Genomic DNA, 72,089 nt, shown 5'->3' with positions numbered 1-72,089 from the left:
TATCAAAACTCACTTTTGATAATTGGCTTGTATCCTTGAAGTGGGGCACTCACCACTGGAGGTCATTGTTGGGATAAGAAGATCTCATCCCAGTGCTGTCCTTCTCCTTGTTTCTTGTTTTTTAAAATAGCTTTATAAAAAATTTAATTGTTTTTCTGTTTATCTTTTTACTGTTTATAAGCCACACAGAGTGGTCTTATCACTAAGATGGATGGCATATAAATATAATCAATAAATAATAAATAATGTTTTAGGGCCTTTCAGAGTTCTGCAACCTTTTGTCTTCTGTAGTATTTTACATAACCAACAGTTGGTGGTGGAAAGCGAAAAGGTTGGGAGAAACGACAGGGCTCCAGATTCTAAGATTTTTATTTTTATTATTTTTTATTTTTTTATTAGTCATATTTCTATGCCGCCCACTCTCCGAGGACTCTGGGCGGCTTACACCAAAGACAGTATACTAAATAGCATATTGGTATTACTGCACTCTAAACACTGTGCCACCTCGGGTCTAGATTTAAGATTTAATTTTCAAAGGAGAAAGAAAGATAAAAAGGATCTTGGGAGACTGAAAATGCAGAAGAAAATTGCCCGGTTATGTGACCAGGAAGTGGTAGTGAGAAGCAAGTCAACTGATCTGCTTGTTTTTTTGAAGATGCTGAAAAGAAAAAAAAACTTGACCATTCCTTGCATGGCAAGACAGGAACTACAGTACATCAGACCAATATTGGAAATTAACAATTTATTTTATTTATTTATTTATTTTTGTCAAGCATATATAAGATTACAGATAAAAGTATAAACATGATTATGAATAAATGAAATGTATAAACATGATTATGAATACATGAAATGGATATGAATAAAAAGGGGACATTAGGGCAGGGACGGTAGGCACGCTGGTGCGCTTATGCACGGCCCTTAAAGACCTCTTAGGAATGGGGTGATGTCGACAGTAGATAGTCTAAGGTTAAAGTTTGGGGGGGTTGGGGAAGAAACCACAGAGTCAGGTTGTGCATTCCAGGCATTGACCACTCTGTTGCTGAAGTCATATTTTCTGCAATTGAGTTTGGAGCGGTTTACCTTAAGTTTGTATCTATTTGTCATTGACAGGTAAGACATTGTAGTAGATAATTTTGTGTACTATGCTTAGATCAGACCGAAGGCGGAGTAGTTCTAAATTGTCTAAGCCCAAAATTTCTTTTTTTTTAATTTTTTTTATTGAGTTTTAAACAGAGATATAAAGACAATACAAAAAATACAAAGACATTACAAAGACAAACGAGTTCCCACCACCAACCTACCCACACCAAACTTTACATATATGTTTTGATCATCATCAGAATATATATTGCTTTATAAGTTAATATATAAGTAATACATTGTCAATTTGGATGTTTTAGATTAGAAATAATCTTGCATCTCCTCTTTATTTATTTATTTCCGGTTTTATTTTTTCTACCCTATTTTCTTTCATCTATATTTGTACTGATTTTCTTTTCTAGCCATTGATACCACTGGTGCCATACAAGATAGAATTCACTTTCTTCTTTATCTTGGAGTTCTAGTGTCAGTCTATCCATTTCGGCACATTCTGTTATCTTCGAGATTAGTTTGTCTTTGGTTGGGAGTTGATCTGATTTCCAATTTTGCGCAAACAGTAACCGTGCTGCTGTCAAGATGTGTATGATGAGGTATTTTGTCTCTTTGTTGTGTTGTGTTGTTATCATTCCAAATAAAAAAAATTCTGGAGTGTTTTCTACTTGTTGGTTTATTATTTCTTCAATAATTTCCTTTGTGTCCTTCCAATATTGTTGGGCCTTTGTACATTTCCACCAGGCATGGTAGTATGTCCCCTTTTTTGTTTTGCACTTCCAACAGCGTGGGGAGGTGTTTGGATATATTTTGGCTAGTCTGGCTGGTGTTAGGTGCCATCTGTAAAACATTTTTATGAGGTTTTCTTTATAGGGTATGGCTCTTGTTATTTTGATGTTCTGTTTCCACAATTTCTCCCAGTTTGCCAGTTTAATGTTGTGCCCTATGTCCCTGGCCCATCTTATCATATTTTCTTTTACTGTTTCTTCCAGTAATTTATATCTAAGTAAGTAGTTATATAATTTGGTTATCATTTTTTGTTCTGGGCCTTGTAAAATCTTATCCAATTCGTTCAAATTATTCGAGATTCCATATTGCTTTTTGTCTGCTATGTGTCTTGAGTGTATTTGAGTATAGGGCCACCAATCGATATTTATGCCGGAGTTTTGGAGTTGCTGTCTTGAAATGAGTTCGCCTTCATGATTCAGTAAGTCTTGGTACCTCATCATTTTTCCTATTTCGAGAGTGTTCGGGTATATCAATGCTTCCATCGGGGACCACCATTTTGGTATTTTAGTATAGTGAGTTCTCTTAATATCCTGCCAGATCTTGAATAATGAAGCTCGAATTATATGACATTGGAAGTACATGTGTCTTTTATCCGATCCGTCCCATAAGAAAGCGTGCCATCCTCTTATTAAGTCAAAGCCTTCTAAATATAAAGTTCTTTTGTTGTCGAGTTCCATCCATTCTTTAATCCAGGTCAATCCTGATGCCTTATAGTAGAGTTCCCAATCTGGTGTTGCTAGACCTCCTTTGTCCCGTGAATCCTGTAGGGCTTTGATTTTAATTCTGGCCTTCTTTCCCTGCCATATGTAGTTCATTGTTGTTTTGTTGAGGTTCTTAAAGAAATCTCTTCCGGGGTGTATTGGTATCACTTGATATAAATATAGTACTCTTGGTAATATATTCATTTTTATTGAGGCAATTCTGCCCATCAATGAGAGTTGTAATCTACTCCAAATTTCTAAGTCTTTTTTGATTTGTTTTAACAATTTGGTATAATTATCTTCTTTAATTGTAGTTGCTTTTGCTGTCAGCCAAATACCTAGGTATTTTATTTTCTTTACTATTTGAAGTCCTAATTCTTGTTCTAATTTCAACTGTTGTGTTTGGGTCATATTCTTCGTCAATACTTTCGTCTTCTGCTTATTTATTTTGAGGCCCGCAACTTCCCCATATTCCTCTATCATTGTCATCAACCTGGTTCCAGATCATATTGGGTTTTCCAATATGAAGATCACATCGTCTGCAAAGGCAAGTAATTTATACTCCTCTCCCCGAATCTTAAGGCCTTCTACGTCTTCTTCCTTCCTGATTTCCGTTAGTAAAACTTCCAGTGCGATTATAAATAATAGAGGTGACATGGGGCAACCTTGTCGTACGCCTTTCTGAATGTCAAAAGTTTGTGTCATGTCACCATTTATTGCAATTTTGGCTGTTTGACAGGAGTAAATCTTTCTTATCAATTTAAGGAATTTCTCTCCGCAATTCATTAATTCAAGTTGTGATGTAAGAAAGGACCAATTTAAATTATCAAAGGCCTTCTGGGCGTCGAGAGATATTAAAGCTATTTCCTTATCTATTTTCTTATCGTAGTATTCCAGTATATCTATGATCGTTCTCAAATTATTTTTAATCTGCCTCCTGGGTATGAAGCCGTTTTGGTCTTTATGTATGTATTTATGAATTATTGTTTTAAGTCTCTGCGCTAATATTGACATGAATAGTTTGTAATCTACATTGAGTAATGAAATGGGTCTGTAATTCCTAACTTGGGTCCGGTCTAAATCTTCTTTGTGTATTAACGTAATAATGGTTTCTGTCCATGATTTTGGGATTTCAGCTGTCAATAATGCTGCGTTGAAGACTTGTAGCAATATTTCGTCTATTTCTTGTTGGGAGTGTTTATAAAATTCAGTAGGAATTCCATCTGGTCCTGGAGTTTTATTGTTCTTTTGTTTTTTACGAGCTTCAGTCAATTCAGTCATTGTTATGGGACGGTTCAGGGTCTCTCTATGTTCTTCTTCGAATTGTGTAATATTCACTTTACTAAGATATTTTCGAATTTGGTCTTCCGGGACATCTTCCTGCTGATAGAGATTCTGAAAGAATGTTTTGGCTATGTTTTTCTTATCTACGTGTGTATGGAATAAAGTTCCTGATTCGTCCTGGAGTTGGTGTATAATTCTTTTGTCTGTTTGCTTTTTTAGTTTATGGGCTAACCAGCGTCCAGTTTTATTTGCGTGTTCAAAGTTGGTCTGTTTTGCCATTTTTATTTTTTGTGCCAAATCAGCTTTTGTAGTCAAATTCAATTTGTGTTTAGCCAGATTAAGTTTTTGCTGTGCTATCTTATTATTGGGGTGCTGTTGTAATTTAGTTTCTTCTATCTTGATTTCTTCCAATAAGTCATTCCTGATTCTTTGTTTCTCTTTTTTTCTCTTTGCCACGTATGCAATGGTTAGGCCCCTAATATATGCTTTCATCGTGTCCCATAGATTTTGTAACGACGTTTGGTCCTTTGTGTTAATTTGGAAAAATATCTTAATCTCTTTTTCCATCATTTGTAGATATTCTTTTTCCTTTATAATGCTTGTGTCCATTTTCCATCTTTTTTGTTTTCAGGAGCCTTTCCAAATTATTTTGATGGGGTTGTGGTCAGCCCATATGTTAGGCATAATTTCTACGTCGTGTGTTTCTTTACTTAGTTGGGGTGTCATCCAGGCCATATCCAATCTTGACCACGATTGATGTGGGCCAGAAAAGTATGTGTACTGTTTGGTTGTAGTATTTAATTCTCGCCAAGTGTCATGTAGACTCATTTCTTGTGCCAAGTTCTTGAATGTTTGTGGCAGTGTCTTCCTTTTGATTTTATTCTTCCTGTTGCTATAGTAGTCTTCTCGTGTGTTGACAATTGCATTAAAATCTCCGACAATGCAGATATTTTCATAATCCAGCTCTTTTAATTTATTGTGTAATTTTTTATAAAAGTCTATTTGGTTTCCATTTGGGGCGTAGATGGCTACTAACAGTATTATTTTTGTTTCCAGTTTTACTTCTATTATTAAGACTCGACCCTCTTTGTCCACATATATCGGCTTTGTTCTTATATGGTCTCCAACATATATTACCACTCCCCTTTTTTTACAGTCGCCTAAGGATGTGTACATTACTCCTAATTTTTTATTTTCGAGTAATTTTTTCTGTTGTTTTTTTATGTGTACCTCTTGTAGGGTGATTATATCTGCTCCTAATTTTTGCAGTTTAGTGAATATCTGATGTCTTTTCCTTGGTGAATTTAGACCATTTATATTTATAGAGATGAGTTTTAGTTCTTCTTCCATTCCTGGTGTTGTTTATTTGTCTGTTATTTTGAGTTTTGATGTGTTTCTTGTGACTCTTTGTGTGATCCCTGTCATTTCCTCCTTCCCCAGCTTTCCCTTCTTCCGTTCCTTGTCCTCCTTATTTATTGGTTGCTCTTCTTGGTCACTGGGGTTTGAATCTTCTCTGCCTCCTCTGCTCTCCTGTTCTCCTTCATATCCTAAATGTTGGTCTGCGAAGTCCTGGGCTTTTTCTATGATGTTGATTCGAAATTTTCTTCCTTCCCAAGAAATGAGCACTCCTTCTGGTATAAGCCATCTAAATTTAATCTTGAGTTTATTTAACTGTCGGGTTAAGAAGTTATATTCTCTTCTCCTATCCCTGGCCCTTCTCGGTACTTGTTTTAGCGTTAGAACTTCCCTCCCTTTGTACATGACTGTCTCCTCTCTCATCTTTCGGTATATTTCTTCTTTCATTGTTTTTTTTTGTAAATCTGATGTGTACTTCTTTAGGGAGTTTGTTTCTTCTGGCATAGTTTGTGAAGGCCCTGTAAATTTCGTCGATACCACCTCTTATTTCATCCTTATCCTTATGTGTTGCCTCTGCCAAAATTCCAACCATAATTTCGCCCAAGTCTTCCTCTCTCTGTTCTTCTATATTTTGAAATCTTAAGTAGAAAGATGCCTTTTCCATTTCAAGAAATGTCAGTGCATCTTCTGTGTCTCGACTTCTTGTTGCTTGTTGGTTCTCCATCTGTTCCAACCTGGTAGCTGTGACTTCCACCTTTTCCTCAACTTTATGGATTCTCTGTTCGTTTTCGGTTATATTTTGTTGAATTTTCTCTATTTTTTCATCTATATTTCTAATCTCATCTTTAATTTCCCCTACATCCAATCGCATTTGTTCATGGTTCTTTTTGGTTTCATCATGATTCAGGGTCATCTTATCTTCCATCCTTTTCATTCCCTCCTGAATCATTGCAAGGGCAGCTTGGATGTTTTGAATACCTATGTTGGTCTTTTCTTTATCTGTTGTTTCCCCTGTCTTCTGCTGGACCGGGGAAGCCACCAATAGTGTTTGGGTTGGGGGTATTTTCTTGGTTGATTTAATAGTAGTTGGTATGTTTGAGGTTGCCATATCTATTATGCTTATTATTTTTGCCCACAATTTCATAAAATTCTCACGTCTAATGTTTATAACCTAGATGCAGGATTATTTTTACAAGGTTTTTTCAGAGTATTTCTGGTTAATAATACGATATTGGGAAAACAGCAAAAAGGAAGGCAGGGGGGGAAGCAAGAGAAGGGGGAAACAACGGGAAAAAGTAAGCTTCTAACAATTCATTAGTTACCTTATTCTTCAATTACTTACAAAATAAAATGTATTTTATTATAATAGTTCTAAAATAGTATCAATATCAATTTAATTATTATAGTTCTATCTAATTATTTAAAATCATTTACTGTATATGAATAAATTAATTAAATATAATTGAAGATAATATACTATAAATGTTTAATTAATTTCAAATAAACAAATTAGACAAACTACTTAAGAAAAAAACTAATAAGTTATTAAAGGTTATTTTCTGGGTCTAGTATCTTATGATATATAGTAGAATAAACTTAAATTGAGCCAAGCATATATATATTGTCCATTAATTATAATCTTTTATCTTTCTTGGTGTTATGTAAACTTATCTTTCTTCCAGCCAAATACGGTTCCAAAGGTCTGAGTCACCCTATTCACTTTAATTATTCCACGATCCAATTTAATCTATAGTCCTCTGTATTCCTGTTGTTAGAATCCACATCCGATCCCAAGAGTATAATGTTGTATCCTCTATTTAAGTCCTTATCATCTGGTTCACCAAGTATTAGTCAATATTTAAATTGTTCAATCCAAACAGTTCAGTCTCTAGTAGTCAAATAATCAAAGTCCCTCACACTTTGTATCAGTTTTGTATCCTAATCTTCGCAAGAAGTATCACTAAAAGATAGTTTGTATAAATCCACTCCAATCAATTTTACCGGGGTTTGTCCCAACTCTCCGCACTCTCCCACAGACTTTTTCTTCTTCGAATTATCTAATTCAATCCACTCTGGCCACTCCACATCAGTAAAATCCAATACGATCAATTTATAAATCCACTCTGGCCACTCCACATCAGTTAAATCCAATACGATCAATTTGTAGAGATCCGTCCAGGTTCCTCTCCTCTCCTCCGATCTCCGGCACTCCACACTGCACACGCTCTCTCCGCTCGCTCCGGTGCTGCACGTTCTGTTTTTATTTGTCCAACTCTCTCCGCTCAATCCAGTCCACACTCATAAAGTCCAATGATAATATCAAAATCTTTTTAAATTATTCCCTATTCTCGTCGCAGTGTTCATAGGAATTACCTTCTTCCGTTCTTCCGCTCTCACTGTACACTCAGCTGTTCAGATTTTTGCGCTGTCACTTGCTTTCAAAATGGCTCCATTCCGATCTATCTTCCGTCGCCGCTTATCCTCTTTCTTTTTTCGGGTTTCTCTTCCACCAGCGCTGCTTCTTATTATCAGGTAGTTTTTTGGGTTTTTCTAGATAATAGTCTTCTGTTGATGACCTCTTATAGTTTTCAATCTTCACTTCCCTCTTATACAGTTATCAGCGCCTCTGGCCAGTCCCATAAGGCTGGTTTTTCCTCACTCTGGATTAAGGGCTTAATCTTGTACCTTCAGAGAAGTTGCGATCTCCTCTGAGGTCCTAAGTTGTTCCCCTTTAAACTATTGATCACTACGAGATCAATAGCGCCTGTTTCGGCTCCAGATGCGGGATTGTTAGGAACTCAGGAGCAAAGCATCGCCCCTTTCATCCCTAACGCGCTGAAATCGCCACCGGAAGTCTCGTCTAAGCCCAAAATTTCAAGTCTGGTGGCATAAGGTATTCTGTTGTGAACAGAGGAGTGGAGTACTCTTCTCGTGAAATATATCTGGACTCGCTCAATTGAGCCCAAAATATATGTTAAGTGAGTTTTATCCCATTTTATCCCATTTCTTGCCACAGTTGTTAAGTGAATCTGGCTACTCCATTGACTTTGTTTTTCAGAAGGTTGCAAAAAGTGATCACATTACCCCAAGACGCTGCAATGGTTATATATATGAACTAGTTGCCAAGCATCTGAAGTTTGATCACATGATCATGGGGCTGCTGCAATGGTCGTAACTGTGAAAACTGGTCATAAGTCACTTTTTTCAGTGCTGTTACTACATAAGACCAATACTGGAGATTAAGACAGAAAACGATGGTTACTGAGGCATCTGGTACATTTATTTCACAAATATATGAAAAGGTCCCTCTCTCTTGAGACAATGTCTATTCTTACGAGCATCCTGAACTGCACAGAATCATAGCTAGAGGTCCTCCTGAACCCCTGCGAACCCCAGCAGCCCACCCCTGCCCCCATCCCCATCTATCCCTCCTTTCATCTAACATAACATTTAAGAAATGAAAGGAAATCATTAGTGGAATTTTGTAATAGAAGTCCTACCTGCCATGGCTGTATTATCTGGGGTGTCTGATGGTCCCCAACACGCATCCTCCTCTTGCTCAATTGGTAGGAAGAGGCAGTACAGAGAACCCAGGCTACAACCTGGACTATTGTGGAAATACTGGAGCCATCCTCAGCTAGGATTCTTTCAACCAAATCCTGGGGTGGGGTTTCCCAGCTCTCTTTTTCCAGGCATGTATTCCAAGATTTCTTAGACAACAAGGGGCTTGAATAGGAACACTGAAATGCTGCCTCCCCAAAATTCCCTGTAGCAGAGTAATGTGAATTAAAATCATAATATTGTGTCCTTTTCTTGGTCTGAGTTGTGAAGGATAACAAAAGATAATTATGCTGGAGATTAAATAATCGGTTAAAAAATCTCACACTTATATCGGACAAAGCTGTGGCAATCCATACTTTTCCCCCGAACAGGATTTCACTAGTCTCAACTTCTCGTATTAGTATTGCTAGTATTAATGTGGCCTGAAAGTTCAAGTGACAAACAAGACTTTTTACTTTAGTGTCACTAAAATATTGAAGAACGTCCTTGTTCTTTCCCACTTCAATAACCATTGGTAAGCTTTCTGAGAAGGCAACACAGACACCTTTCTTTAGGGCTTCTGGCACAAAGGTTCTTCTGAACTTTTCCCCACTTTCATTGTCCGGAGCAGCGAGGCCGATCCACGTCCATCGGAAATGCAAGAGCAACTTGACAATTGCCAAGTGAGGAGGTTCTTGTTTTGGAGTCACCCGGTAGAAAAAAGGGAAATGATGTTTCTGCTCTGGAATGTGGCTGATGACCCCATAATTAATCTAAGATGTAAGAGAAAAAAGATGGTAGATTGCTTTGTTTTTAAGGACAACAGTAAGTGCTTACATATCAAGACTCTATGGAAGAGAACTTCCTTCCCTCTGTTCTTGAATTTGTACCACGAAATGTTACCTCAGTCTCTGGTATCACTTGCCTAGAATTTACAGTCATCGGCTATTAGCAACTTTTTGCCAAAATTGCAGGAGGAGAAATAATTCTAGGCTGCATAAACAGAGGGATAGAATCAAGATCAAGTTATACCACTTTATAATGCCTTGGTAAGGCCACACTTGGAATACTGCATTCAGTTTTGGTCGCCACAATGCAAAAAAGATGTGGAAACTCTAGAAAAAGTACTGTGAAGCGGTATATAAGTCTAAGTGCTATCGCTATTGCTTTTGGGAGCTATTTGCAGAGTGAAATTAGTTTCAATATTCATTCATACCTGTGGGATTTTTAAAAACTATTTTTTTAAATTTTATTTTAATTCAAAACATTCCATCATTCATTAAACAGTGTGTCGTCTGGGTACAATTTTTTTGTGTCATAACAGTTAAAGCTTACCACCATATTCATTATTTATATCTACTCTTAGTTTAATATTAATATTAAATATTAATATTAAACTAAGGGTACTTAACATATCTATTATCATCTCTTAACTTATTTAACTTTACTATACATTACTTTCATATTTATTTATTGATAAAATAAATCCCATATATTATAATAATCAGATTCTTCCTTCCCTCTAATTGCAAGTGTTTATTTATTTCTGCACATTCCAATATTTTCTTAATCACATTTTCATCTGCAGGTATCTCTTCACCTTTCCAATTCTGTGCAAACACAATTCTAGCCACAGTTATTACATGAATAATCAGGTATACAAATTATTTACTATAATTTTCTGGTAAAATCCCCAAATACCTGTGGAATTTTGTAGATGCTCAGCATGGTGGAAATTTGACTAAAGAGATCAGAATCAGTCCCTTCAAGCAGAGGCAACAGATTATTTTGGTTTCCACAACTATAGTTTGGGACATTCTCCTGCCCCGTAGACAGCAAATCCATCATGACCTCGTATGTTAACCTTGCATTGAAAAAGTTCTCGTAGATGTTGTAGCCGAGGGTGATGTTTGGTAAGAGCTTTGGATTCTGGTTGACCTGATGAGTGGCAAAGAAGAAGGGCAGGACATGCCAGAAACTCAAACTCTGTAAACTGCAAGATAAGAGACTTTAATTGGTTTTCATAGTCTGGAAACCGGACAATCGAACAATCTGAAGTTAGTTATGGAATGCATCACCCTCTCATGTATCTCTAATGCTGTAGCCCACCCATGGTGATGTTTGGTAACAGCTTTGGATGCTTTGGTTGATCTCATGAAGAGCAAAGAAGAAGGGTAGGATGTGCCCGAAGCTCATAATGGGTATACTGCAAGTGAAAAGATTTCATTTTGGTTTTGAATTGTTCATGTTCAATTCATTAAAAAAAACCAGATCACATTTCTGAAGCTGTTTCTTTAAAAACATTTATTAGAAATCATTTGTATTGCTCTCTTATGAATCTACTGTGGAAAGTTCAGAAATCTACAGTCTGAAATCAATGTTGGAATGCATTATCCCCTTGTGTATAAAATAATCTGGTTGGCCTCTTGAAGGGGAAAATAGGACAGGATCATGTCAAAAGCTCCCTACCCATATGTAATGCAGGAAATACTGCCAGAAATTCATTGTTCAATGAAAAAAAAATGTCAGATCCTTGTATCATTCATTTACTGTGATGGACTTTCCTTGGGTCTTCATATTAGAAGATCAGCCCCATTGATACCCCATTGACACAAGTGGGACCTTCTTTTCCATACTTTTCTTCAGGGTCAAAGTGACCCTAATTACAAGTTTTGGACCTGATCCCAACTTTTATTTTCTCTAAAAGACTCAGAGGGGCATTCCGACAGCAAAACCTATATTATTCTAATCATGGATAAAATGTCTGAGCAACTGGATGGTTTCATTTAAAATTCACTTTAGAAAACCATATTCATATGAAAATATAGTCTTTCCCCTTTTTCTTGAGATTTGTTCTAGGATTTCTTTGATTTCTATTTGTTAAGAATGAGCCCCTTCTGACAACTTTTACATCTTTTAATTTAATTTTATTTCTTTCATATTGTTCTTCCACAGTAGCCTATAGTGTTGTAAATTTTGCCTCTCAGCATGCAAAGGTCAGAAGAAAACAAGAATTTGCTAGCCATGATAAAGCCTCCCCTTGCCCCATTCCATTGTTAGTCATTTTTTTTTTGCTTTAATTTATATGCCGCCCTTTTCCGGAGACTCAGGGTGGCTTACAATGCGTTAAGCAATAGCCTTCATACTTTTTGTATATTTATACAAAGTCAGTTTATTGCCCCCACAATCTGGGTCCTCATTTCACCTACCTTTGAAAGGATGGAAAACTGAGTCAACCTTGAGCCTGGTGAGATTTGAACTTGCAGTAATTGCAAGCAACAGATGTTAATAATAGTGTATTAGTCCACTGTGCTACCAATATTAAATCCTTAATATTAAATTTAATATTCCTTTGCCATAAAATAATTTACTTTTATTGTTATTATCTTTTCAGACAGTATTCTGCATAGAATAATCTATTTCTATAATTTTCAAAAATAGATGGCTAATGATATATATGTTAATATTAAAAATTATAGCATATAAAGGTTTTGGTATATATTAGCTATGACAGATATTAATCATTATACCTTGCAATGATCCTATAGTTACATACTATTAATATTAATGTTTTAAATATTTTTTCTCATTGTATATAAGAATTAATTTCTATTTCAAGACATATATTAATACAGTAACAACCACTTACCACTAACCCGGCCCAGGAAAGAAAAAGATGAGAGATCAAAGAGAGATAGAGCCAGATAGACAGATTGAGAGATCGCGATTCAGTAGATAGAAGAGATAGAGATGATAGAGACAGAGACAAAGAGATAGCTAGATAGATAGCTAGATAGATAGCTAGCTAGCTAGCTAGATAGATAGATAGATAGATAGATAGATAGATAGATAGATAGATAGATAGATAGATAGATAGATAGATAGATAATGGAGATGATGGTGATAGACAGATAGACAGACAGAGCTGAAAGCCAACAGGAGAACATTGAAGAGAATGGGGAAAATAAAATGGAGCAGTTTGGCTTCAGCTAAGAGGCAATCCAGTAATTCTCCCTGGCATCACAGACAGTTATTTTGTGAAGAGCCACCCCCATCCCCAATTTAAGTCTTTTCCTTAAAGAAAATGAAGATGGGAAAGAGATCTGGTACCAGGAAATGGAAACCATTGATATTTTTAAAAACAAACAAACAAACAACAACAACAACAAAAGGATAAAATGAATCACTAGGCTTACGTAGATATCAGGAATTACCTTTCAAATCTGTTGTTTGGTGGTTTAAAGAAAATGTATGGTTCAAATATAGTGATAGTTGTAGATATGATTGCACTAATCAGGAAGTCTCCTGGCTTGTAGTAATTGAATCTATGTTCTTCCTCTTTCTGCACATTCAATGGGCATTTGGTCCTCATTGTACCACAGGGAAAGTGGGACACCAGGAGAAGAAGCAGCAGCAGCAGCAGATTTTCACATGTCATGATGGAGATCTTCTGTAGTTCTCTGACACAGGCACCACTGTCTTTGGCCTCAGAGCTGTTTAAGAAAGCTGTCTTGCCAAAGCCGACTTTATTAATAAAGATAAAATGAAATCCGGCACATTAAAATGAGCAAGATTACATCCAGACTTGCACAGACCTGCCTAAAGTAGTCTCACACCTGCTCTCCATAGTCCTTGTGGACCACATTTTTAGATATTTTTAATAAGTGTTCATAAATGTTTGTCAAATCTGTTGTTGATGAGTGGTGCGTATGAGGGATTTACTACTATGCATAAGGGGAAAAAAAGCTTTGTATGACTCATGGGCATAGTTCTAATTTAAGATTTATCAAAACAACAATTCAGGTAACTTTTTATTCCCTTCACCCAAGAGACTTATTCTTAACAGAATAACAGAATCTGAGAGACATGTCTTTGAAAGAAATACATCAATGAATTGAGTAAACTTTTAATGAGCCAAAAAGTTTTTTATTGATAGAAAAGAATATCAGTTGTCTGCTGGAAATGAGTTAGTCGTTTTTCTTCTTCTCTGCCTCAATGTTCATTAGTAAGATCTGATTCCCAGACTCAGGAATGTCCATACACATCTCCAACTCAAAAAACTGGGTTTGGGTGCTTGTGGCCTATGCAGGATCAGGGTTTAGATATGGCTCAGTTACCTGTTTAAATGATGTTGGCCATATGATGGCACTTTCATTGATGAAGCGCTTGATTTCCAAAGAGGCCACACTTTCTATCGTTCCAATTTTCACTCCAACATGACATTGGTTGGGAAAGAAGTACTGAAATAAGGAGACTTTTAGCAGACCAAAAATCCTTTATTGATAGAAAACAACATCATTTTTTTCTTTTTTTGTTGGAAATGAGTTGAACCCCCCCCCCCGAGGTGGGATTCACTTACCTTCCCTACTGGTTTGCAAATCTGAGTGCACAGCCTTCTGCGCATAAATAAATACATACATATATATATACATACATACATACGTACATACATACATACATACATAAATCAAAGCATACCTGCTGTAAGGTCTTGCCAATCTTCCCAAGAAAGCAGGACTCTTGAAACTGCAGTTGTTCCAAAAGGAGCTTTTATTGGAAGGTTTGTGATAACAAGAGATCTAGGCAAGAACTGAAGCTTCTCACTTAAAAGCAGCTATTTAAAGCAATGCTAACCAAAACCCCTCCCACACTACATCATTGCAGGGAAAAAGAAACTTCATATAGAGATTAACACAGTAATAAAAGAAACAGAAACATCATATACAGATCATTCCATTCCTCCCCCTATCCTCCCACCAAAATGCCAGCATCCCTGTAGAAATATCTGGGACCTGACACCTGTTCTGCAAGTCCAAAATTTAACTTCTTTTCCTCCGTCTACTCACTTCAAAGGCTAACTCACACCAGCGGAACAGCAGCAGCCATGTCAGGCCACTTGAGGTTGCTCAATATAATTTTTACATGAGGGGAAATCATTTGTCAATCATGTTGAAGGTTGAGTGTGAGGTATGTTGTTACTTTTCATTTCATATTATTGGTTTTCTCAGTTATAACTTTGGACTTAGTAATTTGCTCATACAAATACTCTCCTTCCCCTCTTTTAACAGAATAATAGAGTTGGAAGGGACCTTGGAGGCCTTCTAATTCAACCCCCTGATCAAGCAAGAAACCGTATACCATTTTAGACAAATGGTCGACCAATCTTTTCTTAAAAACCTCCAGTGATGGAGTATCCACAACTTCTGGAGGAAAGTTCTTTCACTGATTAATTGTGTTCACTGTCAGGAAATTTCTCCTTAGTTCTAGGTTGCTTCTCTCCTTGATTAGTTTCCATCCGTTGCTTCTTGTCCTGCCTTCAGGTGCTTTGTAGAATAGGTTGGCCCCCTCCATTTTGTGGCAGCCCCTGAGATATTGGAAGACAGCTATCATGTCAGTCTTAGTCCTTCTTCTCATTAAACTAGACATACACAATTCCTGCAGCCGTTCCTCATGATTTAGCCTCCAATCCCCTTCTTTTCTGCACGTGATCCAGACTTTTCTGACTGTTACTGTGAAAATATTATGTGCTGAGATGAAGACACCAATCTCAATTCACGGTGTTTTGAATTAAACAAAAAATTTGGAAGAATTGGCTATGCTATAATGAAAGAAACAAAAGGGGGGGGGGATCAACTCATTTCCAGCAAAAAAAAATTGATGTTGTTTTTGTCACAAGTAAATGCCTTATTCTTCATTATGTAAATAGTACATGATCAGGGTATCAGGGGTTAACTTATTCTTCATTACTTAATGTATTCATATTTCACCACTCCCATATCTAGCTCCACCCATTGTATATATAAGGAGCTGTATGCATTCCTTCTGTGCTTCTATCTGTGATTATTCAGTGAATATAGAATGCCTTCTGTAAATAAACAGTGTTTTATTTGAACTTCTTATTCTCAACTTATTTATTGAGTCTGATCCTGAAAATATCGTAACAATCTGGTAGCAGAGGATGGTTGAATTGACTCAATAAAAATAAACATGTCTAAGAAAGAAAACTTCAAGAACGATAAAGAAATAGAAAGCAACAATCTCAGATCAGAGATACTGAAGATACTAAAAAAACAAAAGGATGACTACAATCTCATCGCGGAACTCCGAAACATCTTGAAAGAAAACGGAGCAGTGAGAGAGAATGGCATCGAGACAGCTGAATTCAAAGAACCAAAAATGGTGAGCGAGCCATCTATAAAAGAAAAAATGACAAGAAGAAAGAACAGAGGTCCCGCTCAAAATTTTGAATGGCAGCCATCTTGTTTTCAACTGACCATTGAGACAAGCGAAGCAGAGCCAATCATGATACACCATTCAAAATCTCTGGCGCGAAAAACACCACACAATACAAAAAATAGTAAAGAAAATCTTTATTTTTCAGAAGAATCAGATACGGATGCAGAAGAAACATCTATTAAACTGAAAGTCGAAACAACCATGAGACAACTATTTAAAACATTTGGTCCAAATTTAAAAATAGCAAAAAAATCGACGGAAGCCAATAATTCAAAAACAAAAAGAAGACAAGCAAGCAAACAGACAACTCAGAACATATCCAACTCAATTCGTACAGAAAGGATGACAACACCTGAGCCCAGAGGACCCTGCAGGTTTTCTCCCACGCCGCAGACGGTTCCAGGGGTGGAGAGCTTCGAGCGGAGCGACTCTGGCGAAAGAAGGCGAGCATCAGCTATCGGCAGAGCGATCAAGGTAGAGACGGAGACCGAATCATCGGAGGAGGAACATTGCGAAGGAACTGCGGCGACGGAGGCTTCTCCTGGCGACTTCGACAGAGAAATGAACAACGCGCATGCGCAGATGAACACAGAGAACTACGGAGGACATTATGAAGAGGAAGGACCACTCAGGCTAATTCACAGAATACCCACACCATTCTGTGACTTTCAACACTTACGAGACCATGGACTACCCCCAGTTGTAAGTAGTGGGGATAACAATATTGGGGACTTACCTAACGATTTCCCAAAACTTAGAATTGATGGCACTAATTTACAAGAATGGTATCAGCATCTTCAGATTGCTTTTATAAAAGAGAACTTACTATCCTTTATTACTAACCCCCCCAAAAGACCCTGGACTCTTAAATTGGACTACCTACACCACAGGGCATTTTTCTTATTAATTTCCAGTATATCTCCTGCCATGTATCACAGTATTAAGCAAAATCTGACTGTCTCAGAAATTATTCAATGCATGTTTAAATTGTTTCACAGTGAAAGTGTAGCTACTACTACAAGGATGTCTAAAGATTTCTTCTCATCTAGGATAAAGCCAGGGGTTACTATAAGTGAACATTTAATATCTTTAAACAAAATTAGAGCAGAACTGCATTTAAGGGGGGGAGATAATTTCAGATCAAACAATGAAAAGTGTTATCATGAACTCACTAGACCCATCGTGGGATAATTATATATCACATTTAGACACAATCAATTTAGGATATTTATCCATAGAAAATCTATCTAATAAGCTAATAGTTGAAGACAATTCTAGGAGGAGTCGTTGTAACAATCACATGGAACATAAACAATATAAGAGGGTAGCATTTCAAGAAAGATATCATGAACTAATTGGATGCCACAACTGTGGATCCAAGGAACACAATAGGAGGAATTGTCCTAAACTCCTAAGAGAAAGACAAAGATCAGAATATAGAAATAGATATCACAACAGACAGTCATCCATTGATAGACATAGATATAGAAGTCCAACCAACTATAGGGAACATAGAGGGGGCAGAGATAATTCAAAGGATAGAAGGTCTGGTTCACTGAATGGGTTAAACAAACATGACAATACTAACATACGACAACCAGAGAACAACGATTGGCTTATTGATTCTGGAGCAACTAATCACACTACAAATAATAAAAACATATTATCTTCATTTGTAGAAGACAAATTTGTAATTAAAGTAGCTAATCAAGAAAAAGTTCAAGTCATAGGTAGAGGGAATATAATCTTACCTGGCCTAGGAAAAATAGAGGGGGTATTGTTAATACCTGAAATACCTCATAACATACTTAGTGCAATAAAACTAAGCAGAGATTCTGACATAAATATTGTGTTCTCAAAAGGAAGAGCAACATTAGAGAAAAACAGAATAAGTATAGATACTGTGATTATCAAAGGAGGTCTACCTTATTTAATGACAAAGGAGAGATGGTTACATAACATTGATTCCAATATGGAAGATAACAATGACATAGATAATGGAGGCAATAGTAGTAGTGACAATGAGGAACATGAGGTAATTCATAATCACAAAGACACACCCAATGAAAAAAAGCCTAAAATAGGTAAACCAATTCATGATGAGTGTGCTCATGTCTTACATAGGAAATTAGGACATGCCAGTTTTCCTGTAGTACAAAAGATGACTGAACATGCTGAGGGTGTTAAAATAAAAAATTGTGAAAACTATTTGGAATGCTCAGTATGTAAATCTACAAAACTCAAAACTAGTCCCAAACCCAGAAAGTCAACAAGATCAACCAACAAAAATTTTGATTTGGTACACATGGATCTAGTTGGTCCATTAACGCCATCAATCACATATAGAAAACATTATTTTCTAACCATTGTGGATGACTATAGTCGTTATGGGTTTGTTTATACATTAAAACACAAAGATGAAACTTTTCAGAAATTTAAGGAGTTTTACAAACGTGTAGAAACACAACATAATATTAAAATAAAACAAATCATGACAGATAGGGGATGTGAATTCATGTCAAAGGAATTCTCCCAATGGCTAAAAGACAAAGGAATGTTACATTACACATCTAGCCCCTTCTCTGCATTCCAAAATGGAGTGGTAGAGAGAAAGAACTCAACATTACAAACCATGATTAGATGCACATTAGAGGATGCTGGCTTAGGTAAACAATTCTGGTCAGAAGCTTTACAATATTCCAATTATACACAAAATAGAACTTGGTCCAGCATAGTAAACAAGACACCATATGAAGTAATGTATAATAGGAAACCAAAAATAGCACACATGCACATATTTGGAGTCACTGCAGACGTACACATACCTAAGCAATTGAGACGCAAAGGTGAGAACGTATCCAGAAGACTTAGGTTCATGGGATACGAAACAGGCACAAAAGGATACAGATTTATCGATAGTAATAACAAATTTATAGTTTCCAGGACGGCTGTGTTCCATGAACAGGCCAACTGGTCTAAAATACATCTTAATGAAATATTCCCAAATACCAATCCAGACACTAAACCTCAAGAAAAAAAGACTAGAGAAGAATACAATCACAACGCACATAAAAATAAAATCAAAACATGGACAAACAGTCAACACAAAATAAAGACAGATTCATTAACTAAAAAGGAAGCAAGGTATTTACATGACAATGATAGTAAACCAGAAAGAACGATCAGAAGTAACAGAAATCAAGTGCCAAACAAATACAAAGATTATGTAATGTATATGGATGGAGAAACATCAACACCTAACACATATGAGGAAGTGTTAAAGCTTCCCCCTGAAGAAAAGAAAAAGTGGGAATCAGCCATGACTAAAGAGATGGATAGTTTACGAGAACTAAATGTATTCACACCTACACCTGCACCAAAGGACAAAACTATTATTGGCACTAGGTGGATATATAAAATTAAAAACTTAGAGGGAGGCAACACCTTATACAAAGCTAGACTAGTTGCACAAGGCTATGCACAAAAATATCCCGAGGATTATACAGACACATACTCTCCCACAGTAAGAACCGAGAGTGTTAAGACAGCTCTGGTTATAGCATCAGCACTCAACCTTGATGTATTCCAATACGACATACAGACTGCATATCTACATGCAAAATTAGATAAAGAAATATATGTAAGAGCACCTCATAGTCAATACTCAAACAAAAATGAAACTTGGTTACTAAACAAAAGTTTATACGGGTTGAAACAATCTGGTAAACGATGGTATGAATGTTTAGTAAAAGTACTCAAAACTATGAATTTCAATGCTACTGCTGCTGATAACTGTTTCTTTGTCAAAAAAGAGGGTGATTCTCTAGAATTTGTATTAATTTATGTGGATGATATTTTGTATATAGGTAAACATAAAGAGAGGAGAGAGACATTTGTAACAAAACTAAACGAACATTTCTCTTTGAAATCATTAGGTAAGGTAAATAAGTATCTTGGAGTTCAAATCAGTAAAACAAAAAGGGGATTCAAACTTTCTCAAAGAGACAAAATCATAGAACTTCTGAATAAATGTAATTTAAGTAATGCTAAGCCATGCGACACTCCCATGCAAACTGATTTTTTGAAGAACACAGACGAGTCATCCCCTGAATTTAAAGATAATACGCTTTACAGATCAGTCATAGGTTCCCTTCTATATATTTCCAATTGGACTAGACCTGATATTGCTTTGCCTCTCAACTTATTGTCTAGACACGTCAGCAAACCGTTACTATATCATTGGGAAGCTGTCAAAAGAATATTAAGATATTTAAAGAATAGTTTAGACTTCTGCTTGCTATTGGAACCTAATAATGTTAAAGAGCCCATCCTCACATGTTACGCCGATGCGGATTGGGCTGGCGATACCACATGTAGAAAAAGCACATCTGGTTATATATTTTTCCTTAACGATTGTCCAGTTTACTGGTATACCGGTAAACAAGATTTAGTAGCCACCTCAACGACTGAGGCGGAATATGTTTGTCTGTCTAAGGCCTCAAATAACCTTATATGGTTTAATGACTTACTATCAGACACTTGGAAGAAACCCACTTTACCATTTATCATGCATGAAGATAACAAGGCTGCTATTGAAATATCTAGATCTGATGCTATTGGACAAAGGTCCAGACATATAGATATAAAATTCAAACATGTGAGACAGTTATCTCAGGATGGATTTATTAAAGCAGTTCATTGCGAAACATCAGAGCAAATAGCTGATATATTAACAAAGCCTTTGCCTTCTAAGCAGCATAAATACTTGACTTCTAAGTTACAAGTTTTATATTGTTCTGAATCTGAATGTAATTGTTGTAATATATCGAATCGGCATTTAGAGGGGTATTTGTCACAAGTAAATGCCTTATTCTTCATTATGTAAATAGTACATGATCAGGGTATCAGGGGTTAACTTATTCTTCATTACTTAATGTATTCATATTTCACCACTCCCATATCTAGCTCCACCCATTGTATATATAAGGAGCTGTATGCATTCCTTCTGTGCTTCTATCTGTGATTATTCAGTGAATATAGAATGCCTTCTGTAAATAAACAGTGTTTTATTTGAACTTCTAATTCTCAACTTATTTATTGAGTCTGATCCTGAAAATATCGTAACAGTTTTCAATCAATAAAGGATTTTTGGCCTGCTAAAAGTCAACTTATTTCAGTACTTCTTTCCCAACCAATCACATGTTGGAGTGAAAATTGGAACGATAGAAAGTGTGGCCTCTTTGGAAATCAAGCGCTTCATCAATGAAAGTACGATCATATGGCCAACATCATTTAAACAGGTAACTGAGCCATATCTAAACCCTGATCCTGCATAGGCGTCAAGCACCCAAACCAGCGATGGATTTCAAAAATGTTTACTACCGGTTCTGTGGGTGTGGCTTGGAGGGCATGGCATGGCTTGGTGGGCGTGGCAGGGGAAGGATACTAAAAAATCCCCATTTCCTCCTGATCAGCTGGGACTCGGGAGGTAGAGAATAGATGGGGGCGGGGCCAGTCAAAGGTGGTATTTACCGGTTCTCCGAAGTACTCAAAATTTCCGCTACCAGTTCTCCAGAACTGGTCAAAACCTGCTGAAACCCAGCTCTGACCCACTGGTGGGTTGACCCCGGTTCACACCGGTTCTATAGAATCAGTAGCAAAACTGGTGGGAGGCTCCGCCCACCGACCCGATGTCATCAGAATGCTTCTGTGCATGCAGAATGGTGCACACGGCCCTGTTGCGAACCGGTAGTAAAGATAAGTAGAACCCAACCCTGCTCTGACCCAAACCCAGTCTTTTGAGTTGGAGATGTGTATGGATATTCCTGAGTCTGGGAATCAGATCTTAGCAGAAAAGTAACTCATTTCCAGCAGGAAACAAATATTCTTTTTTATCAATAAAAACTTTTTGACTCTGTTTCTAATTCTCTCAAAAAGTGAAGAAAAGGGGAGAAAAATAAATAAAATAATATAAGAAATATTTGTTGGATTAAATTGGATTTGAATAGATACAAAGGGAATATGTATGTAACTGAAGTGTGATTGAATGTATAAAAAGTATATGTGGAATATGCATGATGTTATATTGAAATATACATGAAAGAAAAAGTGTTAGAAAAGTATGTACCAGACAAGTCGCACCAAGTCTAATGTTTTTAAATTGTATATTCAATAAAATTATTTTTTTAAAAAAAATAAAATAATTTTTTTTTGGCTCATTAAAAGTTTACTCAATTCATTGATGTATTTCTTTCAAAGATATGTCTCTCAGATTCTGTTATTCTGTTAAGAATAAGTCTCTTGGGTGAAGGGAATAAAAAGTTACCTGAATTGTTGTTTTGATAAGTCTTAAATTAGAACTATGCCCATGAGTCATACAAAGATTTTTTCCCTCATGCATACTAGTAAATCTCTCATACGCACCATCCATCAACAACAGATTTGACAAATATTTATGAACACTTATTAAAAATATCTAAAAATTTGGTCCACAAGGACTATGGAGAGCATATGTGAGACTACTTTAGGCAGGACTGGGCAAGTCTGGATGTAATCTTGCTCATTTTAATGTGCCGGATTTCATTTTATCTTTATTAATAAAGTCGGCTTTGGCAAGACACTTTTCTTAAACAGCTCTGAGGCCAAAGACAGTGGTGCCTGTGTCAGAGAACTACAGAAGATCTCCATCATGACATGTGAAAATCTGCTGCTGCTGCTTCTTCTCCTGGTGTCCCAGTTTCCCTGTGGTACAATGAGGACCAAATGCCCATTGAATGTGCAGAAAGAGGAAGAACATAGATTCAATTACTACAAGCCAGGAGACTTCCTGATTAGTGCAATCATATCTACAACTATCACTATATTTGAACCATACATTTTCTTTAAACCTCCAAACAACAGATTTGACAGGTAATTCCTGATATCTACGTAAGCCTAGTGATTCATTTTGTCCTTTTTTGTTGTTGTTTGTTTGTTTGTTTGTAAAAATATCAATGGTTTCCATTTCCTGGTACTAGGTCTTTTCCCATCTTCATTTCCTTTAAGGAAAAGACTTAAATTAGGGATGGGGGTGCTCTTCACAAAATAACTGTCTGTGATGCCAGGGAGAATTACAGGATTGCCTCTTAGCTGAAGTCAAACTGTTTCATCTTATTTTCCCATTCTCATCAATGTTTTTCTTAATGATGCACTGATCTTTCTATCTCTCCTGTCCGTCCATCCATTGATCTGTCTGTCTGTCTGTCTGTCTGTCTATCTATCTATCTATCTATCTATCTATCTATCTATCTATCTATCTATCTATCTATCTATCTATCTATCTATCTATCTATCTATCTATCTATCTATCTATCTATCTATTGTCTGTTTCTGTCTGTCTGTCTGTCTGTCTGCCTACCTACCTACCTACCTACCTACCTACCTACCTACCTACCTACCTACCTATCTATCTATCTATCTATCTATCTATCTATCTATCTATCTATCTATCTATCTATCTACCTATCTATTGTCTTTCTGTTTCTGTCTGTCTGTCTATCTATCATCTATCTATCTATCTATCTATCTATCTATCGTCTGTCTGTCTCTGTCTATCTGCCTCTGTCTGTCTGTCTGTCTATCTATCTATCCATCCATCCATCCATCTATCATCTATCTGTCTATCTATCTATCTATCTATCTATCTATCTATCTATCTATCTATCTATCTATCTATCTATCTATCTATCTATCTCTTTGTCTCTGTCTCTATCATCTCTATCTCTTCAGTCTACTGAATCTCTATCTCTTAATCTGTCTATCTGGCTCTATCTCTCTTTGATCTCTCATCTTTTTCCTTCCTGGGCAAGTCCCCACCTGTTGGCTTTCAGCTTTCTTTCATAAAATGGCTTGAGCGCAATTTGGTCTCTCAAAAGGAGGCTGGCATTTTGCTTTGGGTGGCAGCATCACCATCTTTCTGCTTACTTTTTGTTTAAATTAATGAAATCCCTAAAAAAAAATAAAGAAGCCAAGGACCATGACAGGAAAAACACAGCCCTGGTTGTGTTTTATTTAAATTTATTTAGAATAGAATATAATTTTGTTTATTGTCCCTGAAAACACCATCTATCTGATTTAAAAGAGAAATGAATGTGGTAGAGGCCATTTCAGATGTTTCAAAAAAAAAAAAAAGTCCATTTCTGGTAAGTGGTTGTTACTGTATTAATATATGTCTTGAAATAGAAATTAATTCTTATATACAATGAAAAAAATTATTTAAAACATTAATATTAATAGTATGTAACTATAGGATCATTGCAAGGTATAATGATTAATATCTGTCGTGGCTAATATATACCAAAACCTTTATATGCTATAATTTTTAATATTAACATATATGTCAAGCCATCTATTTTTGAAAATTATGGAAATAGATTATTCTATGCAGAATACTGTCTGAAAAGATAATAACAATAAAAGTAAATTATTTAATGGCAAAGGAATATTAAGTTTAATATTAGGGATTTAATGACTAACAATGGAATGGGGCAAGGGGAGGCTTTATCATGGCTAGCAAATTCTTGTTTTCTTCTGACTTTTGCATGCTGAGAGACAAAATTTACAAACAGTATATGCTACTCCTACCCTATTTCAACTCCTACCCTCAAAAGAATGCTATAGAGCACTGCACACCAGAACAACTAGATACAAGAACAGTTTTTCCTCGGACACCATTACTTTGCTAAACAAATAATTCCTTCAACACTGTCAAACTATTCACTAAGTCTGCATTACTATTACGATTAATCCTCTTATCTTTCCTATCACCCACCTCCTCCCACTTATGACTGCATGACTGTAGCTTTGTTCCTTGTATCCTTATGATTTATATTGATATTGTTTCCTGATTGCTTATTTGTACCCTATGACTATCATTGTGTTGTACCTTATGATTCTTGACAAATGTATCTTGTCTTTTTATGGACACTGAGAGCATATGCACCAAAGACAAATTCCTTGTGTGTCCAATCATACTTGGCCAATAAAGAATTCTATTCTATTCTATTCTATTCTATTCTATTCTATTCTATTCTATTCTATTCTATTCTATTCTATTCTATTCTATTCTATTCTATTCTATTCTATTCATATTGTGGAAGAACAATATGAAAGAAATAAAATTAAATTAAAAGATGTAAAAGTCATCAGAATGGGCTCGTATTTAGCAGAAAAATTCCATAGCGATATTCTTAACAATTAGAAATCAAAGAAATCCTAGAACAAATCTCAAGAAAAAGGGGAAAGACTGTATTTTCATATGAATATGGTTTTCTGAAGTGAATTTTAAATAAAACCATCCAGTTGCTCAGACATTTTATCCATGATTAGAATAATATAGGATTTGCTGTCAGAATGCCCCTCTGAGTCTTTTAGAGAAAATAAAAGTTGGGATCAGGTCCAAAAATTGTAATTGGGGTCACTTTGACCCTAAAGAAAAGTATGGAAAAGAAGGTCCCACTTGTGCCAATGGGGTGTCAATGGGGCTGATCTTCTAATATGAAGACCCAAGGAAAGTCCATCACGGTAAATGAATGATACAGGGATCTGACATTTTTTTTCATTGAACAATGAATTTCTGGCAATATTTCCTGCATTACATATGGGTAGGGAGCTTTTGACATGATCCTGTCCTACTTTCCCCTTCAAGAGGCCAACCAGATTATTTTATACATAAGGGGATAATGCATTCCAACATTGATTTCAGACTGTAGATTTCTGAACTTTCCATAGTAGATTCATAAAAGAGCAATACAAATGATTTCTAATAAATGTTTTTAAAGAAACAGCTTCAGAAATGTGATCTGGTTTTTTTTAATGAATTGAACATGAACAATTCAAAACCAAAATGAAATCTTTTCACTTGCAGTATACCCATTATGAGCTTCAGGCACATCCTATCCTTCTTCTTTGCTCTTCGTGAGATCAACCAAAGCATCCAAAGCTGTTACCAAACATCACCATGGGTGGGCTACAGCGTTAGAGATACACGAGAGGGTGATGCATTCCATAACTAACTTCAGATTGTTCGATTGTCCAGTTTCCAGACTAGACTCATAAGACAGCAATTCAATTGATTAGTTATAAATATATAAAGGAATAGCTTCAGGAAATATGATGTGATATTATGAATTGAAGATTCATAGCAAAAATGTACCCAAACGTAAATCCGACTTGCTGGAAGTGTAAAAAAGCACAGGGAACTTTTTATCATGCTTGGTGGCTCTGCCCAGAAATTAAAAAATATTGGAACAAGATTAAAACATGGATAGCAGAAATAACAGATTGTGAAATTGAATTAGAACCCGAAATCTTTCTATTAGGTATGATCAAAAAGAACATTAGGAATGATACAAAATACTTAATACTTCACATAATAACGACGGCCAGACTAGCAGTAGCACAACTTTGGAAAACAAATAGATTGCCAACTGATCAGGAGCTAATGCAAAAGATATACACATGCGCAGAAATGGACAAATTAACTTTAGAGTTACAAGACAAGGAGGACTCAAAATACTTTAGAATATGGAATAGATGGTACCAGTGGATAAATCAAAGGAGGCCAAATGGGTTGAGATGAAAATTAGATGAAATTATTATAAGTAAAGGAAAATGCACTGTCAAGATAGATAGAAAATGAAATATGTCACTGTAGGTTTGTATATCTGTATATATATATATAATTAGTAGTTGAAGTTGATTATTGTACATGTATATGCAGATTTGTTTCTTGATAAGTTAACTTTTAACTTAATCAAGTCTTTGTATGTTTTAAATGTTTTTCTTTTAAGAATGAATAAAGTTTTGCTTTTTAAAATTAAAAAAAAAAAGAAAGAAGATGAAAACCCTACATTGAGATGAAAACCAACTAAAGTTTCTTATCTTGCAGTATACAGAGTATGAGCTTCTGGCATGTCCTGCCTTTCTTCTTTGCCACTCATCAGGTCAACCAGAACCCAAAGCTCTTACCAAACATCACCCTGGGCTACAAGATCTATGAGAACTTTTACAATGCAAGGTTAACATACGAGGTCATGATGGATTTGCTGTCTACGGGGCAGGAGAATGTCCCAAACTATAGCTGTGGAAAGCAAAATAATCTTTTGCCTCTGCTTGAAGACACTGATTCTGATCTCTTTAGTCAAATTTCCACCATGCTGAGCATCTACAAAATCCCACAGGTATGAATGAATATTGAAGCTAATTTCACTCTGCAAATAGCCCCCAAAAGCAATAGCACTTAGACATATACCAGTTCACAGTGCTTTACAGCCCTCTCTAAGCAGTTTACAGAGTCAGCATATTGCCCAGAAGGATAGAAGGCTGAGTCAGTCTCGAGCCTGGTGAGATTTGAGGCTTCCAGCAGACAGCAGAAGCAGCCTGCAGTACTGCATTCTAACCATTGCGCCACCATGTCTCAAAAGGAAAAATAATAAATAAAATTAGTGAGCCAATGGAGCTTAAAGAAGCCCTGAAATGGTTTTCATTTTTGCAGTTTTTTTAAAAAATTTGATTTATATGCCGCCCTTCTCCGGAGACTCAGGGCAGCTTACAATGCGCTAAGCAAGTTGAACAAACCTTCATTCATAGTTCAACTGAAATGCTCTAAACCAGGGGTCTCCAACAGTGATGGGTTTCAAATTTTTTTACTACCGGTTCTGTGGGCATGGCTTTGTGGGCGTGGCTTTGTGGGCAAGGCAGGGGAAGGATACTGTAAAATCTCCATTCCCTCCCCAATCCAGGGGAAGGTTACTGCAAAATCCCCATTTCCTCCTGATCAGCTGGGACTTGGGAGGCAGAGAATAGATGGGGGCGGGGCCAGTCAGAATTTTTACTACCGGTTCTCCGAACTACTGAAAATGTTCACTACTGGATCTCCAGAACTGGTCAGAACCTGCTGAAACCCACCTCTGGTCTTCAACCTTGGCAACTTTAAGACTTGTGGACTTCAACTCCCAGAATTCTGAGGAACTCTGGGAGTTGAAGTCCACTAGTTTTAAAGTTGCCAAGGTTGTAGACCCCTGCTCTAAACCATCCTATACTGGAAGAAAAAAAAGAAAAATATTGCTTTAGCGGTTTTTTATTTGTATTTAAAGACACACACAAAAAAATCCTGCCCAACTTTCTTTTTTCTGCTGAGTTCACATATAATTCCATCATCCCTAGGGCATTACTGAGACATATGTAGCTGAGCTGGTTTTATAACAGTGTTTTGTCCTTTGTCCTTGCACTGCTGAAGATGTGAAAAAATTGTCATATTTAGAACAGAATAGAATAACAGAGTTGGAAGCAGGGGTGCAATGCTCCCAGTTTGGTCCGGTTCACCCGAAGCAGTAGTAAAAAATGTAAAAAAAAAAAAAAAAAGTTCCGACGATCAGCTGAGAGATGCATGATTGTCGGAACCTTTTTTTTTTTTTTTTTACTTTTTACTTTTTTAGCATTTTTTTACTACCGGTTTTCCAGAACCGGTAGTTAAAAATGCTTTAAAACCAAACCAAACAAAAAAGTTCTGAAGATCGCGCATTGCTTAGCTGATCATCAGAACTTTTTTTTTTTTTTTACTTTTTAGGCATTTTTTAAATGCCTAAAGTAAAAATGCTTTTAACAAGTAAAAAAAAAAAAAAAAAGGTCTGATGATCAGAGCTGTGGCGCGCGATTGTCAGAGCCTTTTTTAAAACTTTTTAAAAGCATTTTTACTTTTCAGGCATGCCTAAAGTAAAATGCTTTTAAAAAGGAAAAAAAAAAAGAGGGTCTGACAATCAGAGCTGTGGCGCGCAATTGTCAGAGCCTTTTTAAAAAACTTTTTAAAAGCATTTTTTTACAACCTGTTCGCCATGCATTTGGTGCATGGTGGGCACTGTGCATGCATGTACACAGTACATATTTGGTGCCCAGCACGCATGCGCAGCCAGCAAACGGTTGAGATTTCAACACTGGTTGGAAGGGACCTTGGAGGTCTTCTAGTCCAAACCCCTGCTTAGGCAGGAAACCCTACACCACTTCAGACAAATGGTTATCCAACCTCTTCTTAAAAACTTCCAGTGTTGGAGCATTCACAACTTCTGGAGGCAAGTTGTTCTACTGATTAATTATTCTAACTGTCAGGAAATTTCTCCTTAGTTCTAAGTTGCTTCTCTCCTTGATTAGTTTCCACCCATTGCTTCTTGTCCTGCCCTCAGGTGCTTTGGAGAATAGCTTGACTCCCTTTTCTTTGTGGCAGCCCCTGAGATATCGGAACACTACTATCATATCTCCCCTGGTCCTTCTCTTCATCAAATTAGACATACCCAGTTCCTGCAACCGTTCTTAATATGTTTTAGCCTCCAGTCCCCTAATCATCTTTGTTGCTCTTCTCTGCACTCTTTCTAGAGTCTCCACATCTTTTTGGCATCATGGTGACCAAAACTGAATGCAGTATTCAAAGTGTGGTCTTACCAAGGCATTATAAAGTGGTATATCTTGATCTTGATTCTATCCCTCTGTTTATGCATCCTACAACTATTTCTCCTCCTGTAATTTTGGCAGAAAGTTGCTAATAGGCAATGACTGTAAATACTAGGCAAGTGATACCAGAGACTGAGGTGACATTTTGTGGTACAAACTCAAGAACAGAGGGAAGGAAGTTCTCTTCCATAGAGTCTTGATATGTAAGGACTTACTGTTGTCCTTAAAAACAAAGCAATCTACCATCTTTTTTCTCTTACATCTTAGATTAATTATGGGGTCATCAGCCACATTCCAGAGCAGAAACATCATTTTCCTTTTTTCTACCGGGTGACTCCAAAACAAGAACCTCCTCACTTGGCAATTGTCAAGTTGCTCCTGCATTTCCAATGGACGTGGATCGGCCTCGCTGCTCCGGACAATGAAAGTGGGGAAAAGTTCAGAAGAACCTTTGTGCCAGAAGCCCTAAAGAAAGGCGTCTGTGTTGCCTTCTCGGAAAGCTTACCAATGGTTATTGAAGTAGGGAAGAACAAGAACGTTCTTCAATATTTTAGTGACACTAAAGTAAAAAGTCTTGTTTGTCACTTGAACTTTCAGGCCACATTAATACTAGCAATTCTAATACGAGAAGTTGAGGCTAGTGAAATCCTGTTTGGGGAAAAAGTATGGATTGCCACAGCTTTGTCCGATATAAGTGTGAGATTTTTTAACCGATTATTTAATCTCCAGCATAATCATCTTTTGTTATCCTTCACAACTCAGACCAAGAAAAGGACACAATATTATGATTTTAATTCACATTACTCTGCTACGAGGAATTTTGGGGAGGCAGCATTTCAGTGTTCCTATTCAAACCCCTTGTTGTCTAAGAAATCTTGGAATACATGCCTGGAAAAAGAGAGCTGGGAAACCCCACCCCAGGATTTGGTTGAAAGAATCCTATCTGAGGATGGCTCCAGTATTTCCACAATAATCCAGGTTGTAGCCTGGGTTCTCCGTGCTGCCTCTTCCTACCAATTGAGCAAGAGGAGGATGCGTGTTGGGGACCATCAGACACCCCAGATAATACAGCCATGGCAGGTAGGGCTTCTATTACAAAATTCCACTAATGGTTTCTTTTCATTTCTTAAATGTTATGTTAGATGTAAGGAGGGATAGATGGGGATGGGGGCAGGGGTGGGCTGCTGGGGTTCACAGGGGTTTGAGAGAACCTCTAGCTAAGATTCTGTGCAGTTCAGAGAACCCCCAAATCCCACTCCTGGCTGTTCCTGCCCACTTCGCCCTTCCCCTCCAAGGAGTCCCCATGCGGCCCATTTTGGATGCAGGTAAGTGCAGGGCACACGAGAAGGCTCGGGGAAGACAAAAATGGGCCTACCAGAAGTCCAGGAAGGCCAGAAACGTGTTTCTTTCCAGGCTCCAGAGGGCCTCCAAAGACAGGGGAGGCCATCTTCACCCTCCCGGAAGCTTGTAGAAAGGGCAAAAACACCCCCCCCACCGCTTTGTGGTGCAGGAGACCATCTAGGCCATGCCCACCATGGCTACCCCCACCCAGCAACCGGGCAGAGAACCCCTTGTTAAAATTTTTGAGACCCACCCCTGGATGGGGGGAATTCCCATTTCTAATATGTCAGTTTCTAATACTTTTTCTGACCAAATGTGGAGGCTTAGAGAGAAAGAGACAGATTCTTCTTACTGAATCTTCTAGACCAAACCGGGTATGTTGGTTCAGGATGCTCGTAAGAATAGACATTGTCTCAAGAGAGAGGGACCTTTTCATATATTTGTGAAATAAATAAGTACCAGATGCCTCAGTAACCATCGTATTCTGTCTTAATCTCCAATATTGGTCTTATGTAGTAACAGCACTGAAAAAAGTGACTTATGACCAGTTTTCACAGTTACGACCATTGCAGCAGCCCCATGATCATGTGATCAAACTTCAGATGTTTGGCAACTGGTTCATACATATGACCATTGCAGCATCCCGGGGTAATGTGATCACTTTTTGCAATCTTCTGAAAAACAAAGTCAATGGAGCACCCAGATTCACTTAACAACTGTGGCAAGAAATGGGATAAAACTCACTTAACATATATTTTGAGCTCAATTGAGCGAGTTCAGAGATATTTCACGAGAAGAGTACTCCACTCCTCTGTTCGCAACAGAATACCTTATGCCACCAGACTTGAAATTTTGGGCTTAGACAATTTAGAACTACACCGCCTTCGGTCTTACCTAAGCATAGTACACAAAATTATATGCTACAACGTCCTACCCATCAATGACTTCTTCAGCTTCAAACTCAATAATACAGGGGCAAACAATAGATAGAAACTCAAGGTAAACTGCTCCAAACTCGATTACAGAAAATACGACTTCAGCAACAGAGTGTTGAATGCCTGGAATCAGTGGTGGGTTCCTCCCGGTTCAGTCCAGTTCGGCCAAGCCGGTAGCGGTGACGATATGATGTCACCGAACCGGTTCTCCCCCCCGCCCTCCCACCCCCTCACCCACCCACGTTATTCTTACCTTTTATTTGGTCCCATACCCAATCTATTGCTGCCTCCTGAGTCCCAGCTGATGACTAGAGGAAAAAAAACTGTTTAAACTCTTGCCGCGGGGCTTCAAAGGGCCGTCCTACAGCTGATCAGTGTTAAAAGCAAACAAATGAGTCGGGTCGTAAGTGCGAGGACCTTCCAGAAATGACTCTGACCAGCTAGCCACGCCCACCTAGTCACATGACCTCCAAGCCACACCCACAAAATAAGCCATGCCCACAGAACCGGTAGTAAAAAAATTTAGAACCCACCCCTACCTGGAATGCACTACATGACTCTGTGGTTTCATCCCCAAACCCCCAAAACGTTAACCTTAAACTGTCTAATGTTGACCTCACCCCATTCCTAAGAGGTCCGAAAAGAGGGCGTGCATAAGCACACCAACATGCCTACCGTCCCTGTCCTAATGTCCCCTTTTTATTTATATCCATTTCATGTATTCATAATCATGTTTATACTTTTATCTGTAATCTTATATATGCTTGACAAAAATAAATAAATAAACAAAATTGTTAAATTCCAATATTGGTCTGATGTACTGTAGTTCCTGTCCTGCCATGCAAGGAATGGTCAAGTTTTTTTTTCTTTTCAGCATCTTCAAAAAAACAAGCAGATCAGTTGACTTGGTTCTCACTACCACTTCCTGGTCACATAACCGGGCAACTTTCTTCTGCATTTTCATTCTCCCAAGATCCTTTTTATCTTTCTTTCTCCTTTGAAAATTAAACCTTAGAATCTGGAGCCCTGTCGTTTCTCCCAACCTTTTCGCTTTCCACCACCAATTGTTGGTTACAAAGGCCCTAAAATATTATTTATTATTTATTGATTAAATTTATAACCCATCCCTCTTAGCTATAAGGCCACTCTGGGTGGCTTACAAACAGTAAAAAGATGAACAGAAAAACAATTAAAAATTTTAAAAAGCTATTTTAAAAAACAAGAAACAAGGAGACAGACAGCACTGGGATGAGATCTTCTTATCCCAACAACGACCTCCAGTGGTGAGTGCCCCAAATCAAGGATACAAGCCAATTATCAAAAGTGAGTTTTGATGCCCTTCCAAAAGTCCAAAAGGATGGGAGTTCAACCCAAGAGGTGGGGAAACAACCCTAGAAGGATGGTGAGATTGTTGGAGTTAAAACATGTTTCTGACCTGAGATTAAAAATTTCATAAAACGAGTGGTGTGGTGGCCTAGAGGTGGAGCTCTCACCTCACAATCAGAAAGCTGTGAGTTTGATCCTAGGTAGAGGCAGATATTTCTCTCTCTGAGCACGATGAGAATATATCTGCTTAATATAACTCTGCATTGGTGACAGGAAGGGCATCTGGCCAGGAAACACTCAGCTCCTTTCAGTTGACCAGACTCCACCCCGCAAGGGATTAAAAGGAGATGGTTAAAAATTTCATAAAACAGCAGGCAAAAATAATGAACCGGAAATCTTTATGCATATGTGTTTATGTATGAGAGAGAGAGAGACAGAAATAATGGGAGAGAGGGTGGGCGAGGGAAAGGAAGATTTAGAGAAGAAGGGAAGAAAGGAATGAGAAAGAGAATAATCTTCCTGTCACAGACAGACAGAGGCACTAACTGAATATCCCACTTCTGATTTAGGGCTCCAAAGAGAATGTATAGATGGCAAGTGTGATTCTCCATGTCTTTTCAGCTCCACCCTTTTCTTAGAAACTTCCAGATTTACAATCTTTCTGTGGATGATGTTTATTTGGATGAGGCTGGAATTCCTGTTGCTGACTTTGATATTATGGACTGGGCAGTATTTCCTAACAAGTCTTCTGCTGGGGTGAAAATAGGGAATATTGGAAAAGAAGAAGTCTCTGCGGATATCAAGTTCTCTATCGATGAGAGTGTAATCGTATGGCCAACTTCCTTTCACCAGGTAACCAGGTCTGCCTGTTTGTGGATATTATTATTATTCATCCATTCTAGGTTTCCACCTGCTTTTATATCACACTTTGATGGAGTCTCTGTGCTAATGAAAAAAACTGGTTGAAGGAGATGCTACTATTTCTCCTAGAAGGCTCCTGGATTGCTAACTGTGGAAATGCCAGCATTGTTCTAGGTTAGGATGGAAAGCTAGTCCAATGATGCTTGTTCCCTGTAAGGAAGCTAAAGGAACCACACAAAACCCTTAGACCCTGAGCAGGGGTGGGCTTCAAAAATTTTAGCAAGGGGTTCTCTGCCCGGTTGCTGGGTGAGTGTGGCCATGGTGGTGTGGCCTAGTTGGCCTCCTGCACCATAAAGAGGGGATCTTTTTGCCCTTCCTGGACTCCAGAGGCTTTCCTCAAGCCTCCAGGAGGGTTCCAACGGCCTCCCCAGACTCTGGAGGCCCTCTGGAGGCCAGAAATGGGCCCATTTCCAGCCTTCCTGAACTTCCAGTAGGCCCTTTTTTTGCCCTCCCTGAGCATCCGTGTGTGCCCTGCACTTACCTGCATCCAAAACAGGCCACCTGGGGACTCCAGGGAGGGGCGGGGTGGAGTGGGCAAGGCCAGCCAGGAGTGGGATTTGGAGGTTCTCTAAACTGCACAGAATCTTAGCTTCAGGTTCTCCTGAACCCCTGTGAACCCCTAGCAGCCCACCCCTGACCCTGAGGGATTTACCTCAGGGCATGTAACTCAGTACAGACCTTGGTACTCTATCAGCATGGTTGCTTACACATATTTTATTACTCTGAGCAGGGGTGGGCTTCAAAAATTTTAACAAGGGTTTCTCTGTCCGGTTGCTGGGTGAGTGTGGCCATGGTGGGTGTGGCCTAGTCGGCCTCCTGCGCCACAAAGGGTGTGTGTGTGTTTTTGCCCTTTCCGGGCTCCAGAGGCTTTCCTCCCTCCTCCGGGAGGGTTCCAACGGCCTCCCCAGGCTCTGGAGGCCCTCTGGAGGCCAGAAATGGGCCCGTTTCCAGCCTGCCTGAACTTCTGGTAGGCCCTTTTTTTGTCCTCCCTGAGCCTCCGTGTGTGCCCTGCACTTACCTGCATCCAAAACAGGCCACCTGGGGACTCCAGGGAGGGGTGGGGTGGAGTGGGCAAGGCCAGCCAGGAGTGGGATTTGGGGGTTCTCTAAACTGCACAGAATCTTAGCTGGAGGTTCTCCTGAACCACTGTGAACCCCTAGCAGCCCACCCCTGACCCTGAGGGATTTACCTCAGGGCATGTAACTCAGTACAGACCTTGGTGCTCTATCAGCATGGTTGCTTACACATATTTTATTACCCAGCTTGATAACATTATCAGTGCAATGATAATAGCATCCTGTGCCTGACGATAGCATGGATGACGCTATCTAGTCCAGTAGTGAAATGTCTGCAAGGAAACAACCATATCAGAGTACACCAAGGACTCCACAGTTCAACCCTGAACTACATATATTTATTTTACTGGATGTTCAAAAGACAAATTCAGAATAGAGATGGAAGGGACCTTGGAGATCTTCCAGTCCAATCCCCTGCTCAAGCAGGAAACCCTATACCACTTCAGACAAGTGGCTGCCCAGTGTCTTCTTAAAAACCTCCAGTGATGAAGCACCCACAACTTCTGAAGACAAATTGTTCCACTGGTTAATTGTCCTCACAGTTAGCAACCTTAATTCCAGGTTGCTTCTCTCCTTGATTGGTTTCCATCCATTGTTTCTTGTCCTACTCTCTGTGCTTTGGAAACTAAGTCACCCCGCTCTTCTTTGTGGCAGCCCCTCAAATACTGAAATACTGCTATCATGTCCTCTTAGTCCTTCTTTTCTCTAAATTAGCCAAACCCAAATCTTGCAAACCGTTCTTCATATGTTTTTGCCTCCAGGCCTTTAATTGTCTTAGTTGCTCTTCTCTGCACTTTTTCCAATATCTCAACATCTTTTTTCGTAATGTGGTGACCAAAACCTAATCTGCACTTGTACCTTTGGGTTTTCCTGCCTAAGTGTAAAACCTTGCCTTTCTCCACAATAAATTTCATTTAGATAGGGCTCATTGTTCAAGTCTGCCAAGATCCTTTTGAATGGTGAGCTTGTCTTCTGGGATGTTGGCTATTACTGCCAGTTTAGTGTCACTTACTTTCTTCCATGTAGATGTAGTAACATTACTTGTACTACTTGTTGAGTGTGGTTTAGAGTTACAAATCCATCTGGTGATGATGCTGTCTATCTCACATTTTTCTAGCTTACAAGAAGTAGCTTGTGGTCTACTTTGTTGAATACCTTGCTGAAATCTAAGTATGCTATGTCCATAGCATTTCACTGGTCTACAAACATAAGTCTAAAAATGTTTGGACAGGAGAGCCATTAGTCTTTGCTGAATATTGAGAGGACTTTGAGATCATATGCTTGCAGAAATCACCCAAAGAAAAATATTTTAATTATATTTGAGAAAAGATCTTAAAAGTAACTTCTGAGTTCATGAACCCATCTTTGCATTGACTTCCACTTTTAAAATAAATTCCCTAAACTAGGAGTCTCCAACCTTGGCAACTTTAAGACTTGTGGGCTACAACTTTCATAATCCATTTGCTTTGCTGGCTGAGGAACTATGGGAGTTGAAGTCCACAAGTCTTAAAGTAGCCAAGGTTGGAGACCCCTGCCCTTAACATATGTTTCCATAATTTTCTTTCTGTTTAGAAAGCCCCTTTTTCTAGGTGTACTGAAAGTTGCCTCCCAGGATACACGAAACTCACAAGAGAAGGAGAACCAGTGTGCTGCTATTACTGCTCTCCATGCATAGAAGGAACAATCTCCATCCAGGAAGGTAGGTGGCTCAAGGACAAAAAAGGTACATCAGCCTTTTATTCTAGAGACACATATAGTACTAAGATTTAATCTCCTATGCCAGTATGCTGCATCCATATTTGGTAAACAGAAAAAAAAAAAGACACAGCAGTGTTTAGTGTTCAAGAAAAGTAATATTTTACTAGGGTGGTGTCAGCCCCACTGTGTCAGGGCTGCCATTCTGGCGGGGATGGCGACCAACAGAGGAAAACGCCCCACATTCCAGCTGCCCAGGAAGCCTCACCCTGCCTCCACTTGCTGGCCGGCTAGCCACTCCTCTTCCTGGTGCTGGCCAGTGGCTCCCTCTCCTGCCTGCCAATTTCGGAACCACCACTGCCTCTCAGCTGAGAGGCGGACAGGAAACAGCAGGCGCTTGGGCCGGAACCAGCCACTTCCACACCTGCCTGCACAGAGGCCCCAAGCCTGATCTGGAGCAACATTGCCGCCCGGGCCACCCAGGATTAATTAGGGCTCTCCTAGAGTTAAGCAGAGATCGATAACCCAGGCGAACAAGGACTGATTGAGGCTTGCTAGCATCTGGCGCTATATATTGGCTTCCTGGCTTGGGGGGGGGGTTAAGTCAGGGGGTGGAGTAGCGGGGTGGGGCGTGTCAGCTTTAAAACGGTGGTGGGAGCACAGAGAAGCTAGAGCTGACAATATTTCACTGAACCTGCACTGGGTGATTGTTAGAACGTGCCGGAGCGCAGAAGGTAAAATCTCTACAACAAACTTCACACTGTTGTCTGGCATTTTCCTTTCTCGTACTGATCTGGAACCTGACAGGTGGATGTTTTCAGAAACTGCTGAAACAGTAAAAGGTAATATTGACAAAGATGGGAAAACCTTGAGAGATGACAGAATTTGAAACAGGTATACAAAGCCAAGATCAACTATTCGTAGACATAGATAAATAATTTTTGAAACAGGACTTGGAGATGGAACAAATAAACAACTGTATGATAAAATGGATGTAAAAATCAAACAAATACTTTGTCAGTATATGAGAGTTAATGATTTAGAATAGACATAGTAACAGGTCAGCTAATGGGGACTGTTTGGTGACCCAGATGGCTCAGAGCCTGGGCATGGTTTAGCTTGACTGATTTGTATATAAGAGTTGCTTTGTCCTTCCAATATAGCCTCTGTATTATATAGCTTCTGTGATTATATTGATTCTGTGCTTCTGGATTCTGAGTTCTGGTTCTGGCTTCTGCTGCATGGGTATTGTACAAATGCATCATGCTTTATATTACTGTATATAAAGAAGTTTCTTTTATACATGAATCCTACTGAATTATTTACTTGTGTGCTAGTTGGATTGCTGCAAACTCTAACATAACTGCAATACAAAAATGAGCACAGCTTTGGGTGGAAAAATCCAGAAAATTTACTCCAGGTTATAAGCGGAAATGTTTTACAGACAGTATACAATTGTATCAACAATTGATAAAACAGACAAATCATACAACAATAAATGTTGGAAATCCTATAACAAAGAAGGAATATTTTATCATTTGTGGTTGTTATGCAAACAAGCTCAAAAGAATTCAGAGAATGAAACACATCAGAATATTCAGGAAAAAACGTAAACAAACATTGAATTGAAACCCCAAATATTTTTTGAGGTATAATTCTACAAATCTGGTACAGAATTGGAATGACACATTTTAGTTTTAGTTTTAGTTTTATTGAATTTGTATACCGCCCTACTCCCGAAGGACTCAGGGCGGTGAACAGCCATAAAATAAAACAATATAAATACAACATTTAAAATAGAATAAAACGAATTAAATAATTTGGCTGAATTTAAAACCCCAATATTTTAAAACCAAATTTAAAATTTCCATTTAAAAAGGGGAAAGACTTAGGTCAGGCCAGCCTGATGAAACAAGAAAGTCTTGAGCGCGCGACGGAAGGTACGCAGATCCGGGATCCTCCGTATCTCCGGGGGGAACTCGTTCCAGATAGTAGGTGCCCCCACAGAGAAGGCTCTCCCCCAGGGGCTGCCAGTCAACATTGTTTAGCCGAAGGCACCTGGAGGAGTCCCTCTCTATGGGAGTGTTCTGGTCGGTGGGAGGCTATTGGTGGTAGCAGGCGGTCCTGTAAATAGCCCGTAAATTTTCTCAGTGATTTTCACATTGGAAGGTGAAATTAGAGAATTTGCCACAATGGCAAAATTTATAATATCTAAAGATACTTCTTCACTTGGCAAATAAAGAGAAAGGATGGTGGCAATGTTTTTCTATAATCATTTTCTACTTTATTCTTGCTTAGTAACTATATCGTTTTGTGTTATTCAATTGTCAACATCCAATGTAAATCATTTTTCCTTTAAATTTCATTATTCTAATGATAGAAATATTTTTATTTTTTAAAAAAATGCAAAAAAAGGAGTAAAAAACACCTTCATTAGTATGTCTACACCCTGCCACTTGTCAGTTGGTCATGAGGCATAAAATGTCACTGAATCAGTAGATAAATGGCAATTCATGTTTTCCAGATGCAGCACATTGTGAAAAGTGTCCAGATGAACAGTACTCCAACAAGAAGCGAGATCAGTGTGTCCCCAAAATCATAACGTTCCTGTCCTACAAAGAAATGTTAGGTCTTATCCTGGCTATCACAGCCTTATTTTTGTCTCTAAACACTGCCTTAATTCTAGGAATCTTCATCAAATACCGAGAAACTCCCATAGTCAAAGCCAACAACCGGGATCTCACCTACATTCTCTTGGTCTCTCTCCTGCTTTCCTTTTTGACATCCCTTCTCTTCATTGGTAAGCCCCAGAAAGTGACCTGCCTTCTACAACAAATCACCTTCAGTGTTGTTTTCTCAGTTGCCGTCTCTTCCTTGCTGGCCAAGACTATCATGGTGGTGGTGGCATTTTTGGCCACAAAACCAGGCAGCAGGATGAGGAAATGGTTGGGGAAAAGTCTGGCCAACTCCATTGTCTTGTCCTGTTCTGGGGTTCAGGTTGGTATCTGCCTTACATGGCTGGGAATTTCTCCCCCATTTCCACATTCTGACCTGCATTCTCAACCAGGAGAAATCCTCCTGCAATGTAAAGAAGGCTCAGCCATCATGTTCTACACTGCCCTTGGCTACATGGGCTTTCTGGCTGCCATCTGCTTCTTGGTGGCTTTTCTGGCCCGCAAACTTCCAGGGACTTTCAACGAAGCCAAGTGGATCACCTTCAGCATGCTGGTCTTCTGCAGCGTTTGGATCTCCTTTGTCCCCACTTACCTGAGCACCAAAGGGAAGTACATGGTGGCTGTGCAGATCTTCTCCATCCTGGCCTCCAGCCTGGGCTTACTGGGCTGTATTTTTGTCCCCAAATGTTACATCCTTATTCTGAGACCTGACATGAACACTAAGGAGCAACTAATAATGAAAAACAATGAGGGCTCTTGATTTTGAAAGTTATTTCTTACCCAAATTATTATTAAGATAAACTAGGATAGTTGGAAGTAAAATTTTTGTTACATGTTCTAAAAACTCTCTCAAGTCTCAATTATGACTGATATAATAAGATATGCTAGAGATGTGTAAGAGATCATTTTCTTTTGAATTGTTACTTTCTTTTACTACAATCCATATTTAGGAAGAATGTATGTATGTATATGTATATGCATATGGAGATGTATATGTATATATGTATTATAGAAACACATTTGCTTTATCTAATGTTTAGAAGATATGACAATCGTTTGCTAATCTTTATGAAGTTTTGATGTGTTTCGTTTTCTTTCTTTTCATGTCATGTTGTTATGGGTTGAGGTTTTCTTCCTCTGCCTGGGCAATGAATTTATTTTATGCCACCACTTTTTTTTCTCCAAATCAACTGGGCCAATCTGATTGTTGATTTGGGAAAATAAAGTGTGCTAGCATAGAGGAAGTTATTGATTTTTGTTCCACCAATGTAGAACCTTGTTCCTCTTCTAATCCAAATTCTCTTAATATCCTTTCAGTATAAAGGATGAATAAATAAGAACAGAGTAATACTGCCTTGTCTCACTACTTTACCATCCTGGAGTTACTTCATTTTGCCCTATCCTATCCTATTATTACTATACACTTATTACTATAACCATGTTGCTGGTATCTTTCAATTTATATTGTTTTTATTTGTTTCCTAGTACGATTTGATAGCTTGTTAGTAACCTTGACTATCACTAAGTGTTGTATCTTTTTATTCTTGATGAATGTATTTTATTGTACATTGAGAGCGTATGCACCAAAGACAAATTCCTTGTGTGTCCAATCACACTTGGCCAATAAAGAATTCTATTCTGTTCTGTTCTGTTCTGTTCTGTTCTGTTCTGTTCTGTTCTGTTCTATTCTATTCTATTCTATTCTATTCTATTCTATTCTATTCTATTCTATTCTATTCTATTCTATTCTATTCTATTCTATTCTATTCTGTCTGGCTTCCTGTTCTATGTGTAGGTTTCTCATGAGGACAATTTGATATTGTATGATTCTCATTTCTCAAGGACATACTACATCTCAATATAGTTTATTTCTTTGAATTATTTGGGGTTTTTTAAAAGAATGATTTTTATGGCCACCCATCTTAGAATAATTCTGTCTGGCTTACAACAATAAAATTGCACTGTAATATTCTATTATATTTTGGAACTAACCTAAGATAACACTTTATGTAAAAAGGGATAGGTTAGGTCACAGAATAAGGAAATTCTCTTTTTTTATCTGAAACTTGTTTCTGGTCTGCAATTTCTCACACCACATTGATTAATGAATAAGTGCCACCAAAGTTCCTGCAATTGCTGATATATGGTCTGCAAATAGCACACGTGTATGGACAGGAAAAAAAAAACAATTTTCAGATTACTTCTCCGGTGTTAGGCCAAGTGTTGCTTTTTATGATCACATCAAAGAGTTCACAAATTATACACCTACAGTAGGTAGTTTAGGAGGAGCCTACCCTCTTTAGATCTTTCTCTCAATTCAGAGCTTCTGGTGTGCTTATTGTTTTGAAGTTTACTTAATTCAGCTTTCCAAACCACATATGCAAGTTAACCAGGGGTAGTATTCATTTACCTTCACTACCAATTCGCAAATCTGACCACACGCGCCACCTCTGCGCCAGAGGTGGGTTTCAGCAGGTTCTGACCAGTTCTGGAGAACCGATAGTGGACATTTTGAGTAGTTCGGAGAACCGGTAGTAAAAATTCTGACTGGCCCCGCCCCCATCTATTCTCTGCCTCCCAAGTCCCAGCTGATCGGGAGGAAATGGGGATTTTGCAGTAATCTTCCCCTGGATTGGGGAGGGAATGGAGATTTTTACAGTATCCTTCCTCTGCCACGCCCACCAAGCCACGCCACACCACGCCCACCAAGCCACGCCCACAGCACTGGTAGTAAAAAAAATTGAAACCCACCACTGCTCTGCGCATGAGCATGGCTTTCCATCAAAAATGGATGTCATGCAGAGTGTCAAAAACGGGACGTCATGCTGTCCGGGCCGCTGGGCGGAGCCTCTCACACAGCTCGCCCGAACTGGATATAACCGGCTGAATACCACCACTGAAGTTAAGTAATGAAATGTCTGCAAGCAAACCACCAAGCTCAGAAAGCATCACAAACTCCACATTTCAACCCAGATCTATGGATATTCTCTTCTATAAATCAATCAATCAATCAATTAATAAATAACTTTATTGTCATTGAATGTGTATACACAGTATACCCACAGAACAAAATTCACTTAACACCCAAAGACCAGGTCCAACACCACAATTCCCACCCACCATAATTCTCCACCCCTAAACCATTCTATTGGCACCAGCTCCTAGCTGCTCCTCACAACTGGGAGAAAACCCCAACATCTGATGCCTGATGCTTTTTTTCAATCCTGCCAACCAATTTTGCCCTACCCATTGCCCACATGCACCCCTCCCAAATTTTATTTTGGACCTTGGTTTTAACAAACTTAGGAAAGCTTTCCTTTTCGATGGAGGTAAATGATATAACAGCCGCCTTGCAGTTATGCAGGGACTCATGTAGAGTTTATAGGAAAAGTAACATACCATAGATTGACTCTATAAAAGGAAGAGGAGAAGGGAAGAGTGGGATGCTACAGGAGCGGCTCAGGACACCCAGAAATTTAGCTGGAGTGGAACTATCCCCGCGTGGCTCTTTCAGGCTGCTGTGGCATCCTCCGTGGCTGCCTGCTCTGCCGGGTTCCGACAATTCATTTCTTTTTCTCAGCATCGGGGTTCAGCCTTTAAAGTGAGCGGGTGGGAAAATGCTTTAAAGAGATTTCGTCTTCAAAAATTTCTTTCCACGGCGTGTTTTTGGCGCCCCCTCTGGTCAGTCGAAGGAATCTGCCTGCAGATGCGTGCAAGGGGACGCGGGTGCAAAGACCGCTTTAGGAGTTCATTTATGTCTGGAAAGGATTTGGGGACCCCACAGTCACGAAGCACAAAGTTAGAAGGTAGCCATGCATGACCATTGTCCCGAGTGGGCTCCACAATTAGGTCAGCCTGCGGAACCTCTAACCAGTGCAGAGCGTGACTGTCCTTGACTTTCTGAAGTCACTGAAAAACTTTTCAGATGGGTGGACTTCAACTCCCAGAAGTCTTGGGTAGGGAATTCTGGGAGTTGAAGTCCCCGCGTCTTAAAGTGTTCCAGGCCTGAGAAAGAGAGAGAGAGAGAGAGAGAGAGAGAGAGAGAGAGAGAGAGAGAGAGAGAGAGAGAGAGAGAGAGAGAGAGAGAGAGAGAGAGAGAGAGAGAGAGAGAGAGAGAGAGACTGCCTTAGCCAAGTGACCACGTGGGAAGGAGTCGCGCTTTGTGTGTTTTTTCGCTACACAACTCTGCAACAGTGTTTGCGATGAACGTTGTTGTCTGGCCACTACGGCGTGACGAGACGAGACACGCATCTTGGAGAAGCGGGGGGAAACCTGGGGTCTGCGAGGTTGGATGGAGACACCGGTTCTGCCGGGATGGCTGCTTTCCACTTGTTTATATAATGGGTTCATTTATTAAGCAACTTACTTAATTTTCCTGAGAGGTGCCAGTTTTTAAACGAGACTGAATTTTGAATGGGTCATTCAGGACCATCAACTTCCCTGATCTACACAAAGGTGATTGGTGCTTCTTTTATATATCTATATATACCGATGGGTGGGTGGGTGGGTGGGTGGATGGATAGATAGATAGATAGATAGATAGATAGATAGATAGATAGATAGATAGATAGATAGATAGATAGATAGATAGATAGATGATAGAGGGAGGAAGGAAGGAAGGAAGGAAGGAGAAAAAAAGAAAGAAAAAGAAATCTGCCTTTTCATGGAGAACATTGAAGAGAATGGGAATATTAAATGGGAAAGAACCTCATTTCTTTACCTTCAATTAAAAAAGGATCCAGCGAGTCTCAGTGGCTTCACAGAAGGTTATTTTGTGAAGAGCCAAGACTCAACACCTTCAGATAGAAATTACACACACACACACACACACACACTGGATATATAGACGTATATATATATATATTGGATATACATATATACAGTTTATATATACACTGCTCAAAAAACTAAAGGGAACACAAGCAGAAGACATCCAAGATCTGAATGAATGAAATAGCTTTATTAATTCAAGGTGTTAGTTATCACCTTTAAAGCGCTCCATGGCTTAGGACCTGGGTACCTACGAGACCGTCTTTTGCCACCAATAGCCGCCCACCGACCAGTTCCTTCTCACAGGAAGGGACTACTCAGGGTACTGTCAGTCAAATTATGTCGACTGGCGACTCCCAGGGGGAGGGCTTTCTCTGTGGGGGCTCCAACCCTTTGGAATGAACTGCCCCCGGAGATACAGAATATCCCTGATCTCCATGCTTTCCGCTGTGCCCTCAAGACCCTGATGTTCCAACAGGCGGGGCTAAACATATGAACATGTGAATGATTTTTTAAATGTTATCTAATTCTGGGTTTTATTTAATTGACCAAACTAAGTAATAATTTTAATTAGCAATTTTATGATGTTTGTGTGTCTATATTTTTCTTGACTGTACACCGCCTTGAGTCCTACAGGAGAAAGGCGGTATAGAAATATAATAAATAAATAAATAAATAAATAAATAAATAAATAAATAAATAAATAAATAAATAAATAAAATACTTTGTTCGTTACATACAGTAGTTTTGTGTTCCCTTTAGTTGTTTGCGCAGTGTAAAAACTACTGTATGTAAAGAACAAAGTATTTAATAAGGCTATTTCATTCATTCAGATCTCGGATGTCTTTTTTTGTGCAGTATGTATGTATGTATGTATGTATGTGTATGTATGTATGTTTTCTGAGGTTTTCGCGGGTGTTTGTATGTAGGTCTTTGGTTATTCGGGTTTTCTCCCGCGTAAAATTGGAAGTGTCTATACACACACACACACACACGAATGGAATTCCCACTGATGGTTCTGTGACATCACAGCTAAAATGATCAATCAGAATCAAAGCACATTCTCTCTGGTTCTTAACCTCTTCCCAAGTCCCATGGATGCTAGGAAGTACCCAAGCACAGAGGTGAGCAGCTCCACCCCCCCACCCCCATTTCTAATTGTAACCCCTTTGCTTCTCTCTCAGTCCTAAACGAACATCCTGACCCATGATTATTTCTCTGCCTTCTTTTCCGCTTATTCAAACCCCTTGGCATTCACATTGAAGTTCATTTAATTCAAATCATTACCCTTCTCATCCTTTTGTGGTGTTGCTATTCCTGTATATTCAAGATGGTTTTTCTTTACTTGCATGTTTATAGGTGTAAAATGGGAGTTGTGAGACATTTTTTTTTAACTCGATAGAGAACCATGTGAGGCACTTCTGTGTGGTTATATCAAATACTGGGGAGAGGAAGGGAGAGGGAGGGAGAGAGGAGGGATGGAGGAAGAGAGGGGGAGAGAGAGGGAGATAGGGGGAGAAAGGGGGGAGAAAGAAAGGGAGAGAGGGAGAAAGAGGGGGGAGAGAGAGAGGGAGAGTGGGGGGAAAGGAGGGGGGAGAGAGGGAGGGAGAGAATGATTTCTTTGAATCAATCATCTTGTATGTATTCCTATTTGTATAAATTTTAATATAATGTGTGGGATGATTTCCCGATTAGAAAGCTGAATTTTTTCTCACAGCCAAGAAAACCTCAGGAAAACCGTTAAAAGATTAGTTTAAATTCAGACTGCATATAAGGGAGCTTCAATTTAGATCCACATCTTTACAGTTGTTTTTATGTTTAAGGTAACTTGGGTTTTCATAACACCACATTATTTGGATCTTTCCACATACCCCAAGAACTTTCGAAAAAGAGATATGAGGAGATACCATTGACAACTTGTGAGAGCTGGATTTAGCTTCAGTGGTCCTATTCTTCAGTGCTAAAAGCACTTGTACAGAATAGTAATAGCGTGTGCAATAAAGAACGTAAATATTGTTTTTTTCTTCTGTTCAGCTGTGTCCAATACACAAGTCCCTGTAATTTTCTTGGCAAGGGTTTTGTTTCGTTTCGTTTTTGTGTGGTGATGGTTTTCCATGGCCTGCTTCCCAGGACTGAAATAGGGAGACTGTGAGTTATAGTTCCACTTTGGTCACAAAGCCAGCTGTGTGGCTTCGGGGCCAGTTATTTTCTCTCAGGCAATAAATACTATAAATATACCCAATATTAAAATCTTGTGACATATCCTCAGAATTCAATAAATAAAAAATAAATAAATTGCCATTTCCTCCCAACATGCAGTTGATTTAATATGCACATTATATAAATGCAAAGTCATTTCACAAGCACCTATTTTAAGGCATCATATTTTAAGGCAGACCTGGGCACTTTAGAGCCCCGGGACACATTCAGTGATGAAATCCGAAAATTTTTACTACTGGTTCTGTGGGCGTGGCTTGGTGGGCATGGCAGGGGAAGGATACTGCAAAATCTCCATTCCCTCCCTAATCCTGGGGGAAGGATATTGCAAAATCTCCATTCCCACCCCACTCTGGGGCCAGCCAGAAGTGGTATTTGCCGGTTCTCCAAACTACTCAAAATTTCTGCTACCGGTTCTCCAAACTGCTCAAAATTTCTGCTACCGGTTCTCCAAACTGCTCAAAAGTTACGCTACCGGCTCTCCAGAACCTGTCAGAACATGCTGGATTTCACCCCTGATTCAGCCGTTTTTGGCCTGTGTGAGAAAATAGAAATAATAGGGATAGGTAAGGGAGAGTAGAGTAGAGTAGAGTAGCGTGGCGTAGCGTAGCGTAGTAGAGCAGAGCAGAGCAGAGCAGAGCAGAGCAGAGCAGAGCAGAGCAGAGCAGAGCAGAGCAGAACAGAACAGAACAGAACAGAACAGAATTCTTTATTGGCCAAGTGTGATTGGACACACAATGAATTTGTCTCCGGTGCATAAGCCCTCAGCGTACATACAAACAACAAAGTGATAAGAAGAACCGAGGTGGCGCAGTGGTTAGAGTGCAGTACTGCAGCTACTTCAGCTGACTGCTAGTTCAGCAGATCAGCAGATCAAATCTCAGCGGCTCAAGGTTGACTCAGCCTTCCATCCTTCCGAGGTGGGTAAAATGAGGACCCAGATTGTTGGGGACAATATGCTATTTAGTATACTGTCCTTGGTGTAAGCCACCCAGAGTCCTCGGAGAGTGGGCGGCATAGAAATATGATTAATAATAATAATGATGATGTCATACATCATAAATCATAAGATACAATCAACGGTTGATGAATCATAATATGTCGATAGGAGAAGGTAAAAGAAAACATGAGATGTGAGAAAGATGAGAAGATGACATCAGCAATAAGTTCAATAAGATCAATTAGAAATTAGAAATGAAATGTAATTAAGTGTACACTATGCACACTATACAAATGCATTACTTTCGTTTGGCAGCCGATTGCTGTTTTTGTTTCAATGTATGTATGTGTGTGTGTGTGTGTGTGTGTACCTACAGTATGTACCCTCACAGCCCTATTGATTTGGCCCTTCGTAATGGTTCCAGTTTCTCATGTGAAAATTAATTTCCCATCCTTATTTTAAGGTCTGGGTTTGTCAGATAATTACCTTCAGATGAGTTGATGGTTGTAAGGTAGTCTGATTACCAGTAACTCTGAAGCAGAAGCTTTTTAGCTCCCAATTCAGTTGCAAACATTTCCAGGCGAGGCTGTAAAAACCTCAAGCTGAAATTCCACTAGGAATCCCTCTCTTTCAATATTGATGAGGGACATTGCACTAAAATTATTTGCTAAGCTTGATTTTTGTGTTTTCATAGATAATTTTAATTGAAAGTTTGAAAGCATGAAAGTTGCCTGGGTGACTTTGGGGCCAGTCATTTGGTTGCCAAGATTTGGATTTCTCATGTCAGGGACACCTGTGGTGGCCCGAGTGCTCCCCAGCTCCGTTTTCAGCTGCAACAGCTTCCTGCAACCTTCTACCAGCGAAAACGGAGCTCAGGAGGGCTACAACAGAAATGTTGGACTCAGCTAGTCATACCCTTTCTGGGATTCGAACCTGGCTAGCTGATGAGAGCTAAATAGCTTGAAATAGATCTATACATGCTCCCTTTATTTCTTTGTCGGTAAAATATAAATTTAACCCTAATGGTCTATGGTTTCACAAGAGCCTCCTAAAAGATAATAGGGAAAATATTAAGAATCTGGATTCACAGCAATATGCAGAAATAAAAATTCAGGTTGTTGGAGACATGAAACAGAAGATGAGGCTAGAGGAGAGATTGAAACTGCATAAGGACTAATAAGGACAAACTAATAAGGATTAACTATTTCAAACTATTTAGCTCTCGTCAGCTAGTCATACCCTTTCTGGGATTCGAACCCGGCTAGCTGATGAGAGCTAAATAGCTTGAAATAGATCTATACTAGTCTCCCTTTATTTCTTTGTCAGTAAAATATAAGTTTAACACAAAAATAGTTCGTCACGAAAGCGATTGCCTGCGAAGGCTCCTGGATTGGGGCTGAAAGGTGAAAGCAGAAGCAGTATGCTCCATCTCATATTTGGGTAGACCAAGTTGCCCTAATAGACTGGTCTCACTGGAAAACCACCCCTAGACCGTTAGGTTGACCAGCAAACCAGATCATTGCTTGTATGAAACCTCTCACATTCTCTCTTTTCCAGATTTCGAATATTTAATGCCACTGCATTGGAAGACATGTTTGGTCCTGCTTCCATAAACCTTGGTCTTTCCTCGTATGGGTGCCTGCATCCCCAAAAACATACCTCCAACACCACTAAGTACAGAAAACTTACTGTCGGCACGCAACAGTTTGCAGATCGGTAACCGGGAACCTGACGAGATGGTGAGGGCTTGTTTAGATCATGCTGCCCAAGAGTTCCATCATGAGCCTCGCTGTCTACAAGATAATGCCACCTTGACTATTCAGGTGAGAGGAAGAAAGATAATGGAGTTTGTCTCTGGTGGAGGAGAAAACAAGATCGCCATTTCTTGGTTAAAAGGAAAAATACACTACCATATTGAGATTGCCACCTTGGAAGTATACTTAGATCGATTGTCTCTTTCTCCACTTCCACTAACCTCTGAGAACTTAGAGAAGGTGAGACAGGAGCTTGCTAAATGGGACAACAGTACCAAGGAACTGCGGGCTTGCTTGGATGTGTCTATAACAGAGATTGAGAAGGAACCTCCTTCGGTGAAGAGCAATGCCGAACTGACTATTGAGTGTGGTAACTCCTGCTTAGATTTCATTTCTGGAAAGGGGAGGTCCCGTATCCACATCTTCTTTTCTGATAAGCAACCTCACTATCGGGTTCGAGTTTCTTCTATGGATGTCTATTTAGACAGGTTGAGCTATCGCACAACGTTGCTCACCACGGAGAACTTGATGAAACTGTGGAAAGAAACAGAAGACCTTAAAGGATGTACAGTAGACCTCCGAGCCTGCCTAAAGCGAGCTTTGCAGGAGTTTAATGCTTTGTCCCCACAACACCGGGCCAATGCCACTGTCTTCATTGACTGCGATGGAAAGAACTTCAAGATGGTTTCTGGGCATGGAGAAAGCTGGATCTCTATCTTCAACGTTATTGGAGATCAACATTGCCGCAGAGAAGTCGTTCTAGCATTGGGAGAGGTGGAGTCATCAAGCAAACCAACAGGGAAACATGGGAAAGAAGGTCCATCATTTTGGATAAGAAGATCAGAAGCAAGGAGAAGCGCAGAGGAAGGTCCATCTAGTCTGGCCTGGAGGGCTTCTATCCAGCCCAAAGGGCTGGCCATTGGAAAAAAATCTAAAAAGGGGCCATCCAATACGATTGAGTTAAAACAATTTGCATCAAATAATAGAAAAGCGGGGGAAGAAACCATGCTTGTTCAAGGAAGAACACTTTCTAGTGGGGAAAAACCAGATTCTGGACTCTCCAATAGTTCGAGGGTACAGGGAAAAGAACTTTCTCTTCTACCAAAGTTGTTACCAGCTAGTACCAAGAAACCCCAGCCTGATGGAAAAGAAAGTGATCTTTCTGGACCACTGAATTTATATGGTGGGACAACCACAGAGATGGTCCTGGTCCATGGGAAGCACAAGGAAGCAGACGGTGAAGTGGCAGCCTCTAATGACTCCAGTGAAGAAGACTCATCTAACGTTCTAGAGAAATCCTCCGATAGCAGACAGGGAGATGATGGACCAGAAAGATGACTCATCATTCTAGAGGATTAAAAGAGCCGGGATAATACGGTAGCCAGTCCTTTGACTGGTAACATGATGGATCGATTCCAGAGACAGAGTAGTGTTTCTGGATCTGGAAAAACAGGGCTGGTCCATCAAATGAATTGTGCAAGAATGATAACAAATAAATGATCTATGGACCTGAGATTCTTCTCCCTTAAGGTGTCTTTCTGTAGGCTCTTTTCCCAATAGTGCCAGTGTGTCCTTAAGATGGTTCCAATAAGTCTGTAAGGATTTCCTTGTAGCTTATTTTTGTTGTCCTGTCCCTGTTCCCCTCACCTCCCCCACCCCCCGGTCCAAAATGCTGATGCTTTTCTGTCTCATTTGTTTTCTGTTTTAGAATTTCTAAATCATTTAAATGGGTTGAATTTGCAACTTTTGTTGATGTTTCAAGGTGACTGAAAGTAGCAGAAATGCAAAAAAATAAAATAAAATGCAGACTGTAGGAATATCATAGGGCTAGCCGTCATCTCTAAAATCACCCTACTTACTTAAACTAAGTCAAATATTCAAAGTAACATTCCTGCCTTCCCAGTGGTGAAATTTAAAATTTGTTACTACCGGTTCTGTGGGTGTGGCTTGGTGGGGGAGGTAATGTGACTTGGTGGGCGTGGCCATTTTTTTTTTTTACTTTTAAAACCATTTTTTCTATAACCTCTTTGGTGAAGAGGTTGTAAAAAAGTGCTTTCAAAAGGCTCTGACGATCCTAGCTCAGTTGCCTGATCAGCAGAGGGTTTTTTTTCTTTTAAAAGCCTTTGACGATCCCAGCTGAGCCGTGCGATCATCAGAGGCTTCTGTTTTTTACTTTAAAAGCATTTTTTTCCGCCGAAGAGGTTGTAGAAAAAATGCTTTTAAAAGTAAAAAAAAAAAGCCTCTGATGATTGTGTGGCTCAGCTGGGCATGGGGGTGGGGGAGGCAGGGATTTTTGCTACTGGTTCTCCGAACCACCCACCTCCATCGCTACCGGATTGGACGATCCGGTCTGAACCAGGAGCATTTCATCCCTGTGCCTTCCCTTGATTAAGTCAGTGTCCCTGTTTGTTTTGTTGCAGCTGCATTGACTACGATTAGACCCTTACGTGGCTGATATTAATCTTAAAACAGATACAGTTTTGAGAGGCTAAATGTAAATGTACAAAGATACCTTCAAATTAGCATCCTCTAGTCCTTTATTTTTGCCATTATTTGAACCATAAAAATATTTGTGTTTGGTCGAGTTAATGAGTGAATTAATTAGAACTTTTAAAATACTGCTTTCTGTGTCCAAAACATCTTAAAATAGTAGTGAAATAAATAATTAAAATTCAAAGCATCAAGTTCCATCAACAGCATTAGCACTTAGACTTTTATACTGCTTCAAAGTGCTTTACAGCCTTCTCTTAAGTGGTTTACACAGTCAGCCTATTTTCCCCAAAAATTTGGGTCTTCATTTTACCCACCTCGGAAGAATGGAAGGCTGAGTCAATCTCGAGCCTGGTGAGATTTGAACTGCCAAATTGCAGGCAGCTGGCAGTCAGCAGAAGTAGCCTGCAGTACTACATTCTAACCACTGCACCACTGCAGCTCTTATACCAAGTAATATATTTAATATCAAGGTATATAAAGGAGATTTTACAAGAAAGAGAGAACACAATGTTATATAGGTGAGTTTATTTGAGATCAGGTCTGGTTTGCAAGTCAAACAGTGCAGGAATTCATTCCCAAGATGGACTTAAAGGTGATCCATTCTTAGTCCAATGGTTGAGACAATGGTTTAGCGAAGCCAATGAGGAAAAAGCTATTGCAAATAGCACTTCACCAGAGGAATAATCTAGCGACAGGGTTCCCTTTGACTCCCCCACAGCTCCTCGTGGGAAAGTTGTGGAGAACTTATCTGGCTCTTGAGGTTGAGGCTGAGGGTTTCTGGGAGTTGAAGTCCACCTGTCTTAAAGCTGCCAACATTCAGAAACACTGGCTAGAGAGCCATTGGTTGAATTCCAGCACTATGGAGGGTGAGCTAGATCAGGGGTCTCCAACCTTGGCAACTTTAAGCCTGGAGGACTTCAACTCCCAGAATTCCCCAGCCAGCAAAGCAAAGCTGGCTGGGGAATTCTGGGAGTTGAAGTCCACCAGGCTTAAAGTTGCCAAGGTTGGAGACCCCTGACCTAGATGATCCCTCCTAATTCTATCATTCCGGATTGTTGGAAAAGTTTTGGATTTATCTTACTCTTATAGGGTCTCAGGGTGATCGTTGTTTCATGAGATATCTTAATTGTAGGTTCTTCTGTTGTGGATCATCAGGGTAACTCCTAAAACCGTGATGGCGAACCTATGGCATGTGTGCCACAGGTGGCATGCATAGCCATATCAGTGGGCATGCCAGCTCAGCTCTGGAGTGCATGTGCATGCCGGCCAGCTGATTTTCGGGCCTTCTGGGCCCACCAGAAGTAGGGAAACAGGATGTTTCCTGCCTCCGGAGGGCCTGGGGGTGGGTGGGGAAGGCCCGTTTTTCTTTCTCGCCTGGCTCCAGATCCTCTCTATGCGTCTGGGGAGGGTGAAAACAGCCTTTGGCCTCCAAAGGGGCGGGGAAGGCTGTTTTCACCCTCCCCAGATGCATAGAGAGGATCTGGAGCCAGGTGAGAAAGAAAAACGGGCCTACCAGGCCATCGCATGCCAGGAGCAGGGTGGGAGGGGGCGTCATGCATGCATGCATGGGGCGGGGTGCATAGGGTGTGGACACGTGCACAAACCTCCCCTGCACCCCCTGGCACGCGATGGCAAAAATGTTAGCCATCACTGTCCTAAAACATCTTTTGTGAAAGTGGGGTTGGCTAATCATGCAATATCAACTCTTCCCATCTAAATAGTACTTTCATGCCTGGGTTTTATAAAATCTAAACGAGCTCTAGATGGCAGCAAAGTTGATACTACTCTTCTGAACCGAGCATCTCTTTATGTACTGAGCACAGCTGTGGTCTCCTGCAGAAACTAGATGAAGCTCCTCATCCTCCATTTACATTGCTAGAGTCTCCTTGAGGGACAGTAGTAGTAGACAGTAGGACAATCAGTGGATTGTTAGATGTCTGTGTATTCATTCCCCCCCGCCCTCAAATTCTACTAAGCAGTTATATCAGCATCAAGTATTCAATGGGCGCTCTTATTTGTATATGAGTAGCAAAATATTTATAGTTGTTTTCCCTGAACTGGCTAAAAGTAATGATTGAAGGAGGATGGATGGTGACAGACTCTAGATCAGTGGTGGCGAACCTTTTCAGCACCGAGTGCCCAAATCGAAACTTGCGTGGATGCACGTGTACCATGTTTCCCCGAAAACAAGACCCTGTCTTATATTTTTTTGAACCCTGAAATAAATGCTTGGCCTTATTTTTGGGGAGGTCTTATTATTTTGGGGCGCATGGAGCAAGATGGGGCTCCTTTTGCCGTCTTACCAGATTTCCAGCTCTGCGTTTAAATATTTTTGGGGAGGGCTTATTTTGGGAGGGAGGCTTATTTTAGCACATGTGCTCAAAAGCCCGATTGGGCTTATTATCAAGGGATGTCTTATTATCAGGGTATGTGCGCATGCCGGAGCACCAGAAACCCGAAGACCAGCTGGCCAGCGTGTGCATGCCTATTTTTTGGCCATTTTGGGGGCTGTTTTCAGGCCATTTTTCGGGTCATTTTCAGGCCAATTTTCGGGCCATTTTTGGCCTGAAAACAGCCCAGAAAACAGCCCCAAAATTGGTCTGTTTTTTGACCGGTTTTCCGGTGCATCTGAAGATCAGCTGGTGCACCAGAAACCGGAAGAGTAGCTGGCGATGGCACACATGGCCACAGAGAGGGCTCTTTATCCCACCTCTGGCACAAATGCCATAGGTTCGGATATCACAGCTCTAGACCCTCATGCCTCTGCATATTTTTTGTGAACCTTATTCAGCTCCTCTCCTCAAAAGATGGCATCATTGAGATAACTACCCCATCCATCCTTGCATCCAATCTGCTTGACTGTCACCATAGGTGAAGCCCTGCGAACTAAGCCATTGTTTGATTTTGACTATTTTTAAGAAAAAAAAGAATCAAGGAAGGATAGGTTATAAACAATCATTTTTACAATTTAGTGTGTAAATCCAGTCATGATTTATTTAACAAACCTTACCACAGCACAATATCTTTTCTTTTATGTACACTGAGAGCATATGCACCAAGACAAATTCCTTGTGTGTCCAATCACACTTGGCCAATAAAAAATTCTGTTCTGTTCTACTCTACTCTACTCTACTCTACTCTACTCTACTCTACTCTACTCTACTCTACTCTACTCTACTCTACTCTACTCACCTCCCCCTCAATAGTTTCATTTGTAGGACTTAATCTATTTTAATATGTGAAATTTGTCAGTTCTGTCAACTTAATTAGAATCTTATCAAATGTCAAAGTTCTGGAAACTCAGAAGAAATACACATCCTCCCCCGCCAAAAAAAATAATGGAATAAAGCCATTGCAATCAATTGTTTGTAAAAAAGAAAAAGAAAGAAAGAAAAGAAAAGAAAAAGAAAGAAAGGTCAGTGTGAATTATATTTGTTGGCATGTTAGACAACCTGGATATCTTTGCCTAGATAATCACTAATAGCTATCTAACAGCTAATCATTATCAGCAACAGATGAACCTCTTTGGAGAAGACATTTAATTTCATTATCTCTTAAAATATAACCTTGGGTAAGGTAAGCTAAGATTAATGACTCATCATGGATCTTTATTAAATCTGTGGGTAAACATTTGAAAACCACAAGTTCCATACTCTGGTACAGTCTCCTAATTACAATTAATCAGCTTGATATACTGTTGCAAGTTCTCTTTTGCTTTTGTTAATTTTTCTAGTCGAATAGAACTCATAAATGTAGAAATCACAATTTCCCCACCTTTGCATTTCTGGAATGTATGTTTAATTAAAGATTCCTTTAAGCCCAACTAAAGGCATTTCTCTGCTAGCATCTTCTTTGCCCTATCGCAACCTAACTCAGCTGACTCAAAAGGAGATTGGCTCAAAGAGGAGTCAAAACTTTTTTGGGCGGGAAGGAGGTATGGACAGGGGTGGGCTGATGGGGGTTCACAGGGGTTTGGGAGAACCTCTCGCTAAGATTCTGTGCAGTTCGGAGAACCCCCAAATCCCACTACTGTCTGTCCCCACCCACCTCAACCCACCCCTCCCAGGAGTCCCCACGCAGCCTTTTTTGGATGCAGGTAAGTGCAGAGCGTGCATGGAGGCTCAGGGAGGGTGAAAAACGGGCCTATCAGAAGTTCAGGAAGGCCGGAAACAACCTCCAGAGGGCCTCCGGAGCCTGGGGAGACTGTTTTCGTCCTTCTGGAAGCTCAAGAAAAGACTCTGGAACCCAGGGAGGGCAAAAATGGCCCTCAACTGTGGTGCAGGAGGCTGACTAGGCCACGCCCACCATGGCCACGCCCACCCAGCAACCATCCAGCAAGAGAATCCCTTGCTCAATTTTTTAAAGCCCACCCCTGGATATGGACCTCTGATTACAGGGGTTCAAACTATTTTTTGGTCTTAACTGTTTTCTTATTAGTGAGATAATGGATGTATCTGAGCCTGGTATCAGAGTAACAATTGGTTGTGTTCTCATGCCTATATTGGAACAGCGCACATGCTTTGAAATATAATTTGCAACATGCAGGAGAACCTGTATTAAGTAATTCTTTTGAGATGATGAAAAACGAGGCATATTTGCCAAGTATGTGTGATCACTTTCTCCAGTTGTCTCTGCCTGTGGAGGCACACATAATCATGTTACTTTCTTTTATCCTCCATATGTTTTTCCTTATCTTCCAGAAACATTGGGACACCACATCACGTTTTGGAATTTCCCACCAGCACAGCCAGCAAACAACAGAAGCTTGTTGGCACCCATAGATTTGCAAATAAGTAAACAGATATTCAAAAGTGCAGTAGGAGGAGAGCAGCATGTCCTAACCAGTTTGATTTCTATGCTAATTGAGTAGATGTCATTTATTTACTTGCTTGCTTGCTTATTTATTAGGTTGTTCACCACCTACAGTATCTCACCTCACCGGACAGCTTACAACATTAAAAGCCAATAAAGCCATAACAAATACATATGTCCAATAACAATAAAGATTACCATTAAAAAGAGTGGAAGGAAGGAAGGAAACGGGATGCACAAGGGGGCAGGTGGGATCTTCTGCTATTCTGTCGACCAATTCCAGTGGGATATACCCCCATTGGGGCCCCAAGCCAACTGACCAAGCCAGATCTTCAGGCCTTTAAGGGATGGAATGGGACAATGCTCCACAGCCAATTTGCTGAGGTCAACTTGCCATGGCCAACTCGATATGGGACAACTCGCCACAGGCAACTCACCTTGGGACAACTCGCTGCAGGACAATTTCCGGACCAAGTGCCGGAAGCATGTGTGAACTCCCAAAATGCAATGCGCACATGCCCCCCTGCATGTCCCCTGCCCCCCATGCATGCACACGTGCCCTGCGTTCGCCCTGCCCCCCACACATGCACACACGCCCTGCATGATCCCTGTCCCCATGCATGAATGGCAGAGACCCGAAGACCAGCTGGCCAGCGGGAGCAGGGGTGGGTTCTAAATTTTTTTACTACGGGTTCTGTGGGCGTGGCTTATTTTGTGGGTGTGGCTTGATGGTCATGTGACAATTATTTAGGATTTAGCAGAGGTACTGGTCTACCAGGCTTTTAACTGTTTGCAGAGCTGTACCGGTCTACCCATTTATTTTTTGCAGGCACTGATCTATTCATGAATTTTTGCAGGCACTGGTCTACCCATTTATTTTTGCAGGCACCGGTCTACTCATTTGTTTTCTTTTAACACTGATCAGCTGTAAGGCGGCCTTTTGAAGCCCTGCAGCAAGAGTTTAAACAGTTTTTTTCCCTCTAGCCATCAGCTGGGACTCAGGAGGCAGCAATAGATTGGGGGTGGGGCCAAATAAAAGGTAAGTATAATGCGGGGGGGCGGGGGGAGCAGGGGGCAGAACTGGTTCGGTGACATCATATCGTCACTGCTACCGGCTCGGGAGAACCAGGTCGAACCGGGAGGAACCCACCACTGAGCGGGAGGTATGTGCACATGCGCGGTGGAACTGAGCTGGGGTGACGGCTCATGTGTCCACAGAGACGGCTCTGTGTGCAACCTCTAGCATGCGTGCCATAGGTTTGTCACCACTGATCTATCATAAGATCCTTTTGCCAAACTGCCAAATCCTAGCTAGGGGAAGAAAAAGGCTTAGATGGAAGAGGAGTGGTCAATTAATCAGTTTTATTCATTCCTTCAAGCCGAAGAGGTTAGGAAGCTGTACAATATCAGAGCATTATACGAAAAGGGCAGCAATCATAGAGAACACGAAGGCAAGCCAGCACATCCTTCTCTTTATATACACGATCCTTATGTAAGTTCAGATGCGGCAACAATGAAAGAAGCATTTTTCATTTTGATCACCTACCAAGCATTTTTTTTTGGTCTGCTGCAGACAAAAATGGCACCCTTCCTTTTTTTTTTTAGTCTTTACATGGAAAGAAAAAAAAATAGTAACCATTATATGATAGAAGCGCTTAATTTGCATAATCTATCTGTTCCTCAAGGCTGATATGATTATTACTAGTGAAAAAGAGCAAAATTTCTGAGAGGAACCATGGGAGAAAAAAAACAAAAAACCAGAAACTAGAATTTATGAGACACAGATTCAGATTAACAGAGTTGGAAGGGACCGTGTATGTCATCTAGTCCAACCCACTGCTGAAACAGACCCTACACCATTTTTGACAGATTGCAGTCCAGTCTTTTCTTGAAAGCTTCAGGTGATGAAGGTCCCACAACTTCTGAAGGCAAAGCTGTTCCATTGGTTAATTGCTCTCAGAGTCAGAAAATTTCCCCTTATTTCCAGGTTGAATCTCTCCTTGATCAGTTTCCATCTATTGTTCCTTGTCTGGCCTTTGGGTGCTTTGGAAAATAGCTTAACTGGACTTTCTTGTTTTTGTTGTTTTATTTTCTTTTGAAGACGTTTTGCTTCTCACCCAAGAAGTTTCTTCAGCTCTGACAGAAGAGTGGGGAATGGAAGGATTTATATTCCTTGCAGTCAGCTGATCATTTGCATCCTTTTAAAGGGTTGTTGAAGCATTTGGAGGTTTATCTGTGTCCTCAGGGTCAACTAAAGTAGTGCTCCTGATTCCTGTAATCTGTAATTTTTTATTTATTTATTTATTTTGGAAATCCATTCCTACTCCCAAGCCATTCAAAGAGTGTTCATTCCAAATTGTATAGCTAAAAGTCCTGAGGACACAGATAAACCTCCAAGTGCTTCAACGACCCTCTAAAAGGATGCAAATGATCAGCTGACTGCAAGGAATATAAATCTTTCCATTCCCCACCATCCAGTCAGAGCTGAAGAAGCTTCTTGGATGAGAAGCGAAATGTCCTCAAAACAACAACAAAAAACCAAGACATTCCAGTTACCTCCTGAAAAAGCACCTTTGGGATAGTGGACGAAAAGCTATGTATTTTCTCAGGAGGGTATGGAGGAGATGCCATCCAACCTCCAAAATGATCTACCGTAAGTGTGCCTCCGGAAATGGGTGGTCTTACTTCTTACTCTTTCTTCCGAAAGAGCTCACAAAACGGGCAGCTTTGTGGTGTGAGCTGCCATTATGATCACAAAGGGTTGGAAAGTGAGACCATGTTCTGGCGTAGGTAGGGACGACAACAAAAACAAAGGGATGGGAGAACAATGTGGGTGTTTCTTTTAAGCCGGGAGAAAAGAAAAAAGAAAAAACACATCAGGATCAGCCTTTACAGCATTACAGCTTTCCCCTGCCTTCCCAAGCCGAGCTGTGCTAAACATTGGACGTTGAAGCTTAGTCCTTATTGCATAAATCGGTATCGCAGCAGGTATGCTTGTAGATTCTTCCAAATAAAGTGTCCCTCCGTTCGGACCTGCCACAGAGTTCTCTATGTTCACCACACCCGTAATTTTTATAGAACAGAAAGCCAGCTGATGAGAGAAGAAAAAACAAAACAAAAAAAAAAACAAAACAGAAACGTGAGATACAAACAACTGAGATTACATCTCTGCATCATACAGATGAGTCACTTCCTGGAGAGAGCTTGGAGTGTGCCCCCACCCACTACCCCACCTTCAAATCCCAATAGACTGGCTCGTATTTGTTTGCACATCCTCATTCAGTCGATGCATGAAATCTCCAGTTTTGTATACTTGGTTCAATTCCTATAAAGTAGGGGTGTCAAACTCGATTTCATTGAGGGCCGCATCAAGGTTGTGTTTGACCTTGGGCGGCCCGGAGTGGGCGTGGCCAGGGTGGGAGTGGCCAGCTTGACGTCACTCGTGTCAGGGGTGCCTGTGATGGCTCGAGCTCTCTGCCAGTGAAAACGGGCTCCCAGGCTCCATTTTGGCTACGACGGCCTCCTGCAACCCTCTGCCAGTGAAAACAGAGCTCGGGAGGACCGCACACAGCTCTCCAGAGTTCTGTTTTCACTGGCAGAGGCACTGTGGGCTGGTCCTTCACTATTTCCAGGGTAGTGGAGGCCGCAGGTCAGATCCAAGCCCCCTGTGGGCCAGATCCAACCCCCATGCCTTCAATCTGACACCCCTGCTATAAAGCTTGCCACTTAGCTGGGATTGATGGAAGCTAGAGACTTAATGTCTATGGAGATTCATAATCATCCAGTTCATAGTTATCCCAAAGGTCCTTCCCCCCCCTTTTTTTTTCTCAAAAGGCAACTGGAAGAAGCTTCTTGGATGAGAAGCGAAACATTTTCAAAGAAAAAGAACCAAGAAAGTCCAGTTGTCTTTTTTGGGGGGGGGGGGGGAAAGCCCCTTTGGCACAGCTAGAGGTTTAGTTCTACATTTATTTTTTATTTTATTTTTTAAATTTGATTTATATGCCGCCCTTCTCTGGAGACTCAGGGCGGCTTACAGTGCGTTAAGCAATAGCCTTCATACTTTTGTATATTTTATACAAAGTCAGCTTATTGCCCCCACAAACTGGGTCCTCATTTTACCTACCTTAGAAAGGATGGAAGGCTGAGTCAGCCTTGAGCCTGGCGAGATTCGATCTTACTTTAATTGCAGACAGCTGGTGTTAAATTACAGAGCTCTGTCTGTTGAGCTCTCCAGGCTCCTATTGGACAGGTAGCTGAAGAGAACTGTTTTGTTGGAGGAGGTTTATGCTATTTCATACAATAAACAGCTCGTGCCAATTATGGGCTGACATAGGTATGAATCAGCCAAATGATGTTCTAGTTCTGGCCTGCGTGGTGCTTAGATCTGGAAACAGTGAAGGACTGGCCCACGGTGCCTCTGCCAGCAAAAACAGAACTTGGGAGGCCCACGCACAGCCCTCGTGACAGGGGTGAAATCCAGCAGGTTCTGGAGAACCGGTAGCGGACATTTTGAGCAGTTCGGAGAACCGGCAAATACCACCACTGGCTGGCCCCAGAGTGGGGTGGGAATGGAGATTTTGCAGTATCCTTCCCCTGCCACGCTCACCAAGCCACACTACGTCCACCAAGCCACGCCCACAGAACCAGTAGTAAAAACATTTGGATTTCACCACTGCCTTGTGAGCTCCGTTTTCGCTGGCCGAGGGTTGCAGGAGGCCATTGCAGCTGGAAACGGAGCTCAGGAGGGCCAAGCGCGGCCCTCGTGAGCTCCGTTTTCGCCGGCAAAGAGTTGCAGGAGGCTGCCGCACCCAGAAATGAGCTCTGTTTTCACTGGCAGAGAGTTGCAGGTCGCTGATCTGTTTTTCTATATTGTTTTATTGTGTTGTGCAGCACTCAGAATTCCTTTTAGTGAGATAGGCAGGTATATAATTTTGATTAATAAATAAATATAAGAAAAACAAGCACTGGGCCAATCTTGTGTTTGTCTAGAAGAAACAGGAAAGAGTATCTATTTCCTTCTGCCTCAGGTGTTCTATTTTTTATTTTTTGGACACAAGTATTTCTGATCTATAATTTCAATTTGTAAATGGACTCAGAATGAAGAAAGCAGTCCTTATGATAGGATTCTAATTAGACCACCTCAGTTTAACGGGTTGAAAAGTAACATTGGTATTCTCTTTTAAACTCTCCTTTTCTGGTTAGAAAATAATATTTTGTGGTTTTTTTTCATACAGATTAACCTGGAGATATGCAATCTAACATTCCAGGTTTGACTGTGGTCTTTGGGCTTCTCCAAAAGCTATCATGAATGTTACAACAGGCAGAGTTCCTTGGTATGCATTATTTACATGTACATTTTTTTTAAAAAAATCAAGTGAAATTTAGTTCTGCTTAATCCAATGGTGGGTTTAGTTTAGTTTAGTTTAGTTTATTAAATTTCTATACCGCCTTTCTCCCAAAGGACTCAGGGCTGTGTACAGCCATATTAAAACAAACACATACCCAAAAAATTAAAAACAATTTAAAATCTATATATATATAAAATTTGGCCCTTATGTTAAAAAACTACAAACACCCGATTTAAAATTCATTTGCTAAGCCAGCCCGGCCTGTTGGAACAAAAGAGTCTTAAGGGCACGGCAAAAGGTATGGAGATCGGGGATCATGCAAATTTCCGGGAGCACTACATTCCAGAGGGCAGGTGCCCCCACAGAGAAGGCTCTCCCCCTGGGTGTCACCAGTCGACATTGTTTGGCCGACGGCACCCTGAGGAGTCCTTCTCTGTGGGAGCGTATTGACCGGTGGGAGGCTATCAGTGGCAGAAGGCGATCTCGTACATACCCAGGTCCTAAGCCATGAAGCGCTTTAAAGGTGGTAACCAACATCTTGAATCGTACCCGGAAGACCACCGGGAGCCAGTGCAGCTCGCACAGGAGAACTGTTACATGGGTGCGCCGTGTCGCCCCCATAATCACCCGTGCGGCTGCATTCTGGACCAGTTGGAGCCTCCGAGTGCTCTTCAAGGGGAGCCCCATGTAGAGAGCATTACAGTAGTCCAGACAGGACGTGATGAGGGCGTGAGTGACCGTGCGCAAGGCGGCCAGGTCCAGAAAGGGACGCAACTGGTAAATCAGGCGAACCTGATAAAACGCTCCCCTGACCACAGCCATCATATGGTCTTCTAAAGACAGCCGCGCATCCAGGAGAACACCCAAGTTGCGAGCCCTCTCTGAGGGGACCAAGATCTCATCCCCAATAGTCAGCGATGGACCTAGCTGGCTATATCGGGACGCTGGAAGCCACAGCCACTCGGTCTTGGAAGGGTTGAGTCTGAGCTTGTTTCTCCCCATTCAGATCCGCACGGCCTCCAGGCACCGGGACATCATGTCAAGGGCACCACTGGGGTGGTCCGGGGTGGAAATGTACAGCTGAGTATCATCAGCATACTGATGACACTTCACCCCAAAACCATGGATGATCTCACCCAGCGGCTTCACATAAATGTTGAACAGGAGGGGCGAGAGGACCGACCCTTGCGGCACCCCACAAACAAGGCACTTCGAGGTCAACCTCTGTCCCCCTGCCAACACAAACTGTGTACAGTCAGAGAGGAAGGAGGAGAACCACTGCAACATGGTGCCCCCCACTCCCAACCCCTCCAATTGGCGCAGCATGGTATCAAAAGCCGCTGAGAGGTCTAATAGGACCAGGACAGAGGAACAACCCCTGTCCCGAGCCCTCCAGAGATCATCAACCAATGCGACCAATGCCGTTTCCATGCTGTACCCTGCCCTGAAGCCCGACTGGTACAGATCTAGATAGACAGCTTCATCCAGGTACTGGAAGAGTTGTCGCACCACCACACTCTCAACTACCTTCGCCACAAAGCGAAGGTTGGAGACTGGACGATAGTTTGCTAATACAGCCGGGTCCAGGGAAGGCTTCTTGAGGAGGGGCCTCACCACCGCCTCTTTCAGGGAGGGAGGGAAGAAACTCTCACTCAGAGAAGCGTTAATAATCCCCTGGAGCCAGCCTTGTGTAACCGCCCGGGAGGCCAGTACCAACTAGGAGGGACACGGGTCCAATAAACATGTGGCAGCGCTAATCTTACCCAGAATCCTGTCCATGTCCTCGGGAGTCACAAGGTCAAACCCCTCCCAGATAACACTCTCAAGACCCACCTCCGTCACCCCATCTGAATCTACCCAGTCGGAGTCCAGGCCTTCCCGAATCTGAGTGACTTTGTCATGCAGGAATTGCACAAAATCCTCAGCCCTATCCTGCAAGAGGTCTTCCCTCACTCCCAGATGGAGAAGGGAGCGGGTCACCCTAAACAGGGCTGCTGGGCGGTTCTCTGCAGATGCAATAAGAGTGGAAAAATAGTTTGATTTTGCCGCCCTTATCGCCACTAGGTAGATCTTAATATAAGAGATCGGCACCGGGTCAGAGGCCGCAAAGGCACAACACAGTTCAAAGCTCCAGCGGCCGCCCTATCCCAGGCAGCCACCAGTTCTTCAGTCGAGTCGTGAGCCAGAGCCTCAGGGAATGGCCCAAGCTCCGTCAGGAACCTATCCGGATCCATCAGGCGCCTGGGACAGAACCACCTGGTCGGTTCCATCTCCCTGCGGCGGAGGTTAGCGGCTCGAAAGTCTAGTCGAAAGAGTGAATGATCTGACCATGACAAGGGCTTGGTGACTATATCCCCTGTTTCTAGATCATTCAACCACTGACCAGAGACAAAAATCAGGTCCAGAGTGTGTCCCCCACATGTGAGTAGGGCCTTGAATTAACTGGGTCAGGTCCATGGCCATCATGGAAGCCATGAACTCCCAGGCTGCTTCTGACATTTCACTGATGGATGGCAGGTTGAAATCCCCCATGACTATAGGTCCGGGGGCCACCCCGGCTATTACGTTGAGCAGCTCAGGCAGGGCCGCCGCTACGTGACAAGGAGCCAGGTACACAATCAGCAAACCCATCTGCACCCCACGACCCCACTTCACAAGGAGGGACTCACATCTGGCTATCTGAGGTACAGTGGCCTCCCTCGGACAAAGACCTTCTTTAATAACAGCCACCACCTGCCTGCCCCTACCCTGGGCCCTCGGCTGATAGAATGCATGGAAACCTGGTGGGCACATTTCAACAAGGGGCACTCCCCCCTCCGTACCCAACCAGGTCTCCGTAATACCCACCAGGTCCACTCCCCCCTCCTGAATAAGGTCGTAAATGAGGGGGGCTTTATTTACCACGGACCTGGCATTGCACAACATCAGCCGGAGACCCAGGCCCTGAGGATCTGTGCAGCCCGGGGAACGAGAAGAGCATTGGGGACCGGAGTGCGCAATCACTCGAAGACAGCAAGTGTACACTCCCAGAACATGATATGGCCCCCTGCTATCACCGTATCTGCCCCTCCCACCCACAGTACTGATTAAACAGCCCTCATTGCTCTCGGTTCTCCCCAGTTTGGGAACACCAGTAGTGGTGGTTATCAAAAATACTCTGTGCATGCGCAGAAGCGCCACACACTCGCAAACCAAGCGAGCGCACCTGCACACTACCGATAGCGAACTGGTAGCACCGGGATTTGAATCCCAATACTGGCTTAATCCCCTGTTATCTAACTCAAACACAACTCATACACTCATTGAGTGATTTTGTGAGTCTTCATTCTCAATTATTGGAGCAAATTATTCGCCATTCTTCTCATCTGTCCCAGTTTCTCAAACATTTCTTAAAACACAGCACACAAAATTTCTATTTCCATTGTTTTGATGATTCAACCTCTGTTAATGCAGCCTAAATTGCATTTTCCTTACGGTCCCAGCCTTATCTCACTGATGACTTTAAGAAAAGTCAAGTTTAACTATACGGAGTTATGATTCCAAGATCTGTACCCAGATCAGACATCCCCTATTTCTCATAGCTGTGCAAATACAATAAGTACCCCCAGGTCTTGAATAAAATTTCTGAAAAGTATTGGATTTGTTCCTACCTGTATAAACTTCGGTTGTCTCACATAGCTGGCCAGGCTTAGGTTTGCAGGGGTCTCCAGGTTTAAAACACAGTAAGCCGATTTTGTATTTACAAACTCTGCAAACAAGACCTTGTGCTATTAAAAAAGAAATTAAAAATCAATTATTTATCCAGAATGATCAACTCTTGAAGCTTTCTTAAAGAAGCTGAACAACTAGAGCAGAGGTGGTGAACCTTTTACTCACCGAGTGCCAAACATGGTACATGCTTCGCTTATATGCAGTTCCTCCTCCGGGCACTGCGTACTCAAACCGCACCATCTGTGCACGCATGCAACTTTTGTGCAGCTCCCCCATGCGCTGCGCACACAATTGCACCATCTGTACATGTGCACGGCTTTCACACACGCAATGCACATGTGCAAACGCCATCTGCTCATGCGTGCGCTACCCTCAGATACTCGCACGTGCATGCATAGGAGAGCTCTGAAGACCAGCTGGCTCTCCGGAATTGTGCCCATGCGCACTGGAGGCCCAAACACCAGCTGGGGTCCGTGCGCATACGCAGCTGCAGGCGAGTTAGGTGACAGCTCGCGTGCCCGGAAAGATGGTTCTGCATGCCAACTCAGGCACACCTGCCTTAGGTTCGCCATCACAGAACTAGAGTCTGCCCTTTTCCTTCATGAGGTCAAGGCATTCCCTAGCCTTGGGAAAAGTTTGGTTCAGCCTTAGTCAGCAAGTATAGGTAGACCTCAATGTACGACCACAACTGACCCCCCCCCACACACACACATTTCTGTTGCTAAGCGAGTCAGTCGTTAAGTGAATTTTGCCCCATTTTACAACCTCTCTTGATACAGTTGTTCAGTGAATCACTGCAGTGGTTGCTAGTAACTCGATTGTTAAGCTGTTCTGCCCCAACTACGGACCCCAAAGAACGCAGCACACACAAAGTCCGTACAAACTTTAGTTTACTAATTAAGGACTACTAATGAGGTTTCTTAGTAGCTGTTCGAACACAAATACAGTTTAAATCAGTCTTTTCTGAACAAGGGCTGTTAATTTAACTTCATTAACAGCCAACAGAGCCTTCTAGACTTTTGAAGCTGCCCAAGTGACAGGTTGTACGTGTAGAAGGAATGCTCTGAACACAAGTCTAGCACTCTTTTGAAAGAGCACTAAATTTATATCTTAAAACAGTCTGACTCACCATCCACAAATATGGAATTCAATAGAATAGAATGAGCTGGAGAGTAGGATTCGGGTTTTAGAACGGCTGTAAGGAGCTCTCCCAAAAGCAAATTAGGTTTTTCTTTTTTAACGTTTTTAAAGTATTTTTATATTTTTAATTCATTTTTAATCTATTTTTAATTTATACTGGACTTTTACAAAGCACATATAGTGTGGCTACTGCTTGTTTTAGACATATTTTAACAATACTACAACCTGCATTCCTGGCTTAGGCTACTCCTGCGACTTCTCCTTGCAAGGCCTGAAACTCGGATTACCGGACTTGTTGACAAACCTCAGTGGAGGCCCCTAACCTCGGAGGGGATTTTGAGCTGTTTGTTTTTGGAACGAGTACAGTAAGGAACTGGCTGGCTGCAGACGCTCCCGGGAAGAACCTTTGCAGCCGTGTTTGACTGGAGTCTGGATGGCCTCTCCCAAGGGGAAGAAAAGAAAGACGGCATATTGCTCACCAAACAGTAAGGAAGTTGGAACCAATCCTCAAAAGCAACAGAAGATTGACGGATTTTGCCAGCCTTTGCACTCAACAGTGGGTCGTGCATCCTCCCCCCTTTCCCTGCCGGTTAGCTGTGATGTTTTGGCATTGTTTGGGGATTCCCCCCTGGAGTGGGAATTGCAGGCAGAGGAGAATCAATCAGGAAGTCAGCTGGGAAGCCTGCGAACCCCTCTGCGTAATTTGACAACAAATGACTCAGCAACTTTGGGTGAATCGGCTCCAGGCCGGGACAAGGGCTTAGAGTCGGAGTTTTACAACCATAGTGAATTAGCTTTAGGACTTGAAAACCAGCTAAATGTTAGTACAAGGGATTTCATTAGCCGACACAGTATGCTCACTTCTCAGACAGTCTTGGCCATTTTTGACCAATTTGCAGAGGTGCGTTTAAAGTTGGACTCTGTGATCAATCTTATTTCTGCGGCACAGACGAAAAAGCCGCAGGTACATTCAACTGGCTGTCAGACAGAACGACCTGGCCAGATGGTGCAACCGAGGGAAAGAACAAGCGGACAATATATTGACTGTAAGCATGGAAAAAAAGCAAGAGATGGTGAGCTGGTTGGACCTGAAATCCCACGGTACAAGAGTGGGGGGGGGGGAAACAGGCGATTATTGAAGGAGCAGATTGTATTGAATATATATAATTCTGAGATAAATGTGGGTAGATGGTCTTCAAAAAAACAGATAGTGACCTCTTTGTCACAGCTTACTCGGTGTGACAAGGGGGCAGTAGATTTGGCAGCATATGAACATCTTCCACAACGTGATAATTATATCAGAATTCTTTTTAAGTTCAAACAACAGCTCTTCCCAAGCCTGCTTATGCGAATGAGAGGATTTTTGGCTTATTATTAAATTTTACCTACCCGAGTTTTCTCTAGTGGTGAGGCCATTCCGCTAATTCAGAGACCCCCTAGGGAGAGTGTGGCAGTGCATGGGACAGCTGTTTGGGAAAGTGGACTGAATAGGGAAAGCAGGCTGGCCAAGGTAGGGAGGAGATTTAGCGTTACAGAGGAAATGTCGGTTAGGGTGTTGGACCCAGCTGAAGTGAAACTTCCTTCAATTGGCTTGGTACAAGATGAGACATTTGATTCTGCCTGTTTGGAAACTTTTTCCTCACTTTCATAAATGGAGCAGCAAGAAGTACTTAAAAAACTTAAAGAGACGAGGAAGCTGCTGAAGCAGACTATTTCTTCTGCCGTTCCTTTAGCGTCGATAGCTCTACCCCCTTCAAGGCACGAGGCAGCTCCGGAGAGCCAGCAGCCTATAAACCCAGGAAGCCTGATGCCCATGTCTATACAGCACAAGGTACCAGAGACAGTAGATTTGATAACACAAAGTGTTGTGGGACAAACATCGGAGATGGAAGGCACCCAGGAAGGAATCCCCCAATCCCCCTTAGCGGCAAAGATGATACCAAGAAACGACACAAACGCGGTGCCTCATGCAAAATCATTTACCGTGGAGGCAGAGATTAATAGAGCCCATGGACCTGCAAGTCCGAAAGTAACAGGCAGTGCAATGATGCCCAAACAGACTTCTATTGAACTCAGGCGATTAAATGGGTGTGTGTGTGTAAACGAGGGAGGAGGGGTAGGAGAGATTATCCAAGAAGCCTGACTAGGAAATAGTGAGCAACCACATCCTTCAAGAGTGCACTTCCTCTCTTGGAATGTGGCAGGATGGAGAGGAAGTTGGTGCACAGATGATTGTATTAAATTTTTAAATAGGTACCATGTAATTGCCTTGCAGGAGACATGGGTTAGCAACGATGAGACCCCAATTGAGCTCCCCGGGTTTAATATTTGGCAGCTGCCAGCAAAGAGAGTAGCTAAAAAAGGAAGAGCCTCTGGAGGATTGGGCATTTTGGTGAAAGCCGAACTAGGATGGAAGGGAAATGAGATATGCTTGGAGGATGGCCCTTTATTTTTTCAAGCAATCCATTTGGAATATGAAGGGAAGTCAATGATATTTGCAAATGTGTACGTCAACCCAGCAATGGGGGATTTGTGGGAGGCTCTAGAGGTAAAAATATTAGAAATACGGAAAAAATTCACAAAAACACCTCTAATTTTGGCAGGAGACTTTAATGCGTGTGTGGGTCCCTCGTTGGAACCTTTTGTTGAAAACGGTACAATTCCTGAGGGATATTTACATAACCAACAATCATGGGTCTCCCAAGACAGGAAAAAGAACAAAGATGGGGGGAAATTTCTAACTATGATATATAACTGTAACCTCCAAATTGTAGGCCAGTACTCGGAGCTCAGAAGGTACCCCATAACTTTTTTTGGCCCCAAGGCATGTAGTTCTATTGATTATTTTTGTGTCTCTCACAGCCTAGTAGCAGGGGCAACTTCGGTCTTGACGTTACCAAGGTCAGAAAGTGATCACCTTCCTATTGCGACGTCCCTGGCAATCCCTTCAGATTTAAGGAAAAGGAATCAATCAATCCAACAAATAGGCCTCAACTTAGAAATAGCCCAAGAGAAAAGATTAACATGGAAGAGGGTTGATAGCAAAGCAGTGACTGAATTTATGAATTCACCATGTATGGAAGCCTTAGCGCATATATGCGCAAACAGTACGGGTGAACAAGAGCCTATAGTTTGTTTTGCGGAAATATGCCATAAATTGAAGCATTTTTCCATGACTACCAAGCCAATGGGCCCGTCTGATTCTAGTAACTCATCATGGTTTGACAGTGACTGTAAGGAAAAGAAAAAACAGCTTAGGAAATCACTTAGGAGATACTTAAGCAGCCCAAACATGGAACTACAGAAGGAGTATATTACCATAAGGCAGAAATATAAGCAGCTACTGAAGAGAAAAAAGGCCTCCTATATCAACAACCTATGGGCTGGTCTAGAACAGGCAGCAAAGCTGGCTTCCCCCACACTATTCTGGTTGGAGGTCTCAAAAATTATTAGAGATAGAAAACCAATAAGTGACCCAAACATTAGTGCAGAAAGATGGGAGAAGCATTTGGCCACGCCAGCAGCAGTAGAAAACTCTGATGAGCTTATATCCTCTCCGAGCTTGATACAGGAATATGAAGCCTTACCGCAGTGGGAAGAAGTGTCAGTCACGGAGGTGAGGCGTTTAATCTCCTCCCTGAAGATAAACAAAGCTCCAGGACAGGATGCGCTCCCGGCATCCTTATTTAAAGACAACACAGCCTGGTGGGCGCCTGTCTTGGCGGGTCTCTTTACTTTTATCAATAGAACAGGGCAAATTCCTGCCAGTTGGCGTTCATCAATAATTATCCCCTTACATAAAAAAGGTTCTAGAGATAATCCTGATAATTTTCGATTAATTAGTCTAATCGATATTTCAGCAAAAATTTATGCTAAGCACTTGCTTCATAAATTAGAGGACTGGATAATGAGAAATAACATCTTAGCTGAAGAGCAGTCAGGTTTCAGGAGCAGAAGATCTACTATGGATAATTGTTTTGTGCTGGACCATCTAATAACAAAGTTTAAGTCTTGGAAAAAACCTCTGTATGTGGCATTCATAGATTTGAAGGCAGCCTTTGATACAATTGATAGAAAAATTTTATGGGATAAATTAGAGGCTATGGGAATAGAAAAGAAATTGTTATATTTAATTCGACTGTTATACACGGAAACCCAAGTAAGAGTTCGAGTGAATAGGTCAGGATCGGTAACAAATGCAATCCCATTAAAAAAGGGCGTCAGACAAGGTTGCATTTTAGCCCCAACACTTTTTAACTTATATTTAAATGACCTCCCAAAATGTCTGGAAGATACATCACTCCATGGGCCTAGTATAGGAACAAGACAGGTCAATTGCTTGTTATATGCCGATGATATAATTTTGTTGTCGGCCTCACAGGTGGGGCTACGAAGGTCACTTGGGAGGTTGGCAGCATATTGTATAAAAAATCGCCTGACAATTAATATAGAGAAATCAAAGGTAATGATATTTAGCAGGCAACAAAATATAAGGAGATGGGTTTTAAATGACAGAAGAATAGAACAAGTTCAGTCATTTACCTATCTAGGGCTAGTATTTCAGACAAATGGCAAATGGAATAAGCAGGTAAAAGCCGGAGCTCGGAAGGCCATGGCTCGGATGGCTCAATTAAACAAACTTATTTTAGAGAAAACTCCATCTTCATTAATCCCAGTGCTAAAGGTCTTCCAGGCAAAAATCGAACCAGTACTTACCTATGGGGCAGAAATATGGGGGTCAGTTAAGCTGCATGGGCTGGAAACCCCTCAAAATAAGTTCCTTAGGAGAATTTTGGCAGTGTCCCCCGGAACCCCAGCATGTGTAGTAAGGGCAGAAACAGGAGTCCATGCGACTGGCACTAGGGCCTTGTTGAAGACTGTTTATTATTGGTTGAGAATAATCGAGATGGAGGAAGGGAGGTTACCAAAATTAGCGCTAATGGAGCAGATTATCTCAAGTAATAAAAATAACTGGTTATCAAGAGTTCTGAAGCAGGTATCTAGCTCTGGTATCCCTTTAAATTGGCAGCAGTACGACTATAGGCAGATCCGAAATTGGATTGCACAGAGATTTAAGGACATAAGTGCCCAATCGGATATTGCATGGGTGACAGCAGTAAAAGTTTGCCCATGGTTATCAGCCAATAAACAAATCTTCAAAATAGAAAAATATTTAGCTGTGCCTTTGTTTCCCGTCCTGAGAAGATTCTTTACAAAACTGAGGTTGGACCAACTTGGAACAAATATGCTCTGGGGTAGATATAAGGGTATTCCTGTAAGGGAAAGGGTCTGTCTATGTGGGACGGGGGAAGTCGAAACAACGTCCCACGTAATTTTTGATTGCCCCCTATATTCAGACCTGAGGGAACATCAACTGGGCAGGATCTTTTATACCAGCACCCCTAAGTCTAAAGAGCACTTTTTGCGATATTGTTTGTTAGGTTCCAACTTG

The 72,089-nt window shown here is 40.9% G+C and overlaps 3 protein-coding genes and 1 non-coding gene across 4 annotated transcripts in view; 2 read left to right on the top strand and 2 right to left on the bottom strand.

Annotated features, from left to right (window-relative positions):
• The window catches only part of LOC117657086 (vomeronasal type-2 receptor 26-like), a 17,352-nt gene extending 6,726 nt beyond the window's left edge, over positions 1-10,626 (bottom strand). The window contains exon 1 of the mRNA XM_087888137.1: positions 10,467-10,626. Coding sequence (XP_087744263.1) covers positions 10,467-10,613 — 147 coding nt within the window. The 5' untranslated portion in view covers positions 10,614-10,626. The remainder of the gene's footprint in view (positions 1-10,466) is intronic.
• A 16,204-nt stretch (positions 10,627-26,830) lies between these two features.
• LOC117668028 (vomeronasal type-2 receptor 26-like) lies at positions 26,831-40,212 on the top strand. Its single transcript, XM_087885087.1, has 3 exons — positions 26,831-27,220; positions 36,655-36,781; positions 39,302-40,212. The coding sequence occupies exons 1-3, from the start codon at positions 26,939-26,941 to the stop codon at positions 40,210-40,212; spliced, it is 1,320 nt and encodes a 439-aa protein (XP_087741213.1). The 5' UTR covers positions 26,831-26,938.
• A 5,044-nt stretch (positions 40,213-45,256) lies between these two features.
• On the top strand, positions 45,257-50,646 carry LOC117668049 (uncharacterized). The gene is made up of 2 exons (XM_034421737.3): positions 45,257-45,346; positions 48,937-50,646. The coding sequence occupies exon 2, from the start codon at positions 49,011-49,013 to the stop codon at positions 50,469-50,471; it is 1,461 nt and encodes a 486-aa protein (XP_034277628.1). The 5' UTR covers positions 45,257-45,346; positions 48,937-49,010; the 3' UTR covers positions 50,472-50,646.
• An 8,096-nt stretch (positions 50,647-58,742) lies between these two features.
• The window catches only part of LOC117667924 (uncharacterized), a 22,517-nt gene continuing 9,170 nt past the window's right edge, over positions 58,743-72,089 (bottom strand). The window contains exons 2-3 of the transcript XR_009622387.1: positions 65,437-65,553; positions 58,743-59,529 (exon numbers count right to left, since the gene is read on the bottom strand). This is a non-coding gene — a transcript (uncharacterized LOC117667924). The remainder of the gene's footprint in view (positions 59,530-65,436; positions 65,554-72,089) is intronic.

Source organism: Pantherophis guttatus, chromosome 2 (genome assembly GCF_059756535.1).
Source record: "Pantherophis guttatus breed Tessera chromosome 2, ASM5975653v1, whole genome shotgun sequence".
In the NCBI taxonomy this organism is placed as follows: Eukaryota; Metazoa; Chordata; class Lepidosauria; order Squamata; family Colubridae; genus Pantherophis; species Pantherophis guttatus.
Note: the sequence above shows the minus strand (reverse complement) of the source record. Positions and strands in the feature narration are given on the sequence as shown.

Excerpts from the sequence above, each read along its gene's own strand:
- LOC117668028 (XM_087885087.1), top strand. The coding sequence starts at position 26,939 with ATGAGCTTCTGGCATGTCCTGCCTTTCTTCTTTGCCACTCATCAGGTC. Across the intron at positions 27,221-36,654 it reads GCATCTACAAAATCCCACAG|AAAGCCCCTTTTTCTAGGTG; the intron begins GTATGAATGAAT and ends CTTTCTGTTTAG. Across the intron at positions 36,782-39,301 it reads AACAATCTCCATCCAGGAAG|ATGCAGCACATTGTGAAAAG; the intron begins GTAGGTGGCTCA and ends CATGTTTTCCAG.
- LOC117668049 (XM_034421737.3), top strand. The coding sequence starts at position 49,011 with ATGGGTGCCTGCATCCCCAAAAACATACCTCCAACACCACTAAGTACA.